The sequence below is a fragment of the Dipteris shenzhenensis genome, chromosome 2, assembly GCF_047967505.1.
Source record: "Dipteris shenzhenensis isolate YYH24624 ecotype China chromosome 2, Dip_SZ_1.0, whole genome shotgun sequence".
Classification (NCBI taxonomy): Eukaryota; Viridiplantae; Streptophyta; class Polypodiopsida; order Gleicheniales; family Dipteridaceae; genus Dipteris; species Dipteris shenzhenensis.
The window spans coordinates 27,081,973-27,154,061 of NC_141597.1; the positions used below are offsets into that span (position 1 = coordinate 27,081,973).

The 72,089-nt window shown below is 43.7% G+C and overlaps 1 protein-coding gene across 6 annotated transcripts; it reads left to right on the plus strand.

Annotated features, from left to right (window-relative positions):
- Window positions 1-8,817: 8,817 nt before the first annotated feature.
- Window positions 8,818-52,190, plus strand: LOC147904561 (uncharacterized). Of its 6 annotated transcripts, XR_015543225.1 has the most exons (9): window positions 8,818-8,955; window positions 30,552-30,811; window positions 31,061-31,150; window positions 31,306-31,387; window positions 31,484-31,537; window positions 31,646-31,764; window positions 31,849-31,916; window positions 51,575-51,825; window positions 52,078-52,190. XR_015543225.1 is itself a non-coding variant. In XM_087394704.1 (8 exons), the coding sequence occupies exons 2-8, from the start codon at window positions 30,629-30,631 to the stop codon at window positions 51,627-51,629; spliced, it is 651 nt and encodes a 216-aa protein (XP_087250830.1). In that variant the 5' UTR covers window positions 8,818-8,959; window positions 30,552-30,628; the 3' UTR covers window positions 51,630-52,066. The 6 variants fall into 6 exon arrangements, 5 of the variants coding, with proteins under 5 accessions (XP_087250830.1, XP_087250817.1, XP_087250839.1 ...); XM_087394704.1 differs by lacking the exon at window positions 52,078-52,190 and having other exon boundaries at window positions 8,818-8,959; window positions 51,575-52,066; XM_087394691.1 differs by lacking the exon at window positions 52,078-52,190 and having other exon boundaries at window positions 51,575-52,066.
- The last annotated feature ends 19,899 nt before the right edge of the window (window positions 52,191-72,089 follow it).

Here is a 72,089-nt window from a genome sequence, read left to right on the forward strand (position 1 = left end):
GCCCAATTGGCATTCTCTCATTCGATTAATTTTTGTTGTTAATTGGAACTAGTGTGCAATCCGTGGCAAGCCACCGGCCAGTTCATATTCTAAAGCTTATTAAACTTGGTGGCATTACAACTATAATCACGAAGTCCAACTTGTTTGTCCCATACCATTACACTTGAAGGACAGATAAGGAAGGCGACAGGTTGTAAGCCAATAGAATGTGTGGATGATGCGCTTTCCCTCCATTCTTTATAATTTTGTTGCGTTTTAATGGCTTCCCAAGAAATTTATTATATGTTAGTGAAATTTAATACATGATAGTGGCTTCCCATTTGTCAATATTGCTTTGCAGCATCTACATCCGTTCTCGCAATCAGCACAATCTTGACACCCATAAGACCGAACTGCAACCGGGCAGTTATTGGCACCACCTTTCCGGACATGTATTCGCATTTCTTCATGGCAGATGATTCTGTGCACACCTACCACAATACCCCTCTCGACAAGCAGTTTAGAGAGCTTGGCGATCGCTGTAGCAACTTCAACCATGATTGTGACTGTCGGTGATCAATGGTCTAAGATAATCAACATAGCCCATCGTCGCTCGTTATTCCTTCCTCATGTTCACTTAAGCTTCTTGAAGATATGCTCAGCCTTGTTGACCACGAGAACTCTGCAAAGTCCAGTTCCGGCTCGTTGGTGGAGGTGTGCAAAGAAGAGCACTCATGTAGAGAGTATTCAAGTACTTGGACATCCACAAACTTGAACAGGATCAAGAAACCTGAAGGCGCGTTCGGTATTGACTTCAATCTAAAGCTCTTCGCACGTTTGGGAACACAACTATATGAAAATGCACTTTTTTGAAACGACTAAGTATCTTGTGTAATGGTGTGTGCAGCTATGCCAATGGGAAACGTTGTTGCTACAGAGAAAGGCATACAAAGGAGCCAAAGCATATATTATAGCCAACTAATCTCGAGCGAGCCAATGCCTTTGCCACCCAACAGCCCAATATGGATAAGATGTTCGTACAGGACAAGCTTCTTCTTCCGCCACAACCGGCATAGGCTTTGCGTGCTCCTCTAGTTGTTGGCCATGGGTTCCCTCTTCACATAGAAATTCATCCAATAGTACAGACTTCATTCGTCTTTCTTTGTCATGGGTTATCGTATAGGCGATATGGAGGCGATATGCTTTTACTCCGAAAGCTGGTTGCCCATAGCCAATCATCACGCATTCTCTAGCTTTTACATCGAGCTTAGTCCCGTATTTGTCAGGGATATGAACGTACGCCTTACATCCAAAAACACGGAGGTGTGCAATGTTTGGGTGTTGGCCTGTCCAGAGCTCATGTGGAGTAGAGGACTTGTCGCGGCAGAGGGTGGAAACATTTTGTATATATGTGAAGGTTATGACGGCCTCACACCACAAGGTCTTGGGCAATTGGGCATCTGCTAGCATTGCACGGGATCCCTCCATGGTGGTACGTATCTTTCTCTTGGCCGCAGAGTTTTGTTCAGGGGTGTCCGGGATGGGAGTATGCCTTCGTCTACACAGTAGCGATTGAACTCACCGGAGTAGAACTCTCCTCCGCCGTCAGTGCAAAGGATCTGAAGGGGCCTCGATGTCTGGACCGTGGCCTGGCGATGGAATTGCTTGATCTTTGCAAAAGTTTCGGTTTTGCGTTTTCATTTCTTTTGTGTGCCATGAAGTATACTTGAGTATATTGGCTGTAGTCGTTAATGAAGACGACGTAGTATGCCAATCCCATGGAACGTGTTTGCATGGGGTCACAGAGATCTACATGGACGAGTTGCAAAAGGCGTGTAGCACGGGTCCTTTGAAGTCCAGAAAATGTGGTCACGTGGAGTTTGCTGAGGACGGACGGTCCTCGAGACAAGTTGAGAACGGGCCAATTGGGCTAGGGATTGAAAGTTCAGATGCCCCAACGTTCTATGCCACGTGTGTCTCCTTTTGGATAACTTTAGGGCTTGATCCCGTTCATGCCCAAACCCAATGGGGTAGAGTCCACCAACTGGGATGCAACAAGTGGGTGTTAAGTGGAGATGTTCGGATGCGATGACGAGGTAGTGAACACCACGAAAATCAAAGCAATAGCCTTGGCCAGTAAACGTGGACATTAGGAAGATGCACCAAGACCCTGCCTTCAGCTGTGGCTTGAAGGGAATGATTGTTGCCCAGATAGACTTGGAGGGGATCACAAAATTCCACGAGGTCAAAAAACCAACTGCGCTATGATGTCATGTTTAGAGGCCCCCATATGCAAGTACCACATGTCATGCTCCTGTTGTATGTCTTGGGTCGGGTAGATTGGTCGAGAGGCAGAGAAGTTGCACCGAGGAGTTGTGATTAGCACACAGTGCATGGTTGACATGTGGTTGTTCCGTTCTGGAGGGTGGGTGACGATTGAAACTCTGTTGAGGTCATCGTGGTGCTCATTGGGGATTGAAGTTGGAGGGATTGCTCGAGTTAGGCAATGGAAGCAACGGAGCTTGTCTGTTTGAACCAGACGCATTCGAGTAGTTGTTGCGCGAAAATTGGCATCAATGGCGATGTTGACTCTTTGTGTTGCGACTTTGAGTAAAGAGGGCACTGGGAGAAGTTTGGGCATAGGCTGAGGGGTCGTTATGACGTCTCATAAGATCTTCTTGAAGAATTTTGCCCAGAAGAGTCAGAAGGGTAAGTTGTGTCACTACTCTGGGTTGTCACACGAATGCCTGCCATAAGGAAGGCAGTGCCTAGATGAGCATAGTGACCTACTGGAGGGGGGAGATGACAAGATCGGCATTGATAGTCTCATCTAGGGTGGTCTGCCATCTTTCTAGAAAATCAGGAACAAAGCCGGATTCCTGGAGTTGGAGGTTAAGGAGGCACCTGTGAGCATTGATTTGAGTTTAAATATCTTGATGATCGTAGGCACTTTCCAATTATTCTTAAGGAATGGGATTGCAGTTACAACTGAAATGAGAGGAGCACAAGTAGCGCGCATTATTGTGTGATTAAAGTCGAAGGGGATTTGGAATTAACTATATGAACATTCTAATATTGATGACAATTTCAACATCCACAACACACGAATCAACTTCTCGCTTTAAGTTCTTCTATCGTGTATCATTGCTTCTACTCATAGTTTTTGCTATTAATCATGCTTTCTCTAGTTGTTCCATCTTTAACTCATGGCATTGATAACCAATAAATGGCATGTTCTTCCTTTATCGATGCTAATTTTCCATTCTTCGATTTTTGATTTCTGAGAACAAGTCTTTCTTTGATATCTAAGCATTGTGTTGATTCTTTGATAGATTGTGATTGATAGATTCCCATTTTATGTACCTAATCTTTATCTTTTAATTGATCGAGTCCGTCGAATGGCTCTTTAAGTTGTGGTTTCCACTTATCAACGAGTTGTATATTTGATCTCAGCATGTTGTCACTTTTTCAATCCATTCAAATTATACCACCGACTCTTTGATATTTGTTCGAGGAAATGTATACGTTTGTGTTCTAGGGATAGCACCATTTGCAATGAGCATTGTATTACATGAGGTACACATGGCTAGACTGGAAACATATTTGGGATCCACACCTCACCTTGTATCATAGGAACAGACTAATCGCTTGATTTGAAGAATCTCAATGCCTATTCAAACTTGTGTACATTAGCATAGGGACTGCTATGTAGATCTAGGTTTGCAGATGCAAATGCATGAAGAGGCCCATAGGAAATTCTATGAAGAATCCCGCATGGATTTTTAAATCGAGAGTCCAACAAGAATGTGACATTAATTTCAATGATAGGCAGAGAGTTACCATCTTGGTGCACCATCCATGCGAAAGGAAGAGGAAGCATTCAAGGGTAACTATGCCGATATAGGCTATGATGAAGAAGTGATGCGACTACAAAACAATTGTCGATACTAGAATGGCTAGGGATACTAATTAAGAAAGAGACAAAAAACCTTTCTAAGATCGCTGTTGTCAAATCTCTAGCACTAGTTCTCAAACCATATTGATTCAAGAACCACACAGATATGTGTGCGTCCCACGTTTAAACTGATTTCAAACTAATGGCTCAAATTCATCACCTTCACTCAATGGTCATGATTGATTAGTGTCTTTGATATATTATAGATTACTGATGATAAGTTAAAAATAATATTCACATTGTCATCAATTGGCTATATTCATTCCCATCCTGGCAATTTTGTATCTGTGCACTCCTTATTGGCCTTAGTAGACTTTTCCCTGTGAATGAAAAAAATGCAAATTTTGTTTCGTTTTCTTTAACAGTGATTTTCCCATTGGCTATTGTTATGGCAATGCACACGGTCTATGGCGAGCATGCTTCTCAATGATTTGAGGGGCACCTTCGATGGAGCAGTGTCTGGAATTTCTTTAGTTTTCATTAGTAGATGCATGGCGATCTATGGCTGGGGCATGGCTTCTTAGCACATTACATGCATGGCGCTCCTAGAAGTTGTGGATGTCTGTGGTGATCTTAGGGGGCATCTTCGATAGAGCACTGTGTGGCAATCTGAGGGGCCATCTCCGATTTCCTTGTGCATGACCTCGCTTTGCTATGTGGCTACTCTTAGGTGGGTTGTACCTCTTTGGTGGTGTTTGAAGAATATAGGGTTCAAGGTTTGGCGGCCTCTGTAGGTGTTGAAGGATCTCTGGTGTTTTCGGTACCTCCAAGGAATGGCTCAATGTCTATATAAATGATCGTTCTCCTCCATTGTGATTGTGTTCTATTTTGTTGTCACTCGCTTCATTGTTAGTGCGTGTGTTCTTTGTTTCGCTTCATCTTTTGTATCAAGTATGGAAGCTAGCAAGAAAGTCAATCCCTCTATATAGCCCATGGATATAGAAGGTTTACCTTAAGGGGACTCGTGGCAAGTAGTGCAGAGTGTGCTATGGCAACACTCTTGCAATTTTTCTTTATCCAAATTTTTGGGCTCTGAGGTATTTGGCGGACAACTTGGTATCCACCTTTTATCCCTCTTTGCTCCTCTATAAGCATGGAGCGCTCTTTTTGGTACTAAACCTCAATAACCTCTGCTCCTCTGTAAGTGTCAACGCTTACACTTTGTATTTGCAATGAAGTCATTTAGATGAGGAATTGTTGGTGTATTAATCCAAGATTCCAATTTGTAATGGCCTTCTCTAGTATCTGTAGGTTACACTCCGTTGTCATGCTCTTTTGTTGAAGGGACATCAGCATATTACAAGAAACTAGCAGAGAAGGACACTTCGAAGGGCAAAGCATCTATGGACTATACAGATATTTATTGGGATGAGGGGAGGAGTGTCTTCAAGGGTAAGCACAATCCATTGTCTCCGCAAGGTATATGTGGTTGATTTTTCCTTTAATGGTGTTTTAATACGAATTTGATTGACTGCTGCTTCATAGGCTTGTTGTCCCTATGCATTGCAAAGGAACTTAGGCAGTCTCATCAAAGTTTCCCATGAACAATTTCGAAGGTATTTCGCTTGAGCTTTTGTTTTGAACACTTTTCTATGTTCATGTCATTATTTAGTATCTCTGGCTACACTATCCAAAGCTTTATCATTTCACTTTTAGTGGAATGTTATGGACTTGCATTGCTCCTTTGATAAGCTTTGTGTCTCAAATTAACTTCATGTGTGCACTCACCTCCGCTTCATGCATGGATTCTTGCTAGCTGCTGGTATCTTGAAGGCTATCTAATTTTAAGTCAATTTTGAAATGATTTAAAGCAGATATATATTAGTGTTTCATCTCCAGACACTCATGCTTTGCGTGCCCTATTTTTCTTGCATCTTTCATGTGCGTATTGACTTCTGGAAATTGCAGCAACTTCTGGTTTTGATGCAATTGTCTGGGCACTAGTCATGTTTTCATTTCAATTGTATCTCTATTGCATGTTCTCTCTATTTTGAAGTCCTATTTCAAATAGATTTAGGGCAGATTTATATCAGTGTTTCAGCTCATGGACAATGCATATATGCTAGCTTGCAACTTCACACCTGTTAATAAGATCGATTTTCAGTGAAATGTTGTGGACTTGTATTGCTCCCTTAATAAGCTCTATGTCTCAAATTAAGTTTATATGTGCACTCACCTTAAAGCAAGCTAGACCTTCACTTCATGCATGGATTCTTGCTAGCTACTGGTATCTTGAAGGCTATCTAATTTTAAGCCAATTTTGAAATGATTTAAAGCAGATTTATATTAGTGTTTCATCTCCAGACACTCATGCTTTGCATGCCCTATTTTTCTTGCATCTTTCGTGTGTGTATTGACTTTTAGAAATTGCAGCAACTTCTGGTTTTGATGTAATTGTCTGGGCAATAGTCATGTTTTCATTTCAGTTGTATCTCTTCTGCATAGATTTAGAGTAGATTATATCAGTGTTTCAACTCATGGACAATCATGCTTTGGTTGGCCTATTCCTCTTGCATAGTTCGTGCACATAAGAAGTCCCATGGTTTACGGCAAATTCATATATGCTAGCTTGCAACTTCACACTTGTTAATAAGATCAATTTTTAATTCTATGTTATGTTTGTGTCTACTCATGAGATTAATTAAGTGTCGCACTGATTTTGTGAAGTAGAGGATACAGCTTCCTCGAATGCACCAATGATTATGACAGCATACTCAAAAGCTTTGAAGATTGGCGGCATGTAAAAAACCGGTGGGACAAAGAAGGCTAGTGCTGCAAAATCATTACAGAAAGCTTTCCTTGCTATAGCCAGGCAAGTGTATGTGGAAGGTAAGCATATTTAGACTTTGGCCCACTCTGTGTGTTGTATGGCAGCAATAGCTTGGAGCAACAAAAAGTAGTAACGTGGGGGCACAATTGTCTTCTTCTTTGCAAGTTTTTAATGAAAATCGTAGGGTGAGTGGTCGTTGTTGCAAGTATAGTACGTGCACTGACAAATCAATGGTAGCATGTGTGATAAGGTGAGGATGAGGCACCCTTTTTGTTAGCTTTTAATGATAGCAGAAATTTTGCTTTGTGATTCGCAACATCTGATCATTGATGCTGCACACATTTTCCAGAGGAATCCCACACAAGGAGCCGCTATGATTTATAATAAATTGGATGTTCTCAAATAGTGGATGTTTATGGGGTTTTAGGTGTTGTCTACAATCATCTTCCTTTAATATATTATCATGAAGTGATTTTTAAGAGTAAATTTACAGTTTCACAAATGGCATTTCCTTTTCTCTATTTCTGATGCATGCACATTGTTTAGTGAATGTGGGATTACGTATGTTCCACCGACAAATTGGTAAGACTCAATGAACATTTTATTGTCCCTATACACCAAGATGTAGTAAATGACCAATCTAGCAATCTCAGTGAAAGGAAAATGTGCTCACTATGTGCATTACAATTAAAACAAAAGAAGGTATCCATACTTTCTCAAGCACACATGCGCCTACCAAATAAAACAAGATACACATGCGAACTAAATGAAATTGAAGCAAATTGAAGCTAGGCTAGTAGCAATATGAATTCCATTTGCTCAAATAAGAGAATTGTTATATGATGGACTGTATGGGTTGCGTGGAAGTATCATTAATGTTATTTTGCTAAGGTTGATAGAGCACAAAGAGTACCTCCCCAATTCCTCACAGATGATTCAACAGTAGTAGCAGTTGCAATAAGAAGGAAGCTAGAGTATACACACAGTTATATGAGCGGGATTGTGCATCAGACATTAACTTTACGTGCTTTAAAAGAACTATTAGAAACACCACTAAACAAGGAAAACAATATCAAATGAAACCCATAATAGATTGACCACATACTTAGCTTGCAAGAGTACATGAAAGAACACGAAGAAACCACAAGCACCAACGAGTGCAGGGATGATGAAGATGACGTGCACACAGATACATTGGTGCATTGTATATATACCGCTCAACAAGTTGTTGACTTCGAGGACAAAACAATTGTGGTTGCTCCTTCTAAAGGCTTTTCCCCGCTTGATATTTTCAAAGATAAATTTTTTGAAGAGCTTGCATTTCCAACCTTATTTTATGGACAACCGAGGAACTACGACATCCCTACTTGAACAAGTTATCAAGACATAGATTGATGGGAGCTTAGAAACAAGGATAGTCACTTTGAAAGAAAGAGATACTTTAGAAGACACAAACATCGAGAAGCTTCAGCAGTCAAACATTGGATACCGAGACTTTACATGCCTACGTACATCCTTAGATTATAAGTACAAGCTAAAGAAGAACTTGTTTGCAATGATCAGACAATTGGGACGGCCCACATTCTTCATCACCTTCTCCTCTGCGGAAAGACTTTGGGAACCACTAACGACATGTCTACAAGAGCTTCACTTCACGTCAAACAGTACAGAGGGAATCGCTACACAAAACACAATAAGAGATCTCATGAGATCAAATCTTGTGACCACCGCAAGGTACTAGGTCAAGAGGTTCCAAGCGATCAAGAGGTTGCTACAAAAATGTGAAAGTTTGGGGGGCCATTTAATGTTGATCCAATCAAATAGATAGAATTGCTACAATGTCCGATCATGTGTGAAATACATCAAACGCCTAGCCGATGTATCCGAACATGTGTGAATCCTGGGTTTAGACTAAAAGGGGCATTCGTCAAAATCGTTGGATCTTGCGTAGAAGGGAAGGTGCCCTCCCCTCCCCCCCCTCCCTCGAGCCCCGGTCAGAGGTTGGAATTTGGAGCAGAACCAATGCGTGAATTTGGCGAGCTGCAGCTATGAACAAGTAGTCAGGACCGGAGAGCGGCGGCGGTCGTCCTTCGTTTGCTGCCGCCTTGGTCTGAACCTAGACTTAGCCTGGTTCCAATGTGCACAACCCTGAACCCGGAGCTTCTCTAAACGGTCGTTCAGCAGACAGGCTGTAGCCTATTAGGGTTTCCACCTTCATCTCCTTGTCCATCAGCAGCGATGGAGTTTTGGGGTATGTCTTTTCCTCCTCTTGCTCTCTTATTCACATGAGCATCTCCAAATTCTTTTTCATGGATCTCAGAAAATCGCTCTGCTTTCTGTTATTCGTAGCTCCTTCCCACGAACACGGTCCCTTTCACTTTGCACAGTTCAGCGTTTGCTCGTTTCGTCCTTAATCAGCTGACTAGCGCCCCTTTCGTGGGATACAATGCAAACACTAAATGAGCATATGAATGGGAACCGCTTTTGGTTAAAAGAGCTAGCGATTTGCGTAAGGGGCAATGCTTAGACAGCGCTTCTGGGAACTGGCATGGCTGAAAAGTGAGACGAACTGGTGAACACGTCGGCTGGGAATACGTCGACTGCACCATTTGAACTTTTAAGATAGATACTCCGAAGCCTCTGTCGTCACTCTATCCAACAGCAGAGTGGATCTAGGCACTCTGGCGATAAAAATGCTGTTTAAGGCTTACGCTGACAATTAAAGAAGTTGAGATGACGACACGGGAAATGTATTTGTAATAATGAGACAAGAGCATACAGTTGTCTACTATATTGAGAATTGCAAATGCATACAAAAGCCCTCAATGCAAGACTAGGTCAATTTCGGGCAATAAAAACACATACTAGAGAAGGTTGCGAATAGAAACAAGATTTGCAATGGATTATGGAATAGCTCAAAGCACCTGAGTAGACACCACTACCAAAAGTGTGAAAATATACATTCAGTATGTCCTAGTAAAGGTAAAGGTATGTCCCTCCTATGTTGTCGTCCAAGAGTGGGTTCACACCACCCAGTGGTCATCCTCCAAAACGGTGGTGTGAAAGGCATCCTAGTTGGCCCAATAGGAGGGACAGACTTGGACACTGACACAAAAAATATAACCGGGCCATCAAGGCCGCCCACTTCAAGGACAACTCCTCCAACCGCTTACATGATTGGCCCATTCCATCTCCTCCAACCGTTACATCAATCACACCTAGTGACATAGATTAGTAGCCCAATGACTGCCAGATGGTGTGAACCACCACACCCGGTGGCCATCCTCCAATCTTGTTTCCTCTTCCATGGGGTGGTATGAACCCAGCCTAAGGTAAGGGCCGTGCTTAATCGACTTGAAAATGACCTAAAGTAGATGGCGATAAAAATTAAGCTCTTGTCGCTTTCACCTTACGTGCGATTCTCAAATTATCATGATTCCTCCTTGGCTTGTGTCTCCCTTTGTCTCCTTGCTCCCTTTCTGTCTCTCCCACCCTTTGTAACCCTCTCATTCCCTACCTAGGCGTTCGCTCGCTCCCTTTTACTCTGAGATCTACCTGTAGCTCCTTGCCCCTGGCCTTCGCTCTCTCTTCAGCCTCACAATCTTTGAGGGGAGGGAGAGAGGGAAGAGAGGGGGAGTGGAGGCTGAGCGATGGTGGAAGGGAGAAGGCGAGGAGAGCAGGGAGGTGGCGGCGAGGAGGTAGAGCTTCTAGATCAATTGGCGTAAGCTTAGAGCTCTTCTGTATGACTTTAATAAAACTCAATTAATTAGTGCTGTAAGCACATGTGAATTAAAGTTATTCCTATATGATCATCTAGATATGTCCTTGTTTCCTTCAAAGCTGCTCTCATACCCGAGAGAGAGAGAGAGAGAGAGAGAGAGAGAGAGAGAGAGAGTCTATTAACGTCCACGGAAGACCAAGAGGTCTATGGGACAGCACAGAACCCAATACATCAGTTTAGGGAGGGCACATGGCAGCTCCCATGGAGTGCAAAAGCATCTCTATTTATTCAGAATAGCTACATCTAATAAAGCATAAAAACATATAATCGGCCATACATCAGTTTAAGACTGAGAGTCTTTTGGTTTGGATTTGAATTCTTTCATAATTGCCATGCCTTCACGGTATACTGCCCATTTTCCATCCTTCCTTGCAGCTCTAACCTTGGCTAATTTAGTCGCTTTGCTTTTCAATTGTGCAAACTACTCGGTGCTTTCTATCAATTCAGACGACGGATTTTGTAGAGGCGTTTGAATGAAATGATTGCGAGTTGCCAAACACATATACTTGAACTTAAGAGTTTGCAATTAAGCTGGAATTAAGACTTATACAGCTTAAACACAAAGTGACATCATTGGAAATTGCAATATGATTGAGGGGCCAAGACGCCCCCCCCCCCCCCCCCCCCTTATCCAGGCTCACTTTATTCTTTAAAATGGAGATACAAGACCAAGGTGCAATGCACCTTCCAAATTGATGAACTCAGGGAAAGCCTAGGACCTAGATACAAGACTCAAGGGCATATGTACAAGGTAGACAACAAAAAGGAGGACTCCAAGCTCAGGTTTCAACTCTTGGCTTGCCCAATCCACAAGGAAGAAGCCTGCAACAATCACCACTTACATCCAACATTAGAGGCAAGCACTAGTTTCTAGAAAGATAGTAGAAACAACATGAAATAGTGCTGTAAATGAGATAAACTTGACAATACAGGCTCCCTTCGTGACTTGACCCTTTTGTAGATGAAGTCCTTGATGCCTATGAAGCTACCTTGGGTGAGGAGAGTGTGGAAATGGGGCTGGAATGAGAACAGCTTAGAAAAACAGCCTGTAGGCTAGAGAGAGAAAGCCTTTATGGAGTGATAGCTGTAGAGAGAGAGTGCCAATGCTGATCCCAAGGGAGGGGATGTAAGAGAGGAGCTGCTGCTGTTCCAGAGGTGCACAGAAAGGTAGATTTCTGCAAGGGGAATGGGCTGGAACAGTAGAGAGAGAAATTTTGCAGTAGAGAGAGAAAGACTGCAGCAGGAGAGAGAAAGGGGCTGTGGCTGCTCCAGGCTAGGAGAAGGAGAGAGGATGCTGCTGCTGTTCCAGAAGAGCTGAGAGGGGGCAGATTTCTAGAGAGGAGGGGTTGGAACTGTAGAGAGAGAATGTGCTGTTATAGAGAGAGAAAGTGCTGCTGAGGTGAGAGAATGGCCTGGGGAGAAGCTGGCTGCACCCAAGGAGCTGAGAGGAGGCAGATTTATGGAGAGGAGGGGCTGGAACTGTAGAGAGAGAATGTGTTGTTGTAGAGAGAGAAAGTGCTGCTGAGGTGAGAGAATGGCCTGGGGAGAAGCTGGCTGCACCCAAGGAGCTGGAGAGGTTCTGCTGCATCAACCAAAAGGAGAGAGAAGAAAAGTGACAAATTTTTCATGTAGGGAATGAAGGGGAGAGGCCTTCTTTTATAGGCTCAGCCCCCCCCCCCCCCCGAGGCTTAGAGTGGAAGGTGGACACTTGTCCCAGATTTTTGGTGGGCTGCAGTCCCAAAGAGGACAGCCCACAACCTGCCCCAAATCTACCAGATTTGGGGCTAGACACTTGGCCTGCATGCCTTGCCACTTGCCATGCATGCTGCCACATGTGTGGGACAGGTGGACTGACCTGCCAGCTCAGATTCCATGTGGCAGTCTGCCACGTGTCAGCTGCCACATGTCACTCCCAAAAACCCTAAAATTTCAAAGCTGTCAGAATTCAATTCTGATCGCACCCACGGGTTCCTAACAACTTGGACTATCTATTGACGTACTCCAAGGTCATAATTGAGCCATACTGAGCTCATTTGTTTGTCGTCTTATCTTGTATCTCCATTACTCTTGGCATGCTGCCAGGCCCACACCCAAAGCTTAGGGAACATTCTCTTGAATGGTTCCTAGGTCAGTATGCAATCTGTGCATTTGATTGGTCCCATGTTTGGGTACTCAGGTGGGGTGTGGTTTCCAGATGTCCCTCTCAAAGAGAGGCCATCACTCTTGTGGGTCACTAATGCCCATAACCCCAAGCAAGGGGGTCCACCCTCAAATGCTAGACCTAGTCCCCATTGTCCGTAACTGAATAGTAGGAAAGTATTTCATTTCTTAATAAGCATACCATTGAAAAACGAAAAGAAATAGTACCAAGCAAGTGGATACATGTTGAAGCAGGATGACAAATTGCGCTTGTGTGAGCTCCTGAGCTATCCATACCTTCGTCCCTTTCAGCTTATGTGATTGGCGAAGAATCTTGGTTCGTAGCCTACGTGACTTGAAAGTGATGATAGCATGTCCTTTGGAGTGTTTGATATTAGTTGCTACCTCATCATCATCCTTCCATTCAATGATGGGCATGGCTGCTTTGACCTATGCTAAAGTTTCACTAAAAGAGTCCTCATCCTTGTACCAGTTTTCCGAAAGTCCTATCCGAATCTTCAATAAGTTCACATCTGGCTTCATGCTCCTTAATTTCTTCTTGAATGTCAGTTTTACTTGCCTTTGTCTCCACTTCCACACTTAGCTCCTTCTTGAGTGAATGAAGTCTTTAATTGTGGAGACTAGTTGAGGAGTAGGTAGGGAAGTCTTACATGCCTTCGTAACTTCGTCTATGATTGCTTGCTTGGCAGGCCCTTCGAAAAATTGAAGTTTAGCTGAGCATCTTTAAGTCACGAACCTCTTGCTGTAAGTAAAAGATTTGCTCATGATGACCAATGATAAACCGATTTAAACCTCCTTTATAGTATGTATGTGCATACGTTGAATGCGTCTTAGCTGCAACCGTGGAGTATTGCACTCGATTAGTTGGAGTAGTTGGTGTAGAGAGGGGAGGGGATCTAGATTTTGAGGAGAGGCTAGGCCACTCCATGTTAGCCATATCTGCAAGGACCCTGAGCTAACTAACCCCCGAATTAGGCTAGGGGTCTCAGCCTAGTTCAGGGTTAGTTAGCTGCTAAATGAGAGGTAAGCAGGCGTGTGCATACGGAGAATGTGTCTTAGCTACAACTGTGGAGTATTGTACTTGATTAGTTGGAGTAGTTGGTGTAGAGAGGGGAGGGGATCTGGATTTCGAGGAGAGGCTAGGCCACTCCATGCTGGCCATATCTGCAAGACCCCGAGCTAACTAACCCCCGAATTAGGCTAGGGGTCTCAGCCCAGTTCAGGGTTAGTTAGCTACTAACTGAGAGGTAAGCAGGCGGAGAGGTTAGACAAGAGTTAAGAGGTAGGTAGGCAGAGAGGGTAGACGGCTGGGCTGGGGTTGAGCGGAGCAGATGAGGAGCTGAGTGGAGTGGGTGAGGGCTTAGCGGTGCGGGTGAGGGTTGAGCAGTTGAGTGGAGCGGAGAGGCTAGATGACTAGGCGGGTGAGGGCTGAGTGGTGAAGGACGGGCTGAGGGAGGATAGACAGGCGGGCTGAGCGACGATGGACGACCAGAGTGGGCGGAGCAACGCGGGAGAGGAGCGACCGGGGGGGGAGAGAGAGAGAGAGAGAGAGAGAGAGAGAGAGAGTGTAGCATGCAACGGTTATCTGATCGTGTAATTCACAGCAAGACCTTCTTTAAACCTTTAGCGAGGAATGAGCGTCGTTTACCATAGAGAGAGGAAGGAGATGAGGGTAGAGAGAGAGTAGAGTCGACAACCGATTGGGTCCCTGTACGCACTGAGGGCCCCCTCCCCCAATCAGGGGAGAATTTGCTTTATACTTGGAGAACTGAGAAATACAAAGAACACTCTTCAAGAGAGCACGGAACACGCTTCTGAAGAGCTCACTGTGCACACGTATAGCAGACCCAAAGATCTGAGAGGCAACGCCAACCAATACCGAGACCTTGATGCTGTCCACACTGATGTAGGACGCTTCTACAAGGCAAGGAAGAGGCTTGTGCTATCTAGCGGAATGCAGGGTTACTGCGTGAGAGAGAGTGAAAAGCTAGAAGTGATAGATCCTATGAGATAACTGAGAGATGACGGAAATATAGAGCTGAGAGTGAGCTGTGTAAACTGTAAAAGAGAGCTGAGAAAGCTGAGGAAACAGTGTCCAAACCTCTCTCCGTTTGTTGGTCCAAACCTCCGAGTGTTGTGCTGCGTGGTCACCTTCAGATCAGGCTGAACTGATGGCCAAGGGACTGAGGCTAGAGCAGGGCCAGATCTGAGGATCTCAGGGGCTGCACAGGAGGCTGAAGTGGAGCTGTAGGAGGACTGAAGGCAGGAGCAAACTAAATGAGAAAACAGGGCAGCCAAGGGGCCCTTTTATAGGGCTGGACTGAGCCAACCCAGTCTGTAAACAGACTGACTCAGTCTGTTTTACAGACTGGCTGGCCTACAACCAGCCTATAAAAAGCCCTCCCTGGCTCATTTGTCAAGGGAGTTTTTGGGCAGCCTTTGCAGGCTGCCTTCCTTGCTTACCTGTCCAGCCTTTGGGGACCCTAAAGGGACTCCTAACCTAGGCTAAGACCTAAACTATAAGATGGAAACACTTAACCTATTGTTCTCCAGTGGGTACTAGTGAACAAGAACTGACTACTGACTTGACCTAAGGCTGAGAGACTGACCTACGTAGCTTGTGCCTGACTGTCCTTGGACAAGGGCTCACAAAGGGGTCACAGCATACGACAAAATCTCCTATCTTGGAACTATAATGCACTTGTCGATGTAGCCAGTGTGTCACCTTGCACCCAAGTGCAGGGGGGCATGTGACATTCCCTCCTCCTTAACTTGGCAGTAGGTTCATTGCTTCCAAGTAGTCCGCCAATATCTGGGGAAACTCGTGGAAAAAATCTTCCTCCAACCACACTGCTTCATGGGTACCTCGATCACGGAACTTGGTGTAAAACTCCCGGATCCTGCGTCCTGACCCATGCTTGAATTTATGAAGAAGGATCTGTTCTGGCTGCAAAACTTCGGCTTCATCAAGAACTTCAGGTGGTTGCTCGTCGGAAATCTCTGAAAGAGGAGGCTTAAAATATGGCTTCAACCAAGCTATATGGAACACGTTGTGCATAGTCCAACTGTCTGGTAGGCGTAACTTCATTGAGACATCGTTGATCTTTTGAATAATAGGGAATGGTCCGAAGTTCCTGAAGGACAGCTTAGGGCATCGCTTGCCCACCTGCTTCAATCGTTGCTTGATAATGCGTAAATACACCCATTGACCCTCTTTATACTGGACATCTCGTCTGGATTTGTTAGCTTGGCGTGTATACGATGCTTGAGCTTTGGCGATGCGGCTTTTCACGGACTCCGTACTCTCTGCCATGGATTGGGTGGTTTTGTTGGCTTCAAGAGATGGAGACACCATCCGGGTGAGGAGTGAGGTAAATCGCCGTCCAAACGCTGCTTCATAAGGTGTGCGACCAATACTCGAAGAATAGGTATCGTTCAAAATGGTCTGCACAAGCGGAAGAAACTGCTCCCACTTTCCCTGAGCATCATGACAATATGATTTCAAAATATCAAATGCCAGACCATTATACTTTTCCGTTCGTCATTCGATTGCGAATGGAAAGCGCTGGACCTCTGCAGCTTAGTATCAAAATTATCAAACAAGGCTCGTCAAAAGTTAGACGTAAACTTAGAGTCCTTGTCGGATGTGATGGTCTTTGGCAACCTTCCAATGGGATACCAATGCTTGATAAACAAACGAGCTACATCTTCAGCGCTGGCCGTTTGTTTGCAGGAAATGAGCATACGTTCTAACTCCCCCTCCATAGACTTTGAAAGTCGATAAGGGAACTTACTTGGAGGTGTCGAGTCCGGAAGTAGATCGATGCGATGGTCTTCCGGTCGGTTGGGAGGTAGTTGGGGTGGCAGATCGTCCCGGAGCATTATGTCTTTGAACTCTTCGAGTAGATCCACCATTGCTTGTCCCATCGGAGGAGCAGCTTGAACTGCAGTGATCTGGCACTGGACATAGACAAGTGCACACATGGCACCCTTGCGTATGGCACGACTTGCTTGAATATGAGAGATTAATGGAATCCTTGGTATGCTCTGATCACTGCGTATCACGGCGGGCTCAGGTAAACCTTCCACAATCGTGAAGGTGTCCTGCTGCCAATCAGGCATCGGAACATGCTCACGGAACCACTGAATCCCGAGGATCATGTCGCACCCCATCAAAGGAGTCAATATAAAATCCCGCGTAAACATGGCCTTCTGAAGTGAAAAAGTGAACTGGATGGCCTTATGCATGATGTGTGTGCGCAAGCTGGGCGTGAACTCGTCCACTGCAAGCTCGTGAGGCACCAAGGTGCACCCCACTGTCTTGGCAAGCTGAGGGGAGGTGGCATCTTCTGAACTCCCCATATCGAACATGACAATAAACTGATGCCCGTTAGCTGTGCCATACGCTCGAATGAGCGTCTTCTTTTGATCTGAGAAGTCGCCCTCCTTCTTACCTTGAAAGACCACTGTGGAAACGGCGTTCAAAGCAGGGAAGACGACATTCGTAGCTGAAGGATGGAGGCGAAGCTGGAAGAGCCAATACATTAGCGACGGACGAAGTAGGTGCTTTCACATCCTTTTCGGCAAGCCACTGCGGACAATCCTTCTTGCCATGCCCAGCGATGTGGTGGCAATGAAAGCAGTGATGTTTTTGGTGGTATTGCTTCTGCTCGTCGGGCTGTCGATAGCCTCCTGTGGCGAAGCTGTGGCGGAGATGGCCATTGCGCTCAAACTTGCCTGCATAGCGGCTAACATCTGTTTGTGTTGGAGAAGCATCGCCTCTCGGTCTAGCTTTTGTTGCCTCTCTCTGCCTACGCGAGCTCTTCGCGTCGCAGTGCCTCCTCATTTTTGTGTTCCTCGCGCATCAACAAGAGCAATTTTTCAAAATCTGTGGTTCTTTCTTCCAGCGGCTTTTCTGCTTCTTTTTCCTCCAGACGTTGTTTTGTCTAGTCCAGCTGTCTTCTGCTTTCTTCCAGCTGGGATGAATGTTCTTCGAGTTGCTGGAGCAGGACCCGATTCTGCTCTAGAAGGTTCGACATCACTTCTTGAGCATTTGGCGGAAGCGTATCTTGTTGATAGTCTTTCTCCTCTTCAAAGTCTTCACGGTTGAAATCTTTTCCTGACCCTTCCATGGTGCTTGATTGTGTGTCCTTTCCGGATCTCAGCACAACCATACACTCGCGATAGTCAAGCTGGATATAGACCGAAGCTCTGATACCAATGTAACATGCAACGGTTATCTGATCGTGTAATTCACAGCAAGACCTTCTTTAAACCTTTAGCGAGGAATGAGCGTTGTTTACCATAGAGAGAGGAAGGAGATGAGGGTAGAGAGAGAGTAGAGTCACAACCGATTGGGTCCCTGTACCCACTGAGGGCCCCCTCCCCCAATCAGGGGAGAATTTGCTTTATACTTGGAGAACTGAGAAATACAAAGAACACTCTTCAAGAGATCACAGAACACGCTTTTGAAGAGCTCACTGTGCACACGTATAGCAGACCCAAAGACCTTAGAGGCAATGCCGACCAATACCGAGACCTTGATGCTGTCCACACTGACGATGTAGGACGCTTCTGCAAGGCAAGGAAGAGGCTTGTGCTGTCTACCGGAATGCAGGGTTACTGCGTGAGTGAGAGAGTGAAAAGTTAGAAGTGAGAGATCCTATGAGAGAACTGAGAGATGACGGAAATATAGAGCTGAGAGTGAGCTGTGTAAACTGTAAAAGAGAGCTGAGAAAGCTGCGGAAGCAGTGTCCAAACCTCTCTCCGTTTGTTGGTCCTAACCTCTGACTGTTGTGCTGCGTGGTCACCTTCAGATCAGGCTGAACTGTTGGCCAAGGGACTGAGGCTAGAGCAGGGCCAGATCTGAGGATCTCAGGGGCTGCACAGGAGGCTGAAGTGGAGCTGTAGGAGGACTGAAGGCAGGAGCAAACTGAATGAGAAAACAGGGCAGCCAAGGGGCCCTTTTATAGGGCTGGACTGAGCCAACCCAGTCTGTAAACAGACTGACTCAGTCTGTATTACAGATTCAGTCTGTTTTACAGACTGGCTGGCCTACAACCAGCCTATAAAAAGCCCTCCCTGGCTCATTTGCTAGGGGAGTTTTTGGGCAGCCTTTGCAGGCTGCCTTCCCTGCTTACCTATCCAGCCTTTGGGGACCCTAAAGGGACTCCTAACCTAGGCTAAGACCTAAACTATAAGATGGAAACACTTAACCTTCTGTTCTCCACTGTAGAGACAGGGGGAGCCAAAGAGGCCGTGGTGGATGGCAGAGAGGCCAAAATGCAAACAGCAATGTTGAATGCTACTATTGTGGCAAAATGGGTCATATGGCTAAAGACTGCTGCAAAAAGCAGAATGACATTATGAATGGAAAATTGCAGCAAGGCAATTATGCATCCTCTAGTAGACAGGGTGATGACAGAAATGAGCATTTGTTTATGGTGCAGCATATGACAAATTCTGTAACAAGTGCAGAAGAAAGCAATGATGTGTGGTATGTTGATTCATGTGCGTCAAACCACATGACAGGTCACGCTGAATGGATGCAGGATGCAAGAAAAATGGAAAAACTGGGATTTGTGGAGAGTGGTGACGATACTGCACATCCTATTGTGCAGATTGGCAAAATTCCTTTGTCTATGCAGGATGGGAAAAAGAAATACTTGTCTGATGTATTTCATGTTCCGAACATCACCAAGAACCTGGTTTCTGTTGGTCAGATGGTTGAGCAGGGCTTGCAGGTCAGATTTAATCCTCATGGATGCTTTGTTGAGGATATGAAAAATAATGGTCGCTTGATAGCAAAAGGAAAGAAGAAGGGCAGGATGTTTACGTTGGATGCGGACATGCCTGAATTGAGTGCAGCAATGTTTGCACATGGGACCGGTGTAGTTGCAGATATTGATATCTGGCACAAACGCATTGATCATGTTAATATACAATGACTTAAATCAATGCAAGCCCAAAATATTGTTGCAGGATTGCCTAAATTCAAGGTTGCAGAAATGCACAAGGTTTGTGAACCCTGTCAATTTGGGAAACAGGCAAGGAAACCTTTTCCTAGGCATGTTCAAGAGAGTAAAAAGCCATTGGAATTAATCCACTCTGATGTGTGGACTACAAAAGCTGCATCTATTGGAGGCTGTCACCTTGCACCCAAGTGCAGGGGTGCATGTGACAGAGAGAGAGAGAGAGAAAGAAAGAAAGAAAGAAAGAAAGTGTATTATTGTCCACTAGAGGCCAAAATGGACCCATGGGACATCAAGAACTCTGCATACAAGATAGCACAAAATCAACGTGCCCCAAAGAAGAGGCATCGTCGAATATCATCTAAGTGCTACGCAATATAATGCAAGTGAAAGTACATAATGTCAAATCTGAGCCTAAATACAGAGTAAACTAGATGCAAGGAAACCGCCCTCGGGTGTAAAATGGGGAGATGAGCACAATATGCCAATGCAAAGATACAAGTCCAGGTGTCACGGAGTCTGAGAACCAAAATAATACTGGAAATCCTGTCCATCGACTCTGCCTCCTGCTATGAGAGTACAAATCTGGGCAAAGGTGAGGTGAGCGGCTGGTGGGGCGAGATCTCCATGAGTAAGCCTCCTCCGAAATGCTGCCATCATCCTGGATCGTCTGGAGATGAAGCGGCGAGTACGTCCCCTATGTAACAAGATCCTGCGGCGTCTACAAACCATCTCATATGTACATCCACATGGTGGAGGCATGTGTCCTGTGTGGGCTCTGCCGTCCTCGTGCTCCTCCTGGTCTCTGTCCTCTGGTATGGCGTGTGCCTGAGCTCTATGAGGCTGGGCTCTATCACGCTCCGGTCTGTGCTCTCTGAGGTAGTCTCGCCGAGCATAGTGGCCTCCCTGACATAAAGGGCTAGGCAACGCTGATCCTCGTAGTCCATCACTCGTGAGAGAGGTCCAAAGCCATCCGTGAAGAGACAGTGGAATCTACCTCTGATCTCATAATATAGCGGGCATCTGCAAATGAAGTGCTCCTCTGACTCCACCTCTCCCATGGTGCAACAAGGGCAGATCCTGGTCTCTCGGCCTGGTCGCCGTCCATCCTCCATGCGTCGCATCCTACCAGCCTCTATCTCGAGCTGATGCGAAGAGACTCTAAGCTGGCCGAGGGCAATCCTCAGTGAGTGGGACATGTGGGTACCTGTATAGCCTGGTGGGATGACAAATCCATCCTCTGAGATCCGAAGGAAGTGGTCACGATATGTGGCCATCTTCACCGGAAGCTGCGTGGGATAAATCCAAGTGCGATACGTATGAAGCTGCAGCAAGTCTGCTCTCGTGACCTGGCTAAGCTCGTGGCGAGTCAACTCGAGATGAGGGGCATCTATGCTGTATCGGAACAGAGGCAGTCTATCCATGTCTAGTCCAAGAGATGTGAGCCACCTAGTGAGAGAGAGAGAGAGAGAGAGAGAGAGAGAGAGAGAGAGAGAGATGATATCATGTGAAAGGGTTGTATTAAAGTCCTCTGATTTGTGGGACTAGTGATTGCTATCAACAAAATTGTGATCTTTTCAATCCGGTGAAGCAAAATACTTTAGACTTACTATGTAGTTAGTACTTGATGCGCTAGCTTGTGTACCAAGTGGAGAAAGCCGCATAAATGGTCTTGGTCCCACTTATCCTTGAAACATAGGAAATTCAGAACCTACCCGTTAGGGTTAGTATAGAAACCTTAGACTTTGGAACACGTAGCCCACAACAGAAGCGGTTAGCGTTTTAACCTAAACGAGGTAAGACCCTTTGGAAATCGAAGGGAGCATGTTTAGTGTAAATAAAATCAGTTTTAGAAAGCCCTATGAGTGAAAAACGAAATCTGAAAATCAATTTCTGGTAGCCTAAAAGACAAAAAACGGAATTGAATGTGAGAAAAAGAAAGTGTAGTGATTGATAAAAGTGAAATATGTGAAGAATACTTGCCCCATGACTCGTCTTGGGCACTGGAAAGGAAGAAAGGTAGGCTGAAACAGAAATTCCAGCAATCATCAAGTTGGAAGGTAGGCTGAAACAGAAATTCCAGCAATCATCAAGTTGGACAGTAGGAGGATGGCTAGGAAGAGGGCGAATTTGTAAAGAGAGCAACAAGGAGAGGGTGCAAATTTGCACAGAGAGCAATCGTGACTGCTTAGAATTGAGCCCAAACTTTATGTAGACCTTTAAAGCAGGCTGAAAAAGCTGAAAAAACAATTTCTATTATTTTATTTTCTAATTATAGTATTTGATTTGTTATTCTATGTTAGAATAGTTTTAAGGAGTTATTTGAATACTTTAAATAGGTCACTTAAAATGTTACCCCATGACCCCTCTACATGCATACAAGTAATTAATCTTGGGCCTAGGACTCAGTTAACCCGAGAACTTAAATGGCTTGTATCTAGTTCTAAACAACTCAGAATTCTACCAAACTGGAACCATCTTTTAGCCTCAGAAGCCCTAGAAACTAGATACTCATGGACTGGGTTCTGAGATCACTTCCAACCCACAAGACTATGTGATTGGGAGTAGAACAATTGGGCCTGGAGAAGCCTTGTGGATGTGTGAAGCGTCATCAGTCTCGTACGGCATGTTGGTAATTTAATACTAGGTGGAGGGTGATCCGGTAAGATAGTCATTCGATTGATAACTTCATTGGCATGAAGTCCACCCCATGCACTAGATTCCGACATCGTGTCGTTGGATGTGACTATGATGGATACTGAAGATCCATGGCCATGTTGAAGATGGCAAAGAGAGAGACCATGCTGAAGACGGTAACAAAATACCATACTGAAGATGGTAAACATAGGCCATGCTGGAGATGGCAAACCAAGACCGTACTGAAGACGGTAGATCACACTGAAGGCGATAAGAGCTCTGATGTCTGGAAAGGGTCACACTGAAGGGGACAAGTGCTATACTAGAGATAGCAATGCATGGTGATCAGCCATGAAAAGAGAGCACTTGAATTGCCGATGAAGATGTGCACATGGTAGCAGAAGATGCCAGGCCGGGATGTGAAAACGTGTCACAGAAACTCATATAGAAGGATACACATGTGTGGTAAGTAAAAACGAGATCTCAAGAAAGTAAAAAATAATGATTAAAAAAATATGGCAGTGAGAAAGGGTCATTGTTACAACTTTTGCTAGGGCTCTAGCCCTTCCTCCTCGCCTATACAAAGGGGGGTCATTGCACACTCCAATAGCAAATGCTGAGCCTTTTCGGGAGGCAGTGTGGACCGGCGAGTGTAGACATTTTGTCCTCTGTGAAAACTCAGCATTGCAATCTCTTGCAATTGCTGTTTTTACGCGGCACCTTTGCTAGATGTTGTGCATGGCTACCTCACAAAAATAAAGGTAGTGAGAGATCAACTAGGAGAAGTTGGACCCTGTTTAGTTGCCTATGCTCATGTTGAACATGTTGTTGAAGAGATTCAGCACCTTTGGACCCAGCATTAGCCCCGTTTGTGAGTTGGGTCGGCTGTTGGCCAGACTAGGGACATGCCAGCCCTATAAAAGGCCCCATTGTCAGGCAGGTCAGCCTGTAGCATTGTAGCACCTCCAAGAGCACTCAGCAGGACGGATCTACTCGCAGGTAGAAAGCCTACTGAGATGCAAAGGAGGGGGCATAGGTGGACACATGTGATAGGAAAACTTTCTTTCTTGCAGCCTTGAGGTTATATATGCTTTCACCTTGGTTATAGCAAGCAACCATTTTCTTGCTTCTAGATTGATGTTTTGCTGTGAATAGCACAAATACGCAAGCCAAGAAAATGCAGCTCAATCAGGAGTTGCATAATGTGCAGAGAGAAAATATGAGCAATTTCAGTTTTTTGCTGCTTTTTCCAGTTCTACTTTGTAATCGAAGCCTTGCATTATTGTAATTTATAAATATACCAAGGGTTATCCTTGGTATGGGTTGCACCTTATTCACACCCATTAGGTGCTATTATCTTCTCTCTAAACCCTTATCGTTGAACAACATGTGAATGGTATTTTCAGTTTCCATGGCTAATTGAAATTCTAGTTTAATGAAGTGATTTACTCGTAATTGCATTTCTGCTATAGCACGACTCAGGCAGGGATCAGAGCTTGCCTAGACCTTCTACTTCTACTTAAGGCCCTTCTCTTTCAATTCTCCAACCCGGTTATGAGGATCACTCTCCACTAGTTGCTGACTGAAGCAAGAGCTTCCCTGAGCCCTACATGGGGATTTCCGCGGAGAGAAGGGGCTGGACTAGAAATCGCAGAAGCAAAAGTCCTCCTAACTGATCTGTGGTTTGCTCTAGGCTTCCTGCTGCCCAGTGCTGGAGCAGGCCTGGCCATCCCTGCCTATAAATCTCGCTTACCTCTACATCTTTGCTGCTTCTAGCCTAATGTTTGGCTGCGAATCTACTCCTGCTGGCCACAACTCTGCTTTTCATGCGCAAGCATACCCAAAGGCACAATCGGTTTTTGTAAAACTACCCTCTTCTTGCTGCTTTTTCTAGTTCTACTCAGTGATTTCTATCTGTAATTGCCCTTGGAGGTAATTTCACTCACTTCTAACCTACTCTAACTGAGTTCTAAGTAGGTTGGATTAAAAAATATTGGTTGTTTTTTGCGCCAAAAAAAAAAGATTGTCACACAGGAGATTTTACAACAAGTCTGATCTATCACATAATACTTCTGCTAGCAATGTGTACTTCTGCAGGTATAAAACAAAGCTGTCAAAGATGGCGAATATCCTTTCTACTTGAAGTTACAAGATTTTACTTTGGAATGGCTTTCTTTCCTTTATTTTTATTTTTATTTTTTGGGGGGGGGGGGGGTTTCTTAACTCGATGTTTGGCACAATGTTCAGTGAAGATCTTTCAGATACAGTTTAAATCAATCGTACCATTGAAGCTCCCATAATCTAGTTTCATTTTATTGTGGAAGCTAACGGTTTTGCAGAGCGTGCATTCATTGTCGTTCTCTTTTTTGAAAGTAACTGTTCATGTGTTACAAACTCAAAAGAGGATAATGTTACAAAAAGAGAGTGAGAGCAAGAGAGCTGAACGTAGTGCTTGCAATAGAAGAAGTGACTAATACAAGAAGTGGGATGGGTTTTGTCTAAGTGACAAAACGTTATCCTTCACTAACCGTAGTTAGTGAACTAACTATGGTTAGGGGGAAAAACCTCTAAATGAGGGAAAAGTGCCCCTAACCTACTTATTACATTACATTGGTCATTGCTGAATTATAATAATAATTCTAACACCCCCCTGCAGTGCCAATGTCATGTACAAGGAAATGATTAATCACCAAAAGGAGATAAGTTCAGGGCACTGCGAAATGCCTCAAACTTTTCACGTGGAAGTGCTTTGGTGAAGATGCCTGCAACATTGTCATGTGTTGACACATAGATCATACTGATCTCTCCTGCATGCAACTTCTCTCTGATATAGTGATAGTGAACCTCAACGTGCTTCGTGCGAGCATGAAACACAGGATTCTTTGCCACTGCTATAGCACTCTGACTATCAGTGAGAATCGGAGAAGGACCCTCCAATGAAAGAATAAGATCAGCAAATAAACGATGCAGCCAAACACATTCAACTGTCGCTATGAAAGCTGCCCTGTACTCAGCTTCACATGAGGAGGTAGCCACTGTAGACTGTTTCTTGCTCAACCAAGAAATGCAAGCATGTCCTAGAAAGAAACAATTCCCATTGGTGGACTGCCTAGTATTATAGTCTCCAGCCCAATCTGAGTCACTGTAAGCATGCATCTGCAAGTCACCCCCCCTGGGAAACATCAAGCCAAAAGACTTTGTACCTTGCAAGTAACGGAAGATGCGTTTTACAGCCTGCCAATGCATAATCTTTGGGCTGTGCATATACCTGCTCACCTGAGAAACTGAAAACTGAATATCAGGTCGTGTATTACAGAGATAAATGAGGCATCCAACAGCCTGACTATAGAGTGTGACATCAATTGATTCACCCGCATCATGCATTGTAAGCTTCAGCCCCGGCTCCATGGGAGTGGACATAGGCTTGCAATCATGCATGTTGAATCTGTCCAAGAGCTTTTGAACATACTTGGACTGAGACATAACAATGCCACGTTTCTCTTGAATAAACTGGATCCCCGAAAAGAAATGTAACAAGCCTAATTTTGACATATCAAATGTAGCTTTCAATTGGGCCTTGAAATCTGCAATTACTTACTCATTTGATCCGGTGAGCAGCATGTCATCTACATAAAGAATGATGACCAGAATATCCCCCCCATCCTTCTTGATGTAGAGGGTGCTCTCAGTTGGACTATTGTGTAGCCCCTTGCTGGTCAGAAAGGCATCAATTTTGGCATACCATGCACGTGGGGCTTGTTTCAGCCCATACAAAGCTTTATTCAGCTTGCATACCTGAAGTGCATTTCCTGAAATTTCAAAGCCCGGAGGTTGTTCGACATAAACCTCTTCCAACAAGTCTCCATTAAAGAAAGCTGTTTTAATGTCCAGTTGATGAACATTCCATTCAAAATTTGCAGCCATGGCTATAACTGACCTGATGGTTGTCATCCTGGATGTAGGAGCAAAAGTCTCCTCATAATCTATGCCCTTTTTCTGAGCATATCCTTTTGCAACCAGCCTTGCCTTGTACCGATCAATGGACCCATCTGGCTTTCTTTTGACTTTGAAAACCCAGCGTGTACCTATGGCATCTTACTTGGTGGCAAATCCACAACATCCCAAGTCTGATTTTTATGAATGGACTGCAACTCATCGTGCATGGCATTCATCCAATGCACATTATCTTTTGCTTCTTCAAATGTCTCAGGCTCCTCCTCATCAAGAAGAGAACCTGCATAAGCTGATTCAACTGAGTGAGCTCCCTCCATGTGCCTTACTGCACTACGAGTTCTGCCAGGCAATGGAGCTTCAAGCTTACTCTCCTTGAGAGTCTGAAGCAACCAATGCGGGACTGTTTTGGCTGTGTGTATCTCTTGAATTTCTTGCCTGACAACTTCATCCACACCCTGAGGTTGTACCAATTCAGCTGGGGGCTGAATCTGTACTTGTGGAGCTGGCGGAGGTTGCTGTAAATTCTGATTTTCAGCGGGGGAACCAAATGCTATAGGAAGCATCCCCTCAAACACATCATCTGAAGAGGCCGGAATCTAAAATTCAGCATTTGTATGTGCAGAATTTTCAGAGAATATGACATCTCTACTGACAAAAATCTTGCGTGTAGTAGGATTGTAGAGACGATAGCCTTTGCTTTGTGAACTATATCCCACAAAAATGCATTTTAGTGCCTTATTGACAACTTGTGTCTGAACTCCATAGGCACGTGGGCATATGCAACACAATCAAAAACTCTGAAGCGGTCCACTGAAGGCTTTCTCCCATGCCATGCCTCATAGGGAGTGATTGTCTTCAAAGACTTTGTAGGAGCCCGATTTAAAATATAGTTTGCACACATGAGGCCTTTCAGCCAAAACCTGTGAGGCAACTTCTTACTTGTGAGCATGCATCTATCCATTTCCATGGTGGTGCGATTCTTCCGCTCAGCTTTGCCATTCTGTTGAGGTGTAAGCCTCACTGTAAGCTGATGCATAATGCCTTTTTCTTTCAGAAATGTCTCAAATTCATGAGACATATACTCCCCCCCTCGATCTATGCGAAGTGTCTGCACCTTGAGTCGTGTCTCATTTTCAACCATAGCCACAAAGTGTTTGAAATGCATAAACACTTCTGATTTTGCCTTGAGACCATAGACCTAAGTGTAGTTGGTAAAGTCATCTATGAATGTAACAAAATAGAGATAACCCCCAAAAGCAGGTGTCCTCGTGGGACCGCAGACGTCACTGTGAATAAGCTGCAATTTTCTTGTAGCTTTCACTGCACCATCCTTCTTGAAGGGAAGCCTATGCATTTTGCCAAGAATGCAACGTTCACATGCATGAGGAGGAGGCGACTCCAAAGGAGGTAATGCATCAACCATATCATGCCTCTGAAGTGTCATTAAGCTACCATAGCTCATGTGCCCATACCTGGCATGCCATAACTCCGCATTGTGCATCGCAGCAGTGGGAGTGCTAAGTGATATGCAAGACTGAAATTCTCCTCTATTGAGTGAGGACACTGAAAGCAAATTCTTCTTTATACCTAACACATAGAGTAGTGAATGTGAGAATAATATCTCCCACTCCACATATTGAATGAGAAGAATTATTTGCACAAGTGACCTTCTTCTTGGTGGGTGAAGAATGCAAAGTTACAAACAGGTTTTTCTTGGAAGTGATGTGCTTTAATCACCACTATCAAAATACCAAGTATGTAGTGTCTCATCAACATTGGAAGAGCATTTATCCTTTGAAGGATCGTAACTGCAAGTCAAAAAAGCATATGGGTCATCATCATTAGTGGCTGTAGTATCTGAACTACCCACTAAAAAATCATGAGTGCAAGTCAAAAAGGTAGTTGCTCTTCAACCAAGTTGGCTGCAACATCTCCTCCATCATGGCAATGTGGACCTGATGCATCTCCATACCAGAGTCCCTTTTCTTTTCTTTGGCTATGCGCTTCTTGCACTCTCCAATATAATGACTTGGCTTCTTGCAATAATGACAGATGCCCTTCTTTTTCTGCTTGTTTGTATCACCCTGTGCCTTATAAGATGGCTGTCCAGAATCAGCTTTATGCTGATGTGTGGACTGATTGGCATGTGGCTTATGCTGCCCTTTACCCTTGGGCTTGAACTTGGAGTGCATAGCATGCTCGCTAGCCCGGGTTGCCATATTTCTGTGTGTTTGTTCCTCCTGCAACAGAAGTCCTACCAACTCGTGAAAGGAGAGAGGATTGCTGCCCCCCCTCAATGACAACTTTAGCAAGGTGTGGAAACCGAGATAGGACTCAGGAAGAGAGTTTAGAGTGGTGGAGATCATCTCTGAATCCAGAATGACTTCATCAATGTTCAGCAATTGTTCCCTGAGATCTTGAAGCTTCGTGCCCTGCTCCATATTTGTATGGGAAAGTTCTCGCTTTAGAAAGGAAACCCTGGCATCGTTTCTTGCTGCAAACATACTGTCAAGTATTACCCAAGCTACCATAGATGTCTTGCATGACCGAATATGAGGTATAATGAACCTCTTGATAGAAAGAGAAATTTCTGAAACAGCTTGTGCATCTCTAGAGTCCCATCTTTTCTGCTCTACTGTGGGAGCTCCTGGAGCGGGTGCTCCAATCACTTGTGCTGTATTTGTACCTCTACACCTGCCTCCAACTGTAGGAGTGACAGGTATAGGCGTTGTATCTGGTCTTTCTTCATCTCCATTGACATAATTCCAAAGATTTCTGCCAACCAAGATATTGCGAACCATGAAACTCCACAAGGAGTAGTTGGTGCCATCCAACTTATCCTTCTGTGTGAGAACCCCGAACACCTCATTTGAGTTGTTCTGAGCCATTTTTGTCAGATAAACTCAGAAATACAGCAAACTGAACAAGTAAAGTCCCTTCCTGGGATGTAAGATGCACAAATAAAATCTGCCAAAGAAAATCTGCCCTCAGTGACAAATATTGTCACAGCCTATCAAAGGCTGAAAATGCACTTCAATTTGTCCTGCAAATGCTCTCAAAAACTTCCAAAAAACACTGCAGAATTTGCCAATGTCTGCAATGTCACTCAAAATCAGTCCAAAATTCCCTGCAACAGTCCTAAAGTGCTTGTACACTGCCAAATTGCATCAGAATGCTAAAAGCCCCAATTTCTTCAGGGAAATTGCATCCAAAAGAGGGCAAATTTCCTGAAAGCCCCAAAAATGCAAGAAATTGCAACTCAAAAAGGGGCAAATTGATTGAAAGCCCCAATTTGCAATTTATGTGCAAAAAGAACCAAATTCTACTGCCTATGTGCGTATATGAGCACACCCTCAATCCCAAAATGCACCTGCTTGAACCCACAGCCAAACAATGGCTGAAATACACAAATCTCTGTCAAAGACCACCTTCCCTCAGAATCTGCAAATGCACCAAGAACTGAAGAGATTCCTGTAACTGTACGAAATGCACTAAATGCAGTTGTACGAAACAGTAGGGCCACACGTGCGGCGCAACTGTACGGTCGAGAGGTACGGAATGCGAGCATGTACATACGGTTTGTACGGCGCTGACAGAGCGTACGGATGTACGGACGAAATAATACCTGCATTACATAAGTCCGTATGTCGTACGGCGAATGTACAGCGGGACTTCGGTACGGTTGTACGGGCGTGGGCCAATATGGCTGTACGGTGCAGGACAGTACAGATGTGCGACGGTACAGACTCGCACGGATGTATGTTGACGCTTCTTGTATAGATGGCGAGTGAAGCTGGTACGATACTTGTACTACAGTACAGACTAAAGGTATGGCTCAGGTACGGGCTGTACGGAATCAGTCCGTACGACTTGTACGGATGGGAAAGTACGGACGGGAGCTTGCAGGAGCGGGATCAGGGAGTAGGGAGGAGGGAGCTTGCGGGCTAGGAAGCAAAAAGCTAGATCTTGCTCTGATACCAAATGTTACAAAAAGAGAGTGAGAGCAAGAGAGCTGAACGTAGTGCTTGCAATAGAAGAAGTGACTAATACAAGAAGTGGGATGGGTTTTGTCTAAGTGACAAAACCTTATTCTTCACTAACCGACCGTAGTTAGTGAACTAACTGTGGTTAGGGGGAAAAACCTCTAAATGAGGGAAAAGTGCCCCTAACCTACTTATTACATTACATTGGTCACTACTGAATTATAATAATAATTCTAACAGATAATCCCAATCCTATACAATTGCTTGTGAAAGAGAACGGTGTGCTCTTTAGACTATGTTGCATGCACATTCATTGCTTTCTTTCTAATATAGTATATTCCATGTGTTGGCACCTGGGCAGGTAAGTTTGGGAGTCACATCTGATAAGTCGAACCCCAGCAACTAAGAGCATAGAAAACAGAACCTCTGGAAGTAAAGATGAAGCCACCAACTGGAAAATCAAAGCGTGACATAGAAGAGGAGGAAGACGACGATGAAGATGAGGATGACCAAAATGAGGGTGAGGAGGACGAGGAGGAGGACGAGGAGGAGGACGACGACGATGACGATGACGATGATGATGACGATGATGGTGAGGAGGAGGAGGAGGGCGATGATGATGTGAGTGAAATTAAGATTCGCTTTGTAGTAACAACTGGAAAAACTTGTGTAATTCTGTGGTGGTAATATCTGTTGTGTACACATGCGAGAAATGGTTGTCTAAATCTTTGAATTTAAGTACTATTGAAGATTGAAATTTATCCTCTGTTCCTTAGTAATTAATATACATTGAAGAGAATTAATGCCTTGTATTCATTTGCAGTATACGTCTGTAAAAGATTTCCGATTTGAAGGGTTTCTTGGTGTCAGGAAATGCAACAAGGTGCAAGTGATGAAGATGAATCAGGATCAGAGGAGGAAGGTGATTCTGATGTTGAGGGTCAACCAAAGGTAGACAGGGTAGAGTACAGTGTTAGATTGACCTGGCTATTTATTAGCTGTTCTCAGTTGTGATGTTCTTTTCCAGTACTCTGGATGTTGGTTGCATTGTCAGTATTATTTTTTGTGGAGTGGTGAAACTCACAAATTCGTTTCTTTTGCAATCTGCTGGAAAGAAGCGGATTCATGTTGGGGTTAAGAGTGCAGGATCTGGAAAGAGGCAAAAGGTTGCTCCATCAATAGGAGCTAGAAAGCAAGGTTAGAATTCCTGAAACTGAAATAGTAATACCTCATTATGCTCACACAGGTGGTTCCTGAACAATTGTCATGTTTATCTCATCTATCTGAAACCAGGGGCAGATGCAGAATATTGGCAAAGCCTTATCGCTCTTGGTCAAAGTGGTAAAGGTACTAGCCAGATCTTGTTCTGATACTAGACTCTTAGCTAACTAGTATACTGCTCAAAAGTTAAGGGGAGCACAACTGTTTACACTAGTTTTTTGTTTCTGGATATAGGTATAGGTTCAGCACGGAAGACTGAAGAAACTCCAACAAGAACTTCCATGCCAAATCAGAAGCGGCAGCAATCTGCAAAGAAAAATATATCCACAGAAAAGACACCTGGAAATGAAAATGTATCTCTCTTTTAAAGGGTTGTGAACAGCTTTCCTGGTTTTTTGAGTTGATTTTGATATGATCTTTTACCGGACTTGTAACAGGCTTCAAAGGGTACAGCGCCTTCCTCCAGAAAGAAGCCTGTACAAATTTTTTGTCAACCATGCAACAGGTAACTGAACTGTTGCAAAACTAAAGTACAACTTCTGCTGGCTGCAAGTAGACTTTCCTTTGGCTCCTGTTTTTTTTTTTTCCCAAGAAAGAGACTTCTATTAAGTAAGAGAAAAAACCCGCGAGAGCAAGCTCAAAGCAGAATATATCATGAAATCATGAGGATAAATTAAAAACCCCCTCAGAGTGAGGTGGAAAACAACCAAGGCTGAGGCTGAAAGTGCCACCTCAACCCTGTTGTAGTCTCAGAGAAGAAAGGAGAATCCTTCCATTCCCTAAAGAAAGAAGCCCTCCTAGTTGAGGTTGCACGGGAGTCTCCCTGCATACCCGTCCATACGGCCATCAAAGTATGTACGGTGTCTGTCCAAATACTAGCCAATGTGTGCGAGGGATGAACCTGAGTACCCTCCAAAGCCTCTGTGCATTTGGCTCTCCAGATATGCCAGGATGCTATGCTCGCTAGAATCTCCCAAGAAGTATATCCACAGAGGCATGTACAGCTGTAAAAGAAAGGTGTGGTACCACATCCAACGAACAGGACTCAGTCTGATGACGTCGAACCGAAATGGCCCGAGAGGAGTCAAATCTCTCATAGAATACCTGAGGCCCTATAAGAGAAAGACAAGCCACTGAGCCCCATGTCATAAAGAATGGGGAGTGGGCAAAGTGACTGAAAATCCTGGCTACCCCCATCCAAATCATCCTCGCTTGTCTGCAATCCCATAAGCAATGCTGAATAGTCTCCGAAGCAGAGAGGCAACGAGGGCAAGTAGGGTCGGCTCCGAACCTGGACCTCCAAAGGTTCACTGCAATCCCACCATGAATAAAGAGTCAAAAGAAGATAGTGATCTTTCTATTCCTGTGGGATTTCCAGAGTCTCCTCCAGAAGCACCTCTGCAGATCCGCAGTGATATCAAATGTCTCCCAATGAGGAACTCTGGAAGGTCTCCAACCTCTACTACTGAGCTGAAACTCTTGGCATTACTGACTGTGTAACGAAAGAAGGGGATGCTCTTCTCTTGATGCCCTGCGTCAATCCACTCCCACTCTCCGGGGTCCCACTGCAAAAACGTGATGGGAACTCCCCCATAGAGCTAGAGCCTCCAAGACCCGGTGGAGAGTAGCCGGGGGTCTGGGTCTAGGAACCACTCTGAATCTGATCCCTGCACCAAAAGACCTACAACCCTGATAGGCTGAAAAGTAGACTCAAGCAAGATGTCCTCTGTGGACCTGAGCAATCTGCCACCATCGTGGACACTAAAAACTAAAGCATCCTCCTGTGCATCTCGAGAAGCGGAACACCTCCTCTTGTAAAAGTACCTGCCCAAGTGGAGGAAGTGAGTGGCATATCATATGTGTCTACCCAAACCTCTGGAAGGGCTGCCTCAATCTGCAAGATCCTCCCTGCACTCCCTCTGAGATGTCCTGTCAACCTTGATTTGGTCTCCTCTAGAAGCCTGCGGAAAGCTTTCAAAGACTCCATAGATGATGCAGGTCCCCTCTCCGACCTGGACCACTGCATGTAGAGTGAGGCACCCAGTGGTCTGCCATGATCATCTAAAATACTGTCATTCCACATGATGGGTTGCCTATCAATCTCTTCACGAGAGGAAGGAGGAATCCTCCGAAGAGTGCTTCTGAAACTGGCCCAAGCTTTCAGAATGGCAACCATGAGAGGGGACGAAGGTGATCTGAGGTGTGCTGTGGTGAAGATCCACCTAACACTGCTCATCCAGTCTCCTCCTGAAGAAGGTGTGCACCTCTGTATGCTGCTAATAAGAAAGTCCTTCCACGGTTCCTGCCCTGGCATAAGTCCCTGCACCACCATCTTGCAAAGTAAAGCTCTGCACTGTAAATCTGGATCAAAAATATTGAGACCCCCTTCTTGTGTAGTAGGGAGGATGAGGGTCTCCCAAGCCACCCTGGCTAAGGCATCTGATGTGCCATCTAGCCCACTTCAAAGAAAGTTTCTGATCGGTCTTCTGAGCTAAATGATGCAGTCCCTAGAACGGCACCAGCATGAACAAACAAACCAAGCCGTGGCCAAGAGGACCTGGATGACCACCACAACTCTAGAGGCAAGATCCAACTTGGCTGAGCTCCAAAAAAGAAGCTTTCTCCTGATGCTCTCCAAAACGGGAGCAAACTGCTGCGCGGAAGAAATATCCAAGCCGACTTGGCAGCCCAAATACTTGATAGGCACACCCCTCTGAACCCAAGTGAATCCTATGTCAAGCCCCCAAACTAGAGTGTCCTCATCACTGATCCAAAAGCCATTGGATTTATGCCAATTTATCTGCGCCCCTGCCGCCAAGCAAAATAAATCCAATGCTGTCCTGAAAGAAGTGAGCGTCTGTGGCATCCAAGCAAACTGCTGTGTCATCTACCAACTCACTGTCAAGTAGCTCCTCTTCCCTTCTGATGGGAAGTCTCAGCCCAAAGATGTCAGCTTGAGATCTAACATAGATACTCATAGCTTCGGCCACGAACAAAAAAAGGAAAGGAGCAAGGGGGCATCCCTGACGGACTGATCTCGAAATCTGAAATCTCTCACCCCTTACCCCACCAATAAGTACCTGGCTGTGGGCTGATCTGTACAAAGAGGAAACACCTTTGATCCAAGCATCAGTAAAGCCAAAGCGTAGAAGGGTGCCCTCCAAAAAACCCCAATCTACTCTGTCATAAGCTTTCTCAAAATCCAAAAGTACAATGGCTAGATTCTGGCCACTTTGCATGGCCCACTCTGAAGCTTCCTAGAAAGAGAAAATGTTATAAAAAATGCTTCTGCCATGCACAAATCCCGTCTAAGTGTCATGAATAAGATCAGGGAGAAGGGGCTGCAATCGGAGGCTGATTGCCTTGGCTAGAATCTTGTAACAAGTCCCCAGAAGTGTGATAGGCCTCCACTGGGACACTAAATTTCTGCAACCTCCTTTCGGGATAAGGTGGATGAGACCCTCTGTAAGCCACCCAGGCATCTCGCCAGAGTCCCAAATGGCCTGCAAGGCTGAAGTAATGTAGTCTCCAATCATATCCCAAAATGCAATGAAAAAAGACGGGGTGAGGCCATCCAAACTTGGGCACTTGCCCTTGTGAAGGGCTGAAAGTGCAGTCCTGAACTCTGTGTTGGTGAAAGGTGCGTCGAGAAAAACATGCATACCCGGATTCACCAACACAGGGATGCTCTGCCAAATAGCCTGTCTAGCATCCTCTCTATCATGTGTCTCAGGATCAGCAGTAAGAAGGGTGGCATAGAAATCTGAAGCTATGCATAAGACATCATCAGGCTCTGCTGTCTGTAAAACCCCATGTGAGTCAATAAGTTGGGATATACTCTCTCTACTATGTCTAGGGCCAAGAGTAGAGAAAAAGTATTTATTGACTCTACCACCCATCTGAATCGAGAAGGACTCTCGTGCATGAAAGGCATACTCTGCTCTCTGATCAAGCAATATCTGCTGATGAGCCCTTGCTTCTGCAAGGCGCTCCTGAATCCAAGCATCTGAAGGCCGTTTCTGCTCTTCCCTCTGCAAAGCTGCCAACTGTTGGCGAACACCAATCTCACGTCTGAGAATATCTTGTCTCCTGGTACAAGCAACTGAGCGGTAGAAGTCGCTAATACCAGAAAGGGCAGCAGCTACATGTGATGGATATGGCTGCCCACCCTGGACATGAGAAACCCATATCTGCAGGGCTGCCTCTGTAAGGTCCTCCTCTGTGTAAAAGGCATCTGGAATCCTGATGCTGGCAGACCGGCCTCTCAAGTGAGGCTCTGAGATAGCCAGCACAACAGGAAAGTGGTCTGAAGTGGAAACCCCAGCAGCAATGCATACCGATCCACCTCTGTCTAGTGCCCAATCATCTACATAGAATCTTTCAATGCGTGTATGAATAGGCATCTGCTGCCTCCTGTTCGACCAAGAGAACAGGAGGGACTGTGGCTGAATAAGAAAGGCATCGTCCAACCAAGTATCTCTGCCACAGAAGTGAAAAAGGAAGGCATCCCAAGCTTCTCTCTCCAAAGAGTGAAGTCCGCCTTCTCTACCCCCTTTTTTGTCTGACGGTAACTCAACCATGTTAAAGTCACCTCCAATCACCCATGAATCCGCAATGGGGGGCCAAGAGAGCAAATCCTTCCACATAAGGACACGTTCCCCTCTAATATCGGAGGCATACAGGTTAAGGAAATGAACCTTACGCCCTCCAATCAAAAGAATAATCCACTGAGCTCTAGAGGGAATAATGACTTCGTGTCCAACAACTAAGGGGAGAACCGACTGCGAAACTGAAATAGAAATGCCCCCCTTGGTGCCCAAGGCAGGCGACCAAAATGTATGGCCAGAAAGCAACTTGCCTTACTTGGCACAATCTCTAGGATCTAGTTTGTGCTCTTGAATAAATAAGATATCAATGGAACCCCCAGTAACACCTGGATGAAGCTGATCCCAGATCAGCTATCTACGGCGGCGATGTGGGACGCCACCTAGGCCCTGTATGTTCCAACTAATAATCCTCATCGACGGGAGGATGTAGAGTGGAACACCTTACTCGACCTAGTGGCGGAAACAAACCCCTCAACAGGGGAAGAGCTCCTGCTCGAGGAGGGAGGAATGGAACCAAGTGGCGAAAAATCAACAGGGGAAAGAACCCTGCCACCTGAAGAAGAAGCCCTGTCAACAGGAAACCCAATCACTGGCTCCCCAAAAGTAGCGGGCACAAACTCGTCCTCTGGGAAATCTGAACCATCTGCCAGGGCTGAAAATGAGTTCCTGTGAAGCAAGCCAGACACCGGAGTGCGAAGGATGCCTTCTGAGAGAAGAGGATCAATAGTGTAAACCATCCCCTTCCCCCTATCCAAGGGAGTAAGTGAGGACTGCTCTCTATCCTGTGTCTGCCCAGCCGCGGAGACCTCTACTGCCTCAAGAGCGTCTGGCACCGCTGGTTCTAGGGAAGAAGCTGCAACCGGGGAGGAGGTCGAAGCTTCAGTGTCTTGGACTGTGCGAGGTGAGACTGGAGGGACAGCTCGAGGTGAAGCAGAGTCCACTAATGTACCCTCGTGAACTGAAGGAGGGATCTGCACACGTGCCGGAACCCACTGGAGAGCGTCGCGTGCCCCTGAGGTAGGTGGGGGTCGAGGAGCAGGTGATGGACCTGTACCACCCCCTTGTCGAGGTCGAGGAGCAGGTGCTGGACCTGTACCACTCCTCTGTCGAGGCCGAGGAGCAAGTGCTGGACCTATACCACCCCCCTGTCGAGGCCATGGGGCGGTAGCTGTACCAGAGGGCTTCTTGGGCCTTTTCTTCTTCCTGGGGCAATCCCTGGCAAAGTGTCCAATGGTCCTGCATATCTTGCATTGGTCCTGTCTGCCTGAAATCTCTACTCTCTGGCGAAAAAAGGAACCATCCGGGCACTGGATCATAACATGGTCCATCTTGAGGTTAGGATCCTTACAGAGGACCCTAACTCTAGGTACCCCATCAGCCTTGGTTGCCTCTGTTGCAGTCAATGGCAACCCAGGGAGGGGTGGGATCTCAGCAACCGCGCCAAAATGCTCCCCAATAACAGAAAGAAGTCGATGGTAAACTTGGGGAAGCGCGGGAAATCTGATGAAGAGCGAAAAGATTTCCTTATCCGCCTCCACTGGGTCGAAACCAATATGAAAGGCTTCAAAGAAGATCTTCCTGTGTCCCAGGTGTAAAAACTCAGCTTTGAGCACAGTGCTCGCAGCCTCTAGAGTGTCAAAAACAACCTGGAAAAAACCTTGTCCCAGAAGACGAACATCTAACAATCGTGGAGTGACGTCTGGGGGGAGAGCTGCAAGCATCCAGTCTCTGGCTTGGGATCTGGAGGGGTGAGACCCAAAGATGCGTGCTAGCAACGTGGTAGAGCATTCAATCTCTACATCCTTCTTGAGCTGCTGCAACTCGTCTTTAGAAAAGGTAATAGTTTTCAAGGCCGGTGGAGGTGGAGTAGGATTGGCTGACGGAGTATCCATCGCCAATCGAGGTGAGGAGGCCGACTCTGACAATTTGGAGGCTCCTTCCGCTCCAAAAAATGCTGCGGGAGATAGGGGGTAGAAAACAGGGAAAGGAGGTGAGGAGGGAGCGGGGGAAGGGGCGAGGAGGGGAGGGGTAGAGGGGAGAGGCTGAGAGGCTGAAGGGGAGGGGGCAGGCTGAGAGGGAGGGAGGGGGCAGGCTAGGGAGAGGAGAGGGAGAGGAAGGAGAGGCAGGAAGGGGGCGGGCTGAGGGGCAGGGAGGGGGCGGGCTGAGAGGAGAGGGAGAGGAGGGAGAGGAGAGGGAGGAAGGGGGCGGCGGCAGGCTGAGAGGGTGAGGAGAGGGAGAGGAAGGAGAGGGAGGGGCAGGGAGGGGCGCGCTGAGAGGAAGGGAGGGGGCGGCACAGACTGAGAGGAAGAGGAGAGGGAGAGGCGGAGAGGCAGGGAGGGGGCAGCGCAGGCTGAGAGGGAGAGGAGAGGGAGAGGAAGGGGCGGGCTGAGAGGCAGGGAGGGGGTGGAGGCGCAGGCTGAGAGGGGGAGGAGAGGGAGCGGGCTGAAGGGAAGGGGGCGGGCTGAAGGGGGAGGAGGAGAAGGGAGGGAGGGGCTGAGGGAGGGGGAGGGGCTGAGGGCAAGGGAGAGAGGGAGGGACGGGCTGAGGGAGAGGGTGCAGCAAGGGAGCGGGGAGGAGCAGCAGCTCGAAAAAATGTTTTGCTCGGCTTCTGTAAGTAGTGTACTGATGGCTCCTGTTTGGGGTTAGTGTTTCCCTGTAAATCGATCTTTTGACACAGCCATTTTACAGGAATCATGTTGGCTAGGAATGTTTCATTCAAACCTCTGAGATGGGCGTTTTTAAAAAATAATAATTTAAAGTTCACTTGATTCTTGACTTCTCTAGTTAGTAATTACTAATAATTAAATTTAAAATTTAATTTCGTTTTGGTAACTAAAATTCGAACAAGGCAAACCCATGGTTGTTAAGACACTCGTGTCTTATCATAAGACACTTAAGACACGTGTCTTACCTTAAGACACCTTTAGACACTCTTGTTTTTTGTTTTTTTTGGTGGGTGGGGGGTAAGATTTGAGTCTTGAGAGTCGAAAATTTCCTTTCAATTATATGTATCGAGATGTAGATTTCATTCATATCACATGTGACAAGATTCAATTGTCCATTTAAACCTTAAAGTACTCAATACTTGCAAGCTCTTGAGTCGCGAGTCTTAACTTTAAGTTTTAAGTCTTGAGTGACGAGTCTTGACTCTTAACTACATTGTACAAGTGCCTTCTTGCATTGTTTAAGTGTAGTTTATTGTACTTCTAGAATCTAGCAGTGAGCTATGCTAGCAAGTTGTACATTTGTATACTTATACATATATTAATTAAATATTTATTATTATAATCACAATGGCGTGTCTTAGGTGTCTTATCTTTAAGACACTTTAGACACTCGTGTCTGAAGCGTGTCTAACGTGTCGTGTCTTAACGTGTCTTACAACCATGGGCAAACCTCTTAGATACTTTTTAAAATCGTCTAGCGTAGAGATGGCTTTTCTTTTTAGGCATGCTTCCTTATAATTGTGAAATACTTACATAGGAACAGTTTTGTTTCAGTTTTGTCATTCTGGATTCCTATTTCAAAAGCAATATCTTGTGAAGATCAAGTACATCCTCAAATTTCATCACGTTTTCAATTAATTGTCCGGGGTTAGGTAAAATGGTTTAGTACTCTAGGATTTTTAACATCTTTCAAAGCAAATTTGCATTAATCAAACTGAAATTCAAATCAAATTGAAAGTTACACTAGTCAAGGTTTAGATGTAATTCTGCCTAGGTGACAAGATTTAAAAAATATAGACAAAGCCAAAAGCTGAAATTTGAATAAGACCATGTCAACTTACCCCTCTCCTTTTTCTCTCACATTGGAACTACATAGTTGGACTACTTGTAATATCCTTAGGAGGTTGGATTTAGTTCTATCAAAAGATTTGTGAGTTCTCCACTCGATGTTGTGTATCCTTAAAAACTCCTTTATAGTGCAAAGTGAGAGTTACGGGCAAGACTTTCAGTTCTATGTTTGAATGCTTGTATGCATTGATGTTGTATGTGATTACTTTTCTATTCTTAAAAAAAAAAGAGCTATGTCAACATTACCATTTTGAATGTAAGATTGAGTCCTGTACATAGAATTTGTAATAGTCTACTACATGTTGTGTATCTCCTAAAGATTTTTCCAAGGGTACTCACTTTATTTCAAAGCAGTGCTGTTACGTCAATTGTAATACCAAGGTCACGATAGAAGATGGGAAACCAAGAGGGCTCGACAGTGCTTGCATCAATGGGAGTGTAGAGGGTTTGGGACTAGGTATTACCCTAGGCCTAGGCGACAATATGGAGTGCAAAGGAGGCCTAAAGGGGCATAGAGGTTCTAAGGTCCATATGGATACATGGCACTTAAGAGGACACCACAGTGGCAAGCACTGGGCTAGGAGGGAGGATACCATAAGGAACTTGAGAGAGAGCAAGTTCACGAGATAATGGGATCCGTGGCAGGGTGGAACAATATCATAGAGTCCTCTATGAAGTTGGAGACGTTACATTTGGTATCAGAGCTGTTTTGCGAGACTGTTGAGAACGCTGTTGAGTTCACCGGGATCCTTTCAATCTGTTCTCTTCTATGTCCCAGACTCTTGAGTTTTTGGAGACCGCAACCCCAATGACCTTGTGGCATGATCGTAGGGCAGAGAAAGGAGCAAGGCGCATGACTTCGGGTTTGAATTGTGACTCCTAACAGCAGCGTGCAAAGCCGGAAGTGCTTAAAGGTGTAACACATCATCTAAGACTCCATATTTTTAAGTATTGAGAAGGTTGAGGTGTGAATCGTAACTGTTTCGAAGGCAATGGGCGACACAAATTGCAGACTATCTAGAAGCTGGAACTCAGTACGAAGACTTTGTATAAATGGATGCTCAAGTATGTGTGGGTGTGTGGATTTGTATGTGTGAGAGCATACTTTTATACTATGATCTATATCCACTGTTGGGCGCTGATGACGTCAGTGGGGATGCCATAGTAGCTAGTTCCTACTATGCGTGATGGAGTTTATGGTTTTCAATCTTATGAGTGACTCTCGTGAGATTGAAACTGCACTATGTTGTGTTTTTAGAGGATGAGTTTGGGAATGTTCCTGGATTCATCTAGGTATATCTAGAAGTTGGAACGACTATGCAACGATCTATAGGAGATCATAAGCTCTGGCAATGGAGAGCTTGGAGCTGTGAGTGACTGAGAGCCAAAGGCTCGAGCTGTGGGCTACGAAGGAGCGTGGCGTTGAAGATGAAACATTATAAGTGCAATTGCGGGCTCGGGTTTAGGCAATCTTTTGGAGTAGAGGGGAGGCAATGATTACCATATGAGTCTGAAGTAAACGTAGCAACGAAGGAGACAAAAAGCTCGAGAGGATAATGGGGAAATGGAAGACAGAGACTACGGTGATTATGGAATTCCGTGTACGGAATTCATTAAACATGAAACTCGAACATAAAATATGGAGACACAATTAGGAACTATTAGTGATACATTGAAAACCCTAACTAAAGCCATAACCAAGTTATCCGATTCTCAATGGGTAACTCCTATGAAAAAATCACCGACTCCTCCTAATCAAGTTGAGAGGTCCACCTCTTGACTTAGAGAAACCTCTAACATTCTTAAGGGCTTGAAACTGCCAATGTTCAATGGGGAAGAAAAGGAGTGTAATAAAGATGCAAATAATACGTTTTTGCAAAAATGGCAAGACTTCCATCGACTCAGGAATACCCCTCTTGAAAATCAAGTCGTGGAAGCAAGTCTTTACCTTGGAAACAAGGCCTATAAACTATAAATGGTGCATGAGCCTCAGAGAAAATGATAGAATTCCTAGGTATTGGGATGGGCTTGGACAAGCCTTCTTAAAAGAGTTTTACCGGAAAATGAATTAGAAAGAGCATGGGAGGCTTGGGACAATTGCACTTTGGGTAAAAATACTCTAGTTCAGTATAAGCAAATTATAGGGAGACAGTCCTTAAGCTGAAAGGAATTGATGAATTCCAGAAGATAAGGGGTTTCGTGAGAGGTCTCAAAGACACTTATAAGATTGAGGTGAGAAGAAATTCTTTCAAAACCTTTGAAGAAGTAATTAAGTATGCCCAAATATACAACGATACGACGGGGAAATCCAAAGCTGGAACTTTGGAACAAACAGGTTTTGCTCCTAAGTTCAACAAATTTTTCAATTTGAAACGGAAGGGGCACTTTAAGAAGGAGGCTCCTCAGGCACCACCTAAGAAACCTCAAACACAAAATTATCCTCTCTTGGAGGATTATGAAAGGGCCAGATAGGAAAATCTTTGCTTCAAATGTTTGGGCAAAGACAATACTGCTTGGAACTGCCCTAAAAATTGTTAGCAGGAGCTAAAGCCCCATATAGAACTCCACAAAAACAAGTACATGCGGTGCAGGTATTACCGCTTAATGGTATTGAAAAGTATACTAAAGTAGAGGTCTATCATGAGGATAGCATCCGCATGTGCTGTCTATCATCATCGGCAATGTGGCAGTCCATCTTTGGTCCTCCTGCCTTAAGGATGCATGGAAAAATAAAGGGGCAAAGGTAAGAGTGACGGTCGATGATATTGCAACACATGACGTCTTGAACTACTCGTTAGTGAAGAAATTAAAATTGCCTGAGAGTCCAAGTGCCAATAATAAAAAGGTTTGGGACACCATGATATATGGTGTAGAGTTGGATATTCAAGGCTATCAGGATGCCTTGGATTTTCAAATCATGCATCTCAATCGAGCAGATGTAGTGCTTGGTCGAGAATGGTTGTATAGTCTTGGACATAGCTTACAACGGAGTTATCTTAATAATTCCATTATGTTTGAAAAAGATGGTAGAGTCTTTCAGATTTAGGGAGAACATGATGTGCCCAACTCTCCTCTTATTTGTTCGATGGAATTGGAACAACTACTAGACCAAGAAAAATGCGAGGTATATCTCTGTGAACTTAACTTTTATTGGTGATTTTATGTCTTTTGCATCGGAAAGAAGTAATATTGTTTTTGATGATGTTAAAAAGTATAAATCTTCTTTCAATGATATAATGTTTGAATTTTTTTGCCTGATTTGCATGACGGTTTTCCCCCTGAGAGAGAAGTAGATCATAAAATAGATTTGATTCTTGGATCTACCCCTGTTTGTAACCCCCCATATAGGCTTAGTCAAACGGAGGAATGTGAGGTGAAAGACAATTAATTGAATACTTTAGGAAGGGCCAAATTCAACCAAGTAGCTCACCTTGGTCTGCACCAGTTTTACTGGTAAAGAACTATGCGTTTATGCATAGATTATTGAGCACTAAATAAAATCACCATAAAAAATAAGTATCCTATGCCTCGCATTGATGGGATTTTTGATCAATTGCAATGGGCAAAATATTTTACTAAAATTGATTTAAGGTCAGGATATCAGCAAGTACAAATTAAGGAAGAGGATGTTCCTAAGACATCATTTCGTACTAGGTATGGGCATTATCAATTTAAAGTAATGCCATTTGGATTAACAAATGCTCCAACGACTTTCATGACACTTATGAATAGTGTCTTAAGGCCATATTTAGGAAAATTTACTGTAGTATTATTAGATGATATCCTTATATATAGTAAAACAAAAAAAAAGCATTTGGAACATTTGCGAAAAGTGTTCCAACTGCTTAGAGATAATTCACTCTTTGCTAAAGAATCCAAATGTGAATTCTTTGCAAAAGAAGTGAAATACTTGGGACATATAATATTCCAAGGAGGGGTTCGTATGGATCTTGAAAAAGTAAGGGCCATATTGGAATGGCCACACCCTACAAACCTAGAAGAGTTACAGATATTCTTAGGTTTGTTCGAATTCTATAGGAGATTCATCTAAGATTACGCTAAGATTGTTGTCGATGATGACTGACCACCTTTATATGGGATGAACCTCAAAAGAGAAGTTTTGAAAAATTAGAAGTAGCTATAGTAGCAACTCGTCTTAAAGGTAGTGGATCCCAATGAACCATTTTTGGTTGAGACAAATGCCATTGATTTTGGTGCTGGAGCGGTACTTTTACAAAAAGGTTGACTAGTGGTTCTACTTGTTTTCGAGGACGTGAACGATTCTCAAGGGGAAGGTAGATATGTACACATAATGTTCAAGATGCAATCTCAACAATTGTTTACATTGTACATAATTGTAAGATACATGACAATAAACCACATACAAGAAAGAATCATCGTGGGAAGCTCAGTACGGTTACGTATTAGTGTCTGTCTCAATCACTTCTAGTGTGCATAGCATGTAGATCCGTTGTTCTCTAGATATGCGTGTTGCTCTTCCTGTCTCAATCCTCAGCTGATGGGATGAAACCCACATCTGCCCAATGGCGATCCTCAGTGCGTGTGAGACTCCTCTGTCCTCAAGATACTAGGGTTTGATGATGAATTCCTCCTCCGAGACTCTCAGGAAGTGGTCACGGTAGAATTGGGTCTTGGTGGGGAGCTCGTGATCTCCCCCAAAAGTCCGAGCTGTGTGGAGCTGGAGGAAGTCTATGTAGGCCATCTTCTGGTGGTTCTAGTGATGCCCTATAGGCCATGGTATGTGCCTTGTAGGCATAAGTGTAGGCACTTATAGTGTTAGTGCCTTCTAGGCTACATGGGACACTTAGTCCTATGTGACACCTAGGATACTTAGTCCTAGGTCTAGGTACAAGTACTTTGTACTTGTGTTTCTTCATCTTATCTAAGTTTTGACGTGATTGCTCTATCGACTCGTCTTGTACCTACACTCTCTCTCTCTCTCTTCAGACATCCGTACCTTCAGTGGTATCAGAGCCCAGCTTCGCTTCCCGTACCTCTTGTCCGTACTGCCCGTACAATAGTACGGACCTCCGTATAACCAGTACGGATATCGTACTGTACCTTCAGTATACATGCGCGTCGTCGTACATTGCATCGCCGTACTGAATCGCGCGTCGTCGTACATCTGCATCGAGGGTCGTCGTACATCCGTCGTCACTTGTACTCTGCGTCGTCGTACTCTGCTCCATACTCTACGCTATTTCGTACGCGTATCGTACACTGCGCCATACTTCATCCATACATCGCGCTATTCCGTACGTCGTACCGTACAAAGTTCATCGTACAAGGTACTTTCAGCATACAGTTGTACCTACGTAGGAACACCGTGCAAGGTACTTGCACCGTACCTATAGATCAGTCGTCAGCAGCTTGTACCAGCTTCCCGTACACACGTACCTTCAGTAGCTGATCGTATAGCTTGTACTTGATCTGGGTATTCCGTACAGTTTCACCACAGGTTCCGTACCTGTTTTGGCATTGGCTTGAATCAGGTTCTTGGTCTCACTGCAGTCATCTACAAACATTTGCAATTTTGGGGCTTTTGCAGGACATTGGCAAATTTGGGGCTTTCTTTTCCTTTCACCTCCTTTGATTGCAATTTCTTGCAAGAATATTGGAGTTTTGGGATTTAGTCTGCAATTTCTTGTTTAGATTGCAGTACATTGGGTCATATTGCAGGACATTAAGTTACATTTGCAGGACATTGGGTCAGATTATCATACATTGGGTCACATTTGCAAAATTTCAGCAAAATTTGGGGCTTTTCTACATTTGCCCTCTTTTTGGCCTATTTGTCCTCGATAATTTGGGGCTTTTGCCAAATTTGCTGTTTTTGCAGTGAACATTGCCTGTCACAGTCACATTTGGGTCAGATCTGCATTTGCCCTTTGATTTGGGTCATAAATTTGCAGATATTTGCTGTCATTTTTGGGACAGCCAGCTTTTTTGCAGTGATAGCCTTGAGGCTTTTGGGTTTTCAGGTCTTTTAAAGGGTATCACATATGCTATGGCTGGGAACAATCAAGATTTATTTGGAGTTCTTCGTGAAGATGATAAGTTGGATGGCACCAACTATCCGATGTGGTCTTATCTCATGAAACATATTCTTGTTACAAAGCATTTGTGGAATATAGTTTCTGGGGCTGATCTGAGGCCAGCCAATGCTACAGTGGTTGTTTCTACTGCTGGTTCTTCTGCAGCAGGTACTCCTTCTGATGCCTCTTTCTCTAGCACTCCTGCTGCTGCTCTTCCAACTCAAGAACAGTCAAGATGGGATGCAAGAGATGCAAATGCACATTCATGCATTGCTTTATCATGCAAGAGAATCATTATTCCACACATCCGGTCTTGCAGGACAGCAAAGGATGCTTGGGATAAATTGGCTTCTCTCTATCAGATACGCAATGAAGCTCGTGTTGCATATTTGAGAAGGCAATTACAGGAAGTGAATATGAATGAAGGTGAGTCAATGGATGCATATTTGACAAAGGTCAAGGACCTCATGGAACAGCTTGCCAACATTGATGAGGTGGTGCCAAATTCACAGCTTGTCAGTACTACATTGAATGGACTGCCAGATACATATCAAGGGTTTGCTACAACCCTTCGATTAGTGGCCATGGGTAATCCAGACCACTATTCTTTCGATCAGCTAGTTACTTTGCTTTTGCAGGAAGAGCAAAGTAGAGCTAACAAACAAGCCATTATTCTTGATCATGCATTTGCTTCACAGCAGATAGGAAGAGGCAAGGCTTCCAAGCCTATGGGCAAGCCAAAATCTGCGCACAGCAGCTGCAATTCCTCTACGCATAGCAGCTGCCATTCCTCACATGCATCTAAAAATACAGCAGATAAGGGAAAGAAAAAAAGATGCAACTATTGTCGCAAGCCTGGACATGACATTTCAGAATGTAGGAAGCGCATTGCTTCGGAGAAAAAGAAAGCAGGATTGACAGTTTATGCCTCACATGCCATTGAATCCCATGAGCCAGCAGATGCTTCACATGCACATGCTCTTCAGGATGATTGGGCATGGGCTGTCCATTGCTCATTTGATCCCTTCAAAGCTGATGCACTCTTTACTGCTAATGATGCTCAGTCCTGGTACTTTGATAGTGGTGCTTCCAAGCATGTCACATCTTGCAGACAGTTGTTTCATTCTCTAGCTGATGCACCTCGAGGGGGGATTGTTATATGTGCCAATAATGCTTCATATGCTGTAAAAGGAGTTGGAGATGTGCAGCTCACATCCATTTCCAGCCATCTTGTCACTCTGACAAATGTTCTTTTTGTGCCTGGCATTGAAGTCAACTTGATTTCAATTTCAGCAATTGCTACTTCAGGTTTCATAGTAATTTTTGATGGCTACAGATGCCTAGTATATGATCTTCGTGATGACAATGCCATAGTTCTCACTGGCACTTTGCAAAAAGGGCTTTATCACCTTGATCATCATTCAGCTGCACTTTCTACTGAAGCATTGGCTATTTCAGATTCACAGCTTGCTGAAACTCATCTTTGGCATGAGAGAATGGGCCATCTCAATTATAGAGCTCTTGCAAAGCTACATTCACAGCAGATCGCAAATGATGTACCTCAGACTCACACAGTTTCCAAACATGTGTGTGAGGGCTGTCTTTTGGGTAAGATGCATCGATTTCCTTTTCAAAAGAATTGTCCAAAACTCTCACAAAGGAAATTGCAGCTAGTACACAGTGATGTCTGTGGCCCAATGAGGACAAATGCCATTGGAGGATACAAGTATTTCATGACTCTCATTGATGATTTCACAAGGTATTGCTGGGTATATCCTTTAAAGGCCAAATCTGAAGTTTTCTTATGCTTTCAGAGATGGCTGAATATGGTTGAGAATGAATCAGGATGCAAGCTTGTCACCCTCAACACAGATAGGGGGGGTGAATATATGTCAAAGGAGTTTGATGCATTTCTATCCTCACGAGGCATTATTCACTAATGCACTACTCCTTACACTCCTCAGCAGAATCCTATTTCTGAAAGAAAAAACAAGTCCACAATGGAGATGGCCAGATGCATGCTTAAGGCCAAGTCTTTGCCCAATAAATTTTGGTAGCTTGATGTAGTAATGTGTGCCAACTATGTGCTGAATAGATCACCTACACGGGCATTAAAGACTATCACACCTTATGAAGCATGGAAAGGCAGGAAGCCTTCACTTTCACACATGAAAGTTTTTGGGTCTTTTGCATATGTTCATGTACCATCTCAGCTGAGACATAAGCTTGATGACAAGGCAATCAAATGCATATTCATTGGTTACAGCCAAGAGAGCAGAGGGTATCGGTTATATCAACCAAATACTGGGAAGATTATTGTCAGTAGAGATGTGATCTTTGCTGAACATTCAGCTTCTCCTCTTGTGGACTGCAAAGCAAAGCCAGATATTGACATGTTTGATGCCTTTGAATCTTGGTTACCTTTGCCATCAACAGAAGAGGATTTTGAGCAGCAACATGAGCCTCCTGCAGGCCCTCCACTAAGCAATAATCAGCCACAACCTCATGCTGATTTGCAGGTTACTCTTCCGGCACAGAATGATCCCATTACTCATGATGCAGTCATTGAAGAAAGAGCTGTCAATAGACAGCAAAGGGAAGTTCCCAGATGGCTTCTGGATACATTGAGGGACAGCAAACAAGACCAGCCTTTTGCTGCCCGGACAAGATCAGGGAATAGACAGCATGGTCACTTTCTTGAGTTTGCACTCCTTGCTACAGCTTGCAATGAAGAGCCTTTGTGCCATAAAGATGCTTTTGACAGCAAAGAGTGGATGGATGCAATGAAAGCTGAGTTACAATCTATTGCCAAAAATGACACATGGGAATTAGTAGATCTCCCACCTGGCAAGCATGCCATTGGAACGTGGTGGGTCTACAAATTAAAAAGGAAATCTGATGGCAGCATAGATCGATACAAAGCCCGTCTTGTTGCAAAAGGGTATGCCCAACAACAAGGCATTGACTTTGAGGAGACATTTTCTCCCACATCCAGGATTACTACCATTCGATGTGTCATTGCCATTTCAGCCCATCATCATTGGCAAGTGCACCAACTTGACATCAAGACCGCTTTTCTTCATGGGGATCTGCAGGAAGAAGTCTATGTCACACAACCTCCTGGGTTTGAGGTTGTTAATTCTGAAATAAGGTATGCCCGCTTAGAAAAGCCCTTTATGGTTTGAAGTAGGCACCCAGGGCATGGTATGCCAAAATTCATGCACACTTACTATCCCTTGGTTTTCAGAATAGTCCCACAGAACCCACTCTTTATTTCCGTGGGAGTGGATCTGAATTTTTAGTGCTGATTTTATATGTGGATGATATGCTTATCACGGGCCCAGATACTCAGCAAATTGCAGGTTTCAAGGCTGATTTGCAGCAGATTTTTAACATGTCAGACATGGGACGGCTCCATTATTATTTGGGCATTCAGTTTGCTCATGTTGAGGGGGGTATCATGATGTCTCAGTCCAAGTATATTGGACAGCTCCTTGATTGTTTTCAGTTTGAGGATTGCAAGCCAATCTCTACTCCAGTGGACCCTAGCTTCAAATTCTCAGCTCATGATGGGAGCCCACCATGTGATATCACTCTTTATCAGCAGGCTGTTGAATGCCTTATTTATTTATGTCATACCAGACCTGACTTGCAGTATGCAGTATCTCAGCTCAGCAGATTCATGCACATGCCCAGTTCACAGCGTTGGCAGGCAGTGAAGAGAGTCTTCAGATATCTCAGAGGCACTCGGGATTTAGCCCTCTTCTACGGTGATCAGGGTTCACTTACCATGCATGCTTACACGGATAGTGACTGGGCAGGATGTTCCGACACCAGAGTGTCACATACTAGCAATTGTTTTTTGCTTGGCAATTCATGTATTTCTTGGCTCAGCAAGAAGCAACCGACAGTTGCCACGTCTAGCTATGAGGCTGAGTACAGGGCAGCTTTCACCACTACAGTAGAGTGTGTTTGGCTTCGACAGCTACTTACAGATCTTGGTATTTGCCAGACATCCTCCACTATTGTCTACACTGACAGCGAGAGTGCTTTGGCCATTGCGCGTAACCCAGTGTTTCATGCGCGTACCAAGCATATTGAAGTTCATTATCATTATGTTCGGGAGCGGTTGTCAGCAGGAGACATAGAGTTGTCCTATCTTCCCACAGAGGACATCATCGCAGATATGTTTACAAAGGCACTTCCTCGTCCTAAGTTCGAAGTCTTCCGACAGGCTTTACACTTCGTTCCCTTTGTTACATGATCTGACATTCCTTGTACATTCATAGGTGGCTATATCCTTTTGGATGAACATGTGCCACCATGACCAGAAACTACCATGTATTCTGAGATGTTTCCATATGATATGGTTAATCTCATCTTGCGGGATTGACTCACGGGGTGCATCCATACTGTATTGAAATGCATAAATGTGTCCGCCCCGCTCTCAGCTAGTCGTCTAGATGACTCCAGAGCCAACCTCGGTAGTCTCCACTAGGGTAAGTCCCTGACTCTACGAATGAATGTCACTGTTTGGAATATGGCATCAATCTGTAGTGGTGTCGTGGCGAACTCTGCCTGTACTATCTCATGCGGGAGTAAGGGCTTTCTCCAAATCATCCTAGATCCCATAGTCACCTGTAGTTGCTCAAATCTCCTCCACTCTGCTATCAGTAGGTCACATCCCCAAAAGGGTGCTGCATACATGGCATTTAGTCGCACTAGTGTATCGAAGAGCCAGCACTTTGTCGGTGATGGATCGTGAAAGTGTGCTTGGAAGCACTGTCTCACCAGTCGGGCTAGAGCACCCTGCCCCCGTGTGAGTCGTGCATGGGCTGCATGTGTCATAGTGAAAAGGGGTCTTGTGAAGACTGCTCCTAAATAGGTGTAGGACTGCACTATCTCCACTGGCTTGTCTCGATAAGTGAAGTTGAGTCGACGGAGCACTGCTGCATGTGAGGTGTTGAAGACCATAACCTTGGTCTATCCAAAATTGATTGTTAGGTGTCTCTCTCTGCAAAACACGTCTAGGGCCTCCAAATGTCTCTGCAGTCTCTCCATTGAGGATAAGGATTATGTCATCAGCGTATAGCAATATTTGTATCATGAGATCGGCTAGTAGTGATCCTTTTCCTCCTAGGCGGTCTACGAAGGAAGTGATCTCATCAATATAAAGCGCGAAGAGGATCGGTGAGAGGGGGCAACCTTGCTTCAATCCGATCGTACTCTCGACCCAATCCGATAGACCACCTGGGGCATGAACTCTACCTACGACTGACTCATACAGGCTCATCACCCCCCTTATCAATGTCTCTGGAATCTGTAGCTCCGCTCCTGTAGTCTCCTGATCATGAGGGACTGTGGGACAGTGTCAAAAGCCTTTTGAAAGTCTACAAACATGTGTAGACCTTCTGGTGTCTGGACCTCGCCGCCTCAATGATAGCCCTCAAAGTGAAAATGTGATCTAGGGTAGAGTCCTGTCTCCGGAATCCTGTCTGCCCTAGTGCCTGCTGCCCCCGAGCCTGTGTATGACTCCTGAGCTCCCTCTGTAAGACTGATCCATAAATCTTGGCCAGAGTGTGGCCAATCATGAGGGTACGGTAGTTCCCAGTCTCCATAGGGTTCCGAGAGAGAGAGAGAGAGAGAGAGAGAGAGAGAGAGAGAGAGAGTTTACAATCTCAATCAGTATTGTTGTTTTCTGTGCAGGAATTTCCAATCCAAAACTGCTCTTAGCCAGCATAACACTGCAAAGCATAAATAGACTTCTATGAGAGACTGTAATATCTGTTTATTGAGGCTTGACTCGGATCCACTCGAGGAGTTTTCTTTATCAAAGTTTGAGGCTGATTTGCAATAATGAAGAAAGAGAGTATTTACTGATGAAGGCCTTGTACATCAACCAGCTGATAGTGGCACTTTTCAAGGATTACTTTCACAAATAGGCACTTCTTGCGAAGGTACATATGCATAATGCAAATACTTCTTTGATCGGAATGGACTCTATATGAAAGTGCCTTGCATTTGTGGCTGGCTGTCTGTATTTTTGCCAATTGACCTTGTTGGATAGTTTTCAGTGGTCTCTTGGGTGCCAAATAGATAGCCGGCACGCTTGAACCTCTGTGCAATGTATACAGTTAATACATGGATCAGAAAATCATGGGATTTTGTTCTCACCTTACCAAACAGGCTTAGTTCTATTGTTGATACAGAGCCCATATGTAAGTGTGGTAGGCGCAACCAGTGGCAGGCGATCAGGGTATGGCAGTATTCAACTATAATTTCTGATGGCTGCTTTTGTGTTTCCTACAGGGCGTTAGTGTTTAGCTGGCAGCCAATATTCGGTGTTTTCAAAGAATTGTATCCACCTGATTTGGGTTTTGGGTTTGGTGGTGGTTTGGGTTTGGACAGATTTTCAAGGCCTCCCTACTTCTAATTGTCTTCTAAATGTCCTTTGATTTTGTTTATGTTATTAGGATATGGCTGATTTACAACAAAAGCATCACAAACATATGCACAAAATGTCTCCCTGTATACCTGTATGATGAGGAATACAAATTCTCTCCCCAATAGGAGGACCAAAGGGTTCTCTCATTATCCCTCCAAATACTATTCTGTTTCGTGCGCACACATAATATCTCCCTAATAGAGGGACCAAAGGTGTGTCTCATTATCCCTCAAAACAGTACTCTGGTTCTTCAAGATCTATATGCACATTTATATATAGACAGCCGGCTCATTGTTGCTTGTTCCATCAATTGAGAGTAGCACTAAGGTTCAGAGTAGTACATTGGGAAAAAGAGGTTTGATAAGAGCAAAGTCTTACATGAAGGTCTCTTACCTGTTAAGGATAGAAGCATGCAAAATAACTCATTGTATGTAGACCTATATTGAATATATTAGATTGTGATAGCAAAATGTAAGAGTGCATCAAAGATTGATAAGATAAACAATCTATTGCATAAATGAAATAGACTATCACATATCATGGTATCTATGACTCATGAGACCCAAACTCTAAAGCCTATATATTGTTCTCTCATCAAGGGATTAAATATGAGAGGGATTAGATTATTAACCTGGCTAGTGATCCTCAGCATACTTCCAAGGAATTTTAGTGATGATACAAATTGTTGAATAATAGTGTTCATGTCAAGGGTCGATTATCATGGTGGTGGTCTTTATTGCGTATTTTGTTTATAGGAAGAATTCATAACGTCCACACTTATCATATTTGTTAATGGAAGCCAATTTTTTTGTTTTTATTATTGCCATATTGTCTACCTCATAACATGGCATGATATTTTCACATGAAAAAAGCTAGCAATTAAAGAAGTCTAGAACAAGTTTACATGGAACTTGCAAACAACTTGTAACATTGTAACATGACGACATACAATGGACCGAGATAGGGCAAAGAGCAAAGCACACAATGTGCTTGAGGTAGAAGCTTTCTAAAGCATGATGCGAGTAGATCTAGCAATAATAATCAATGTGAAATTGATGGCCGTACTCTTGATTCAAATGAAGTAGGTCATGTTATCATCACCATAAATACCATGCTAAATACAAACTTTCAAGACTAATTTTTTATGGCAATGCATTAGAAAAATAGCAATTGCTTCCATCCCATTGCATGTTTTGTTCATTGCAAAAGTAGGACCTAGAAAGCCCATTGTCCTAAACTTGCTAGTGGAAGGATGCATACATACATACACTATATATATGCAAGTTCCATACACCACCAAGGTTGCATGCATGCAACATAGGCTAAACCACAATCCACTCATCTTTTGCTATCCTCCCCAATTACAAGAATCTTTCAAACATGCACCTACAAAATAATCCTTCTGTCAACAATAACAAGCTTGACATGTTGACCAAAGTTTACAATTAGTGTACAATTAGTGTACAATAATAGTAATCGCTAAAAGTGCTCTTGTGGATAGTAGTATCATTGAACAAAGATTAAGTAACATCATGCACACCCAACATCTACCATCTTGTGTTTTAGTTGGTCACTTATGCTAGTTCTGTCCAATGATACTTTAAAGAAATTTAGGTACATTACACGTCAACATGAGCTCACGAAGCCCATGATCTAGACATCTAAACATCTTACACCAATTATCACAAGAATTCTAGGAAGCCCTTTCACATTCCACGCAATTGATTGCCATAGTGATGCATGCCCTAAGCATTTTCTATGGCTATTTTGAATTGTAGACTTTTGTGTAGCCTAGCTATTTTTTGAGGAATGTCAAGCAGATAGGAATGCTCATGCATACATCACAAAGACTATTTATAGTTACTAATGCCATGATCACATAAGAACTTCAAGGTCGATCCAAAAATCCATGTTGAAATGATGATGCTATCAACAAAAGCAACATGGAACCTAGCTAGTCCAAAACTACAACATAGAAAGACACACCTAGTTCTTCAATCATTGAACATGAGATCCTCCTCTTCACACTATGCAGACAATGCCAAGTAAGAAGCTTTTGACATCCTCTGTGTAAGTGAAACAAAAACCCATAATTGATGATTTACATTGAACAGTCACGTTATAAAACACTTACAACAAATAGTTTGATGGGCATCACCATCCTTTATAATAAAATATTCACACTTCGCACTACTCAAGTAAGCACAACAAATGAAAGTGACTTCATTGAAATACACCTACACAATCTATATCCATTATTGCAACCGACAAAAACATTGTTACAATCTCCATGAGCTATGAGAACCTTTGATATTCTTACCACCAACATGCCCATTACTTTGTGACTTTAACATAAACATTCTAAACTCTAGCCTAGCATAGCCAAAATCACAAATATCCATTGAAAATTCTAACATGAATATCACTTTAAACAATCAACACGACAATTTACAACTCAAGTAGTCTTTTTTTAAATCGAATATTAGGAATCACAATAACATATTGGACTAACAATGTTTTGTTCTACATTTTGTATTGAATGCCAACACATATCTCACAATTCAAGTAATAAAAAGGCACAAAATGAAACAAATGCATTTTAACCTATATTTAAAAACTTAGGACATGTCCTTGAACATTCAACAAACAACAAAATAGAAAACTTTTATATGTATCATTTGTAAGATAATACAACATCCTCATGTAACACAAACAAGAAAATCTTTATAGACGAGAGAGGGAGAGAGAGAGAGAGAGAGAGATGTATTACCATCCTTGGGAGGCCTTGTAGACCTATGAGACAAAGTACAATATCAAAGTAACTCATATAGGCCTATACGGTCTAAAGCAAAGGGCTTAGTAAGGCCCTTTGGTGAGTAATATACTAAGCTTTTAAAAAAAAGTAAATAAATCAAAGCTCAAAGTTAATACTCAATCTCAGAATCAAGCCAGATATGCAGGTGCCATGGTGGCTCTCCTATGAGCTGTGGAAATATCTTGTATCCGTGTCTATCAAGTTGTCACCCACTGTGGCAGGGGTGTGTTCTCCATGATCTCTGTATCTGATGGGCCATATCAAGAGTGATGCCTGTGCTTGGGCGATCCCCTCCAAGTAGAGCTGTGATGGTTTGAACCTCCATCATGCGTTTGGTCTATCTTTGCATTGTGAGTGGCCCCTACATCTTTGGTTGCATATCCCCTCATCCAATTGTGCGAATGCTACCTCCATATCATCTATCTCCTCCTCCTCTACTCTATCATATCTTAGGGGAGACTCGAATGCATAGAAATCTGTGACACATCGTTGAGCTCAGACAATCCGTGTCTCTCGAGGTATTGTCTCATCCTGTTGTCTACTCTAACGCTAGAGGCCAGCACAAACCTATTCTTAGAAGAGAATTAGTCAATGAGAGACCCAAAACCATGTCACTACTGGAAAAGACAATAATACCATCCTCGAATCTCATAAGAAACTGGGCAAGCACAAAGAAATCTCCTTTGTCTCCACATCACCCAACATGCACAATGTACAAATCCATTGCTCTCTAGGCGTACCAGTGGCTCTCCCTACCATCTAGATGATGCACCAAAGATGGTAGGGTATGGGCAACACTTGGAAATGTAAGTAGTACACGACGTAATCATATAAAATGGCCTTTATAGATGGCTATTATTCAAAGGGCTCAATTTTTTTCGACATGGTGAGAGGACAAGTATAGTGGACTATGGGGCCCCATCTTTTGTGTCACGCGTACATGATGTTACTATCCCTCCCCCAACTTGGCACTAACATCTCCTACCTGGAAATCACCATCTCAATAGCTATACCACACATTTTCCACAAACATCCTTTCCTCACCCATGATCCTATACACTTTGACCATGCCCTTGATGTGGTCTATCCAAGCTACCTGTGTGAGATACAAAACTCCCTTGGAGATCATGTAGACATTGCCAATGCCATGAAACCCTTGTATTATTATTCCACGATGCTACTGCTATATCGTTCCCATGCATGACTCGATCTAGAGCACGTCCTCTAGGGTCTCGTGAGATGCAAAATTCCCTTGGAGATCATGTAGACATTACGACACTCTTATATCACTAGTCCATGATGCTACTGCTAGATCATTCCCATGCATGACTCAATCCAAAGCACGTCCTCTAGCTAGGAAGAGGCCCTAAAACTCATGGCTTGATGCTAACTGTTGAGAGATGATCATTTGGTACTTACATGTGCCGTAATTGGAGTTGTCTGGCTTTGCAGATGCCTCCAAATTGAGGTTGCCAGTCATAGACATGGTGCAAGAAATGTACTCAAAGTGTATGGGAAATCACTGTGTGTATCAACTGCAAATCTAAACTGTTGGTGAAGATAGAAATGCAATATATAATAAAATCTATTACAAGGTTTGTGGCAAATGATGCGGGGAATAGCCAAGAGGCTTTACAAGGCTTGAATAAGATGTGCACAATGCCGGAACATAGCTAAGAGGTTTTACAATGATGGCATGTGTGTGTGAAATGAAATCTTGTGCTATCTGCCCACTGAACAATCGGTCAATACCTCAACACTATGAAGTCTACTCACTGAACTGTGGAACATCACGTTTTAGGTAATGTGATGATGTGAAACTGCATGTGAGCAAAGGGACTAAGTCCGAGTAGGAACTATTAGGATTTTTGTGGCATGGCTCCGATTGGTTGCTTTGGAGTTCTTTCCGCTATGGATGATCTAATCTATGTTGAACTGGATTTAGACCAACCGTCAAGCAATGAAAAAAGCAGCAAATAATTCCTTTTCTTTGTTTGTTTTACTAATGGGTCAGATGCGTCGATGTAGAGGCTGCTGCGCATGTAGGAAGTGGATTTGTCACACTGAATCTCAAAAGTATGTTATAGTTGCACCAAAATGTGTGTGTGATGTGACGAGTGCATAGAGCACAAAAAATGAAGCATTTTTCCTTTTTGGAGCACCCTCAAATTCTTCCTGGATCAAGAGATACTGGTTTATCTAGGTGGAGGGTAAAAAAGGGTGCAAAATGATGATGTGGCGACAGTGCTCACATGCAGGGGTGTACCTGCCAAGAGGTGTGCCTCTGGGGCACTTTGTGATGAGGTGGTAAGAGGATTCACACTGTGCACAGCGTGCTTGTAGGGGTCACTGCCACATGGTAGATGATGTGTCAGTTGTGTACTGATGAGATGGTAGTTGACTAGTCAAAGCTGGCATGGCTCTACTGATTGTACCTGCTGACTCAGATCATGCCCACGTGGCACTTATGACTAGACTTACAGAAAATACCATGTGGTAATGCCGATAAGATGAGGTGATAGGGGGCCAGTCCTGTTGATGTGGTAGACGGTGCTGACATGGCAGTGGAGTGATAAGGCTACCATGTGGATGCCTAGTGACCAAACCCTTGTAGTGGGTTGAGGATAACTATAGACAGAATCTTGAAAGATTCTGTCAGAATCCTAAGATTCTATTGACGATGAAGCCTCCATGTTGCTCCGTGGGAGGAGTAGGTCGTGCTCGTTGTATGGGGTCATTTGGAGTCTGTTTTAGGGTTGCAGCATTGAAGGTGAGCTGGTCGTTGGGAAGGCTGGGTCATGGAGGCAAAGTTGATGGGGGCACCTCGGTGGACGTTTAGCCAGGAGCTATGGCACAATTGGGCTAGAAGATGGAAGGTTCATCATTGTAGGTGCCAAGACCGCTACTATCTAGCTTGTTGCGTGGATTCGTTGGAGGAGGCGATGCTTTTATTGGTGAAGGCTTGAATAGCCATCGTGAGCAGTCTGGTCATGAGAAGAGGTGAGACGCTATTGGTTGCTATGAGCGTTGAGTCATTTGGAGAGGGGCTTGTCCATCTATGGAGTCTATTGGAGTCAGCTTGGAGCGTTGATAGAGCTACAAGAGAGCCGTTGACGATGCAGCTCATTAGCTCAAGGGCCACCGTTGCTTCGTTGTAGAGGAAGTCCTACTCAACTTTTAGTCACAAGGGTTTAAAGAGGCCTTGGAGCTCGATGAAAGCGGGTCCCTATTGTAGATATTTCATGCGGAGCCCGTCTTATTTGCTAGGCATCGTTTAGTTGCTGAGTAGAGGAGCCAGACTGTGACATCTTCACAGATGACTCTCTAAGGCTCTAGTCGTTGTAGATAGGCTTGTAGATTTTCTATAGAAAGTGTAGCCTTAGCCTGGAGCCGAGTTAGTGAGGCTTCTTGCTTGAAGCTTTAGTGGTAGAAGTTTGTTGTAGAGCACACACTTGACTGCAAATTTTGCAAGGCAGATCTCAATGAACTGTCTCTTTCTCTAAGGAGAAATCTTTATCACTTTCTCAATTCCAAAATCTCACAAGGGATGGAGCCTTTCTCACATGAGCACAAATCTCTCTCTTCACACATGTAATCTCTCAAACTCTCTCAAGGATGGAATTGTATGACAAAAATTTCGTTCACCAATAGAATGAAAGATGGAAACTCAATCACTCAATCTCTCAATCTCTCACACAAGGATGGTGCCTCAACAAAAGGTAGAACCATGCTCTAAAACCATGACAAAATATGAAGAGGGGAGAGGAGAAGAGTGGAAATGAGGAGAGAGGGCACAGCTAGAGAGCACACCACAAATGACTAATTGTACACTAGATTTAGCTGAAATTGTAGAATATATACAAACCCTTTTAGGGTTAGGGTTAGGGCATCTAACCCTTTCCTTTATAGCACTCTATTGGGTTAGTGCTATGCACATATCAAATGATGTTGAGCATGGTTTCTCAACAAGGGAGACATATGGAGAACTTTGCACATGAATAGGACGTCTCAACCCCCATTCTATCACAGATGCTTAACCATGATGTATTCCATGGCTTCCCCTCTACTTGAAGTACCACTACCATAGGATCAATATATAAAGTGGGGGATCCTATGGATACTGGGAATTATCACACTCTCATGATGGGCCAAACATTGCCCAAAATTTAAAGGTCTATATTGTAGTGCGCCTTGGGACAGAGAATGGATTTTGAAGATAACACTCGACTCTAAACCATATCTTCAATCTATGGGGCAACATCAAGGGGGCAAGATTGAGATATCAGAAAGTATACAGTTGTTTTGTAGACTTTCAGAAGGATTTTAACATACTTCCATGATCTCATATGATTAGGAGACTTTAGGAGATGCAAATCCCGTGAGCCATGACCTGGGGGGTGAATTTTTATGAGTCAGGTCAAGGGAGAGAATGCACACTAGGTGTTCTGTCAAATTGTATTAAGAGCATGATCAAAGTGAAGCAAGGATACCCCCTCTCATTGATACTTTTTGGGCTTTACTTTGATCTGGCCACTTTTTGGACTCTACATTGATCAAATCACTACCCTCATAGAAGATAGCTTTGGAGGTGAGGGGTCATTGCTTTGTTGATTGGATGATACTAATATTGTTATACATAGATGGTATAATCATCATATACTCCTTAGGAGTAACATTGACATGGTTTGGAATCTACATTGGATGTCAAGACAGCTTTCTTGCATGGGGATCTGCATGAGAAAATTTACATGGTATAGCCAGAAGGCTTTGAAGAAAAAGGCAAAGAACATTTGGCTTGCAAGCTGAAAAACAGACTCTATGGCCTTAAGCAAGCACCTAGAGAATGCTATCAGAAGTTTGATGCTTTCATTTGGTCCCAAGGTTTCAGAAGAAGTGAGATTGATCACTTCCTTAACACTAAAAGACCTAAGGATAATAGCCTGATACTCCTGGCACTTTATGTGGATGATATGCTATTGGCTAGTAAGAACACTTGTGAGCTGGGATGCATTGAAGGCCAAGTTGCATGAGGGCTTTGACATGAAGGATTTGGGGACCTATTAAAGTAGCAGGTCAACTTTAGCAATATCGCAGTGATTGGCTTTAATAAAGCAGCATGAGTCATTAGATAGTACATGTAGATTTTGCAATGCACAACTCCAGATTGATGCCACTTTTCAAATAGTGACATATCTCCATCTGATTTAGGCCTTGCCTAGCCTAGAGACTACTAAGATTGGCACTAGAGTCACCTTCATGACTAGTGGATAGAGGGGTTAGCACATCATGGTATCCATGTATTATCCAAATGGTTTTCCAATCAATCCATTTAGCCTCCCTCCTTTTTAGTACAGTTTGGATAGCCTGCCCTTCTAAATCCCACAAGATGAGATGAACCCTATCATATGGCTGGATCTACTCCATCTCTATACATCACAAACTTGGGGGGAACTAAGGGTTCCCCTCTAAGGTTCAACTCTACCATGAATACTTTCTAAGAGTGTTGAGGATGGAGTGATTATAAGACCCTAGTATTTGAAAGATAGACAATTCTCACATGCTTTGAGGATTACCATTGGGCAAAAACACCTCTTCCCTAGATCTTAAGAGTGTTTGATGATGGAGGGAGTATTAGACCCCAATACTTGGAGGACAAATGAGTCTCACATGCATTGAGGATTGCCCTTGGGTATATATGGGTTTTTTCCCACTAGTTGAGGATCGAGATAGGGAGAGCCATAGGCACATCTTGAAAGCAAGAGATTTGTACATGTCGGGTCTACTATGAGCTTCAAGGATGACATCATTGCCTAATCTAGGAGCAACCCATGTTGGCACCACTTTCTTGGTTGATCCACAAACATGATCAAGTTTGCATCGGTCCCTACATGATCAATGTGCAATGACATAGAGAGATTCTAGTGATACAAACTAGACAGCAAGAGGTAATGGTGAGACACTCAACCAGACATAGTGGTGTGTAACATAATTTTAGACATTTGGCACCTAGACATAATGGAGTAGAGGAGGAGAAGCTAACTAATATGAGGGCATTGTGGATTAGCCGGAAGAGCTGACAACAAGCCATGGATCCAAAGCCATTGAGCCCATGCACAATGTAGAGATAGGCTAGAGCACACTTTAAGGAGGTCAATGTATCACGACTCTACTTAGAAGGGACTGTCAAAGTGGTGATATCACTCTTGATATGGCAATTAGATGCAAATAATACCAAGGCCTTGCCCCTAACCACAACGAGAGAGATGACTCAACTAAGGTAGATAAGAGATATCCTCATATCATATTGGAGGAGGACTACCATGGAAAAAGAATTATAGCTTATCACATCTCCTACTCTCTTGCAAGATTTTGCGTTTTGAGTTTTGAGTTTGAGTTTCTTAGTATAGCACTCAGCAAGGGTCCTAGAAAGCCCTACTTCATCCCATGGTGGCTTGTACGAGATTCTATATTGGATGTACTTTGTCTCATAGGCCCATCATGAGGCCTTTCAAAGATGTTAATCTGTGTGTGTGTGTGTGTGTGCACATGATGTTGCCACCAGATCTACATGACCCAATTTACAGAATGCCAACCACATGGGTAAATGCCACAAAACTCATGGTTTGATTATGAGTGTTGAGAGACCTCACCTCATACAGGAGTAGGATTTGGGACATTTAAAAAGGTCTCAGGCATAGCAAATCTCACGACGTCTGACATGACATAAGAGGCATGGATTCCGCATGCTATTACTAGCATTCCATCTCTGTTCTTTCCATATGTATAGAGAGCTCTTGCTTTGAGAATACACAGTTACGTAGTGTTGTGATCCTCTTATCGTGTTCTCTATATTCCTTCAATAGATGTTGCGTAGTTGTTCATTCCTATTTCCCCGTAGTGTCTGCGTTGTATTATGATGCTACACATTGGCGATTGTGATGCACATTCTTAGTATGCCCAAAAGGAATTCACGATCTAGCGATTAACTTGCTTCTGATAGGGTGTTTTGCGAGTTCAAGTCGTTCTCTCCTTGCTGTAACTGTGGAGGCCTGCAGATGGAAGATTGCGTGCATTGGCACACACTTAGGCGAAGATTCATTAGGAGACTGCAGTGGTGAGGAGTCACATTTGCAGCTTTCAAGATGAACTCCAGCAGATGCAGACAGATCCCCAACACCCTGCTTACAATTAAGCAAATGTGGAAATCCCCATGAAGAATCTCATCTGGCAGTCTTGGCAGCGCATTCTACACTTGCTATCTTTCTAGTAGGCATGCATACAAACACGCCCGCAAGGCCCTCCTGATCCTTTGACCCCAACGACATGGTTACGATGAAGGAGAAGTGATCCCAAACATGGAGACGTTATGCCTCAGGGTTCTCCAGGCAGAGTTGACCATCATTAAGGAATGCCTTCACATTCAATCTCACCACCATGGCTGCGTTCAAAGCAGGGGATACGGGACTCATTGGATGGATGCAGGGTGTCGAGTGCATCCTCGTCTTTGTCAATGGTTTTGGCTATCTCACAACCTCTTCGGTCAGCACCAAACGTTGGAGGTGCAACGATAGCAGGTCCAGTCAAGTATGCCAAGTTTTTGCGAGGAAAATTCGATGACCCATATGCTCATGTCTGATAGTTTGAGAAGGTATATGCGGTCAATAACCTGCCACCCGTGGTACCACGCCAATAGGATGCAGTGTTTGAATCAACCTTAGTAGGCAAGGCTGGCAGGGTATGCGGTGGACCAATTCACCACATATGATCTCATCCGCACTGCATTCTTGAGACAGTTTCGAAAAGAGAAAACGATACAACAAACTCTAGAAAGACTGTGGCGGTTGGATCAGGGAGATCAAGACTTCATGGGGAGTCTATGTGTGTACTGACCGGTCATGTGGTTGATCATTCCGCATTACTAAACTTAGTGAAACAGCAAAGTCTTACGGGTCAAGTGGCACATTGGGGGTGTTGTTGCTGTTGCAGGAATATGACTTTGATGTTATTCATCAATTGGGCTCGCAGCATGCAGTAGCAAACTACTTGTCTCGACTGGTGTCTGGCGAGCTGCCACAACGGAAGTGGCAAATGAATTTCTTGATGCAGAGCTGGTGGCTATTTTTCGGGCGGATTTAATCGAGGTGGAGCCTGAAGTGGTTCTGAAGGCCCGTCGTCATGGTATGATGAGATGCTCTCATTCCTGACTACTAGCATAATGCCCAAATGAATCGAGACCAAAGGAAGCGATTGGCACTGTGAAGCAAATCTTTTGAAGCAGTGTTAGGCCAGTTGTATCGACGGCATCTGATGGAGGCCTTGCTACAGTGTGTCCAACCTCATGAGTAGGAGGTAGTGCTGATGGAAACCCAGTGTGGGATTTCGGGTGGTCATTTTGCAGGGGAAATAAGCACAAAGAAAATTCTACAAGCAGGCTTATGGTGGCCAACCATGCAAAAGGATGCTATGTGGTTTGCAAAGAGTTGCGACCTCTGCCAATGGTTTGGCCAACCGATAGATAGAGATTGAATGCTGCTCAACCCCATCTTACCACCCACTAGAGCCACTTCAGAAGTGGGGTTTGGACTTCATGGGTCCATTCAGGCCAGTGGCGATTGCCCACACATGGAATTGTTACACGCTAGTAGCAACTGATTACTATACCAAATGGGAGGAATCCTGGGCTTTGCGGGATAATACCGCAAATTCGGTTGCAAAGTTCCTATACTAAGATGTGTTCACCCAGTTTGGTTGCCCAATCGAAATCATTAGCGATAGGGGTACCCACTTTGTCTCAACAAAGTATATGGTGATTCATAAGAAGTCTTCTCCCTACTATCCAAAGGCTAATGGGTTGGCTAAATCGACAAATCATACATTCAAGCACATTATTTCGATTGGGATGAAAAGTAGTTGGCCACATTATGGGCTTACTGCACGTCTTTCAAGGTGGCAATTGAGTTTACTCCTTTCAAGTTGGCATTTTGGCTAGAAGCAATTATGCCAATTGAGCATATAGTCCCTAGTTTGCGGATTGCGGTGGAGGATAGAGGCTTATTCTGCAAGAGTCCATGGTGTTCCGGTTGGATGTCCTTGATCAATTGGATGATATGTGGCTGGAGAGCTACTATCTGACTCTCGAGGTTCAAGTAAGGTAGAAGTAGAGGGTGGATTTGGCTTTGAAGATGAAATCGTTTGAGCATGGGCAATTGGTGTTGCTATTCATCTAGGGCAGATGTCGGGAAAGCTGAAGCTGCAATGGTTGGGTCCATTTTGGATATTTCACGATTGTGGGTCTACATCGTTCTATCTTGCGGACTTGCAGGGGCACGTACTTCCACATCCAGTTAATCATTTTTGGCTGCATCCATATCATCATGAGACGGTAGTCTTCAGTGCCCCTTTCTGATATCTAACGAGGCGTAGATTTCTTGGGTTGAGGTGGAGGTGACATATCAATCACAAGAGGACATGTGGCAAAAGGGTAAGATGCATGATGAGCAAGGTCCTATCCTAGCCACCATGCAACAACCTATCATCAAGGCAAGGTATTGGCAATCTGGATTGCAATCCTTGGTCATTTGTTTGCATGTACCAATTGCGTGCTTAGTATTCCTCATCGCACTCTTAGTTCTCTTGGTCTCCTTCGTCTTTTGGCCTTTCCCTGCATTCACCGCTCTTTGCTTTCCTCTACTTTGCATAGCTATGGTGATGGCACATGCACAATTTCACCCCTTCATTCTATTGGTTTACATTGATTCTCAATCTATCGATGCACGTCTCCAACATCTACGAATCCAGAGCTTCAGTAGCATTGATTGGCAGAGGGTGAATATTCACCCAGCAACCTTAGAACTTTGCCAACAACTGGTGATGGGATTAGCCGTGGAGTTTTTGGGTGAGAATCGGGAGCTGACCATTCACGTGATCATGTTTGGTGCATGGACAGCTTGCTATCTATCAACGTATGTGGGCAGATTTACATCTTGGAAAGTGATTCTTCTCATTTCCACATCCCTAATAAGTGTCTTATGCATCTTCTTCTCATTGAAGATCACATCATGGCTTTGTATGATCTTCTTTGCTTCTAGATCCCAGAGACAATAGCCCATCTCTCCACTTTCACATAACCTAGAAACATGCATCTCCTAGACTTAGGATCTAGCATCTTTAGAAGCTCTTTTAGCACATGTGCATATGCCTCACACCCAAATATATGCAAATGAGAGCAAGAGGGATTCTTGCCACTCCATGACTCTTTAGGAATACCACTATCCAAACTCTTACTAGGTGATCTATTGATCACATGCACTGCAGTCTTCATTGCCTTAGCCCAAAACCACAAGAAAGACTTGCATTGGAAAGCATACATTGCAACCTTTCCTAAATGGTTTTGTTCATCTTTTCTACAACTAGATTTTTCTCTAGAGTATGAGGGGATGTGATCTCCCTCTTGATCCCACGTGTATCATAGAAATGCTGAAAGTCATGAGAGAGATACTCTCCACCATTGTCCGTCTACATCCACCATTGTCCATCTGTAGGCATTTAAGCATTCTACCTGATTGATTTTCAACCAAAGCAAACCATTTTTGAAATACCTGGAACAAATCACTCTTCGGAGCCATAGCATAAGCCCACACTTTTCTAGTTGCATCATCAATGAATGTCACGTAGCATTCAACCCCGCCTAATGACCGAGTAGGCATGGGAGCACATATGTCTGAATGCACCAAATCAAGCTTTTCAATCTCTTTCTTTCCCCTTCTTTATGGGATGATTTAGTTTGCCTCCCACAAAGACAATGCTCACAAAATTCAAAGTCAAAAAAACTCAAAGCACCATTTGGAACTGTAATGGTACCTTATGGTTGAAACCCAGGAACTTCTTGGAATTTTATACAGGTCATGACATAGTCTTCTATACAGAGACACATAAAAGTCCAAAACATCCTCTACTAGTAGAGTCAACGGTTATATTTGAGAGGCTGCTTATAGAGATGAGATGAGGGACAGTGGAGGAGCATGAGGGTCCAGTGGAGTAGTAGTTCTCTATAGGTCTTCTCTTTTGGGGGCCATCTCAGTAGAGAAGAGAGACTCACACTCTAGGTTTCTTTGGATCTAGATTTGACACACAGATAGCTAGGATTTGTTCATAGCCCTCTTGGTTGGGGACTTCAATGCGAGGACAGGGGCATATCACATATCACTCCTTGGATTTAGAGGTGATTCTATTATGTTGCCAGAAGTTGACCTACAAAATGTAGGTTTGTTGCGAGTCTCAGCTAACAGGTGAGCCCCTATTACATCTTATGGGCAGGCATTGTTAGATCTTGGTAGGATGCATGATCTCATTTGTATAATGGTCTTAACACATGGCCTTCTCCGGGTGGCTTTACTTGCTTCCCTCATGGAGGAGGCTCTAGCGTTGTTGATTACATCATGGGATCCCTTGCTTTTGCCTCTCGTATCACTGACTTTTCTATTGCACCACTCCCTCCTAGGGCTAACCACACCTATCTCCTCATCCGTATCTCCATACCTCACCTTGTAGTACCCTTCACTCCTCCAACCATGCATAGCAATTATCAAGACATACATTTCAATTGTAGTCTCTCACATAGGTACTCAACATGCATTGATTATGCACGCGCATTGTATGACATTCCAAATCAACCAATTCCTGATCTTTCATACATACCTTACCCTACTTCCTATACACTCTTCACTAAGGGGGGTGTTAAGGATGCCATGATGAAGTTTCATAATGGCGGAGTGAAAGATCATGAGGGTTTATGCACTGAATTCATTGCATTTGGGATTAACATCCTTGCCCCAATCTTAGCAAAGCTCTTTGATGAAGCTATTGGCATTTGGCTTCCCATGTACTTGGACTTTTAATACTATCTCACCCATCCATAAGGCAGGGGATACTAGCCCGCCGAGGAGCTATAGGACCATTGTGATTGGGTATGTCTTTGGTTGTTATTTTTATTGCTATTGTTGTTGAGTTTATTGTGGACACCCGACTACTAATGCTAGAGGGATTCTTTGTTATTGGACCTACTCCTAACATATTTTTGCTTGATGGTGCGTGTAATAGGATGCAAACCCTTGGCCATCGTAGCCATATGACATACAGTCTTTTGTATCACACTATCCATGCCAACACCTGGTTTGGATGGACTTCGGCAGACTTGGGAGATCTGAAGCAATATCGGTCTCTCAATGCTAGAACTAGATTAGGTAATTTTTGCTCTCAAATATTTGGATTAGGGTATTTGGTCTTTTGAAATCAAATATCAATTTTTGATCTGAATCTTTGTGAGAAAATCATTATTTTCATGTCAACATGACTCACCTTCATTTTTGTGCCCTATTGTCTATAACCTCCCATTGTTGTGCTATATTTGAATTAGGTTCTTTGATCCATCATGTTCAATCATTAGATTTGATTGAGTCTGTGAACCCACAGAATTGCCATTGTTAATGGGGTGTACAAGACTCTGAAAATAACATAAAGCTAAGTTCAAAATAGAATAGGTATTTGATGAACAAGTTTCAGATTGCATAATGTAAAATTGTTGCTAAATACTTATTGAATCAACCTAATTAGATTCTTTCTCTCATTGATATGGAAAACATTAGAACTTAATCAACTATCATGGATTATGCAATAGAAATACAAAAACTACACTGTGGAAAGCATAGATAGCTATGGATACTTTAAGATTTCATTCTTTTGAGTTAGATGCATCCAAATACAACTCATTATAGCTCAATCAATGACTCACAATGCCTAAGAATCCAAGTGTCACCTTACCGTAAGTGTGTATTCACATTTGGAGATAAACTTAACATATTAATTTGTAATATTTGGACTGCATTTATCCTTATTTATCAATCATGCTTACATTTAGTATTTTGTATTATTTTAATTGAGATCATAATTTTAATTATTTCCCTAGTCATGGGTTTGGTTTGTTGGTTCTCTCCTTAATACAACAATTGACAATGGCTTCATTACCCCTTTTGAGATTGTGGATATGTTTGCATTTGTTATGCATCTATGTTGATACATTTTTAACATTGTTACTTTTATATCAGAATTGTAGGAGCCTTCATAATATAATTGTACATGGCATGATTCGTTTATGTTTAGTTATCTTTGCAAAGACCTTGGATGCATCATATCAAATCCCCTTAGACAGAGTCTTTTGCTTGAACTAGCTTGGAAATAAAGATCACCACTATGTTCTTATCTTCTTTTTCCTTTTCATCACCCAAATTTCCTTCATCCCTTGACTTTGGATCAAACGCATCCTCTTTATGCATTCATGGTATCTCAGTATGAAACCTCCAAGAAAAGTGACGACCCTCCTCACAAATTTAATAGGAGTTAACTAAGGATCTCCTATCCAAATCATAACTTCTAGTAGTCTAGTGTCAGAATAATTAAGCTTCCCTAGGTGCAATCATAGAGTGTCCAGTATAAACACATTCTTCACACCCCTAGGTGCAATCCTAGAGAATACATCCTTCACATCCCTTGAAATTATTATAGATTTATGAAGGACAAGTAACTTACCCACTTTACCCACTATAAACTCCTAAGATTCCTCAATCAACGTAACATTCTAAGAAATGAATGCATACCATGCAATCAATAACAAGCAATTCCTCATTAGAAAATGTGGGGGTTTAAGGGATGGCAAAGGGAACCAAACATTGGATTTTATTTTTGAACCCAAGAAAAACAAAATAAAAGCCACCATGACCCATTAAACACCAATAAATATTGTTGCATGCAACCAAGACCTTCAAATCCAATCATTTTATGATAACCTATCAGCTAATAATCAAATATACTATGAATTCCTTTTACTAATCAAATATACTATAAATCCTTAATGGTATGAAAATGAATTTTAATCACTCAATCAAGATTCTTGCCCATTGCTCACCCTTTAAAGTTGGAAAAGTTTCATTATGACGAGGAAATTTATAGTCTTATTTGACTAAGTACCTCCTCATTGGTTGGCTCAAGTGCTTAGACACTGGAAGTGATTGAGCATATAAGGGATTGAACTTACTCTTACATGCTACCTTTTAATATATAATCAGTGCTCCCCATGTATTGCCATAAGCTATGTAAAAATTGAGATCATATATGATTCCTCTATAACCTTTTAATTACCACTAGTTATCTTAATGGGCCTTTTCCTAGACTATTTATAAATCCCGATACAAATCAAGACTTCAAATTTTTACTACTATTGTTTGGATGACCTTCATCTACTAGAAAATTTCCCATGCTTTTTCCATTTTGGGAATCAACTCATCTTTAAAACTCAGTTCTATTTGGGCTTTAGTGTAGAAGCTTCAACTAAGTAATCTTATGGTGGTACCATACTTAAATCAGGAGGTAGGTCCATAATGGGCTTTACTTTCAATTCTTGAGTTTTGCGTGAGGCAATACGCTTTTGTGCTTTCCAATTGAGGTCACCTATAGGAAATGCTAAACCCCTCCTGAGTCATTGGTTGCTATGACCAAGTCACTACATCAGCATCCACTAAACTCAAAAGTTTTGCCAATATGAACTGACATCTAGGATCCACTTCTCATCTTTCCATGTTGCTTTGGAGTAGTTTCAAATGTTCTTGCCAAAGTGGAGACTCGACCTTAGTATGATTATGATTACAGAAGTTGTCCATGCATGTGATGTTGCTGGCATTAGTAGGCAAGGGTACTTAGCTATATATAATGTCTTTCTAAATGCACTTCGAGGTCAAGGTGTAAAGAATCCTTTATTGTCGAGACTAGCACATGTTAGAAATGCAAGGAAAGAAACAAATTCTATTGGGTGGATTTACACACATTTCAAAAAGCATGATGCTAGAAGGCACAAAGAAGACAAAAGTCCAATAGAGGAAAGGTGGACAGCCTACCAAAGGGGCAAAGCAAGGACCAAGCACTTTTGAGTATACAAAACATAACAATGTTTTTATGGATGTACGCAAGGTCCAAGCTACATTGTTAGAGTTTTACAACATGAAAGCATGGGGTAGGTGACATTTGTATTGTTTATTTGAGCTGTAATTTCTTAAAGGTCTTTTCTACATATTAATTTTCAGATTGTGAAGGAAATTTAGAATTTGTTTATCAAGTTGGATGAGTGTGAGGTTGTGAAAGGCCACAAGTTAGAGATGGGGGGTAGCATTAATTTGATTTCAACTCTTCATCTTGATACTTGAAGCTTGGATATGTGGCTTCCCTTTTAAAAAATAATAATAAACATAAAGGTCTTTAGGCTACTTTCCTTGAGCTTAGTGATTTATTACCTTAATTGTGCCTTATTGCAAAACTTGTGCATTTAATGGCATTTTTTTCTATAGCCTTAGATGTTTTGAATTTACTAAAGGTTCAAGACTAAGTCATGCCTTAGCATGGTCATTTTTAACTTTAATTGAAGTATTGATGCCTTACTAGTACATCGACACATTCAATGGCATTTTTCTACACACCCATAACAAAGCCTTAGATGTTTTGCTTTGATAAATCTTCAAAAACCAAATTCCGTCAATTCCTTGCTATTGGGTTTCCTATTTTAATCATCATTTTGTTGTGAGATTTTGGTCATTGATAATTTTGAGATATAGTAAAATTTTCTTTATTTTGTGGTTGGATTATTTTCAACGTTTGTTCTTTTTGCTTACCCCTAAAATTACCCTTAATTTTGTTGTTGCAATTTCATTGAAAGATGTTCCCATTGGTATTTTGCTTTTATCTATTTGTGGTTGCAAACTATGCATCTGTTCAAGACTTGAATACTTTAAAAGTTTGAAGGATAGCTTCTCTTATACATCTTCTCATTAAAAAATCATCATTAATAGCTATGTAATTGCATAGTTTTGAGAACTTCCCTTAGTGTTCTTCTATTGTGATAGCTGTATATTTGTTTCAAGTGTAAGAAGATGTTTTTCCCCCTCTTGAATTCCCATGGATATGATGTGGCTTATTGATTGGGACTCTTGACATGGCAAACTTGGTGGCTGACATGGCTCATTACTGTGCTTCATATGTCAAGGATGACATGGTAATGTGTAAGTGGTGCTGAAATGGCATGCTGATGTGATCAATGACATGGTAGTTCAGATTGGCCCACATTGCATAGTCAATTGTTCATAGGGCACCAGTCCTTGCATCCAGGGTGGTGGTTGTCAAGTGCTACTCCTCCCCGCTCCTCCTGCTCCCCTCCTCACTACTGTCCCCACTCCCTACTGTTGCTGCTCCCCCGCTCCCTGCTCCTCCTCTTGCTCCTTCCCTCGCTGCCCCCTTTCTTCCCTCCTGTTGCTGCTCCATACCCCGCTCCCTGCTGCCTCTCTCCCCGCTCCCTACTGCTTGCCCCCTCCCTTCCCTCCTCGCTACCTGCCCTCTCCCCCGCACTCCCCCTTCCCCCGCACTGTAGCCTCCCCCCCTGCGCTGCAGCCTCCTCCCCCCCTTCCCCGCCCATTGCTGTCCCCGCTCCCTGTTGCTTGCCCCCTCCCTTCCCTCCTAACTACTTGCCCTCTCCCTTGCACTGCCCCTTCCCCCGTGCTGCAACCTCCCCCCCTGCGCTGCAGCCTCCTCCCCCCCTTCCCCACCTGCTACTGCCCTGCGTTGTAGCCTACTGCTCCCCCCCGCACCCGCTGCTGCTTTCCCCTCGCTGCAGCCTGCTGCTCCCCCCCGCTCCTGCTGCTGCTTTCACCCCACAGCAGCCTCTCCTCCACTCTCCTTCCCCTCTCCTCTACTCTTCTCCCCCTCTCCTCCACTCCTCCTCTCCCCTATCTTCCCCTCCTCTTCCCTCCTCCCTTCTTCATCACCCTTTCCTTCTTCTAGGTTACCCCTATTCTCCTATAGGGGTCTCCTCGGGTTCAGAAAAGCGGACGGAGTTTCTATTTTTTGTGTTTGAATCGGCCAACACA

Coding starts and splice junctions, on each gene's coding strand:
- LOC147904561 (XM_087394704.1), top strand. CDS start 30,629: ATGAAGCCACCAACTGGAAAATCAAAGCGTGACATAGAAGAGGAGGAA. Junction 30,812..31,060: donor AGGAGGAGGGCGATGATGAT/GTGAGTGAAATT, acceptor TCTTGGTGTCAG/GAAATGCAACAAGGTGCAAG. Junction 31,538..31,645: donor TCTTGGTCAAAGTGGTAAAG/GTACTAGCCAGA, acceptor TTCTGGATATAG/GTATAGGTTCAGCACGGAAG.